This window comes from Eretmochelys imbricata, chromosome 4 (genome assembly GCF_965152235.1).
Source record: "Eretmochelys imbricata isolate rEreImb1 chromosome 4, rEreImb1.hap1, whole genome shotgun sequence".
Taxonomy (NCBI): Eukaryota; Metazoa; Chordata; order Testudines; family Cheloniidae; genus Eretmochelys; species Eretmochelys imbricata.
The window spans coordinates 77,170,429-77,242,517 of NC_135575.1; positions in this window are offsets into that span (position 1 = coordinate 77,170,429).

Genomic DNA, 72,089 nt, shown 5'->3' on the forward strand with positions numbered 1-72,089 from the left:
TTGCTATATATAGCACAGAGAAGCCTGCAAACAATGTCTTTATGGATATGTACAACTTTTTAAAAATCCTTAATGGCCATATCATACCCTACCCCACTGTGTTGAATGGGTTCTTTAGAGTGATATTTACACTTTTTTTAATGTCTCTGAAACTGTTGGCAAGAGAGGAGCGCAGCAGAGTCAAAGCTACATCATTTCCCCCTGCCAAGTGTAAGCTGCTCTGCCGGTTCCAAGAGCATGAAAAGGAGGAGGGGGCACAGCCAGTCTATGGCCACGTATTCTGGTAAAGACCTGAGAAAGTTCCTATAGGAGTTAATGGCGACCCTTGACAAACAACTACACAAGCATATGATACATTAACTGCAGTAATGGTATCGTCAGCTCATGAGTTGTTCAAATAAAAAAAAGTCTAGATAGTTAAGTAATATTTTCTGAGCAAACTTTTCCAATCAAGAGATATGACAATTATGAGATTAATAAAAACATTTTAAATGCTTATCATGAATGAATTTACTGTCCTCTTTTCCCTCATATGGCAACCATGCACCATATATCTATCTGCATTCACATTTCAACAAATGAATGTAATTAAAGATTTTAAATAAATTTAAATGTTGTGGGGCAAATTCAGCCATCCTGGCCCACAGTCACATAAAAAACACCAAGCCCATTAACCCAAAGAAATGATTCTTTTGGAGAGCAGGTGGCATTTCAACCATTGTTCTGCTTTGGGGCTGTCCTGGTAGAGTTTTTTTAGTCCCTAATAAGGTTCCATAGGAGTTCCACCAGCAAGACACTCTGCGGAACTTCAGTGCACGTCTCAATTGCTCCTCTTTCCTGACAGCATTGCCCATTTTCTAGCTTATGCCTCCAAGCCAACTGCTACACAATTGGAGTTTTGTCATTTAGCACCGTCACAACATAGCGTCTTGACTCAGTTTCCACCACCAGAGAGATCCACCTGTTTGTGAGTGAAAGTAAACCTTCTACCAGCATGTGTACTGGTGGTAAATCTGATTTAATATTTACTTTACTATTAAGGCTATTCATTCATAGTCCTTACTGTCAAAAAATATAGCAAGGTAAAGTTCTCAGCACACAAACCCATGAGAAACATGAATCGCCTGGCAGACCTGGTTGGAAACAAACTGATATTCATGTTCACAAAACCATCATACATGAAGAGATACAACTTGTATTCTCTGTTATGGAGAACCCGAGGACTGACCTTTATGGTGCTGAAGGGAACAGTAACTCACTAGAGAATGGACGGTTCCTTCAGGTAGGTGAAGATTAAGGTCTCTGACAAGGCACATGAAGAGTTTTGCACTGCAGCTGCCCTGGCCTATCGAGAAGATTAGCAGATTCTGTTTCCATTGTCATCAGGCATTAATGTCCCAAAGACAAGTACTAACTAAAAAAAAGTAATAATAAATTGGGTGGTGGGGAAAGAGGAGAATAAAACCATTGAAATAATGACACCAAATGAAGGGCTTGGGAAAATGGACTCATCTTCAGGTCAGGAAGCAACACACAGCTCAGCTCATGCATGACCAGATGCATGGTCATAAACCAGGATAAAGTAACATGAATGCTGATTTATTTTACTTATTTATTCAGGAGCAGCTACAGTATTTAAACTGTTCATTATTGAAATCATTTTATTATTTTAAATTAAATTTCATTAATGGAGATTTCCAAGTCTTAAATGGAAGATCTGGGAAGGACTAATTTGCCAGTGCTACTGATCTTTAAATACAGAAATGATGAGTTTCTAAGAATCTCTCTCTTCTAATCATGCCGCATGATTGTCTCTGTAAATGAAAAATAAACCTATAGCAACATTTTCTACCAAATACAATTTTGCAGCTTGTCAAAACCAGTTAAGACACTAGAGCCCATTTTCTTCATGAAGTCTGCATTCCACAGCCTTTGCTCTCATCTTTCTCTGCACTGTTACTAGCCGTGGGCGTTTGGATGACAATTGTAAGAAAGAAAGAAAGAACTTTCCAAAATCTCCAAGAGCTGTACAATCTAGAGGATACATAAGAATCCGATAGTGTTCCAATTTATTCTCAGGCTTCTAACATTCAAAGGCAATTCTAGGAACATAAATGAGTTTATATATGATACATTAAAATTCATAGAGAGGCTCAGGAAAGAAATGCAACAATGCTATCCTACTTCATTATTCAAACAAGCCCATAGATCCTCATGATAAAGGCTAAGAACCAAATATGACTTCACCTATTATTATTTGTATTATTGTAGCACCTTGACTCCCCAACCATGGATGAGGTTTTCTTAATGCCAGGAGTTATGCAAACCCAGAACAGAAAGACTGTCCCTACTCTGAAGACCTTGCAGTCTAAGATAAGATTCAACAGATGGATACAGACAGACGGGATGTACAAGGAAAGAGCAAGACAATATTAGTTAGCATGATAGGCAGTGGTCTCTGCACACCAGCAGATTAGCTTTACCTTTAGCTCGATTCCCCATATAAAAAGCCACGAGGTGGTAAAGCCTCTCTGATTACCCACAGGTAGCTTGTTAAAGGACAGTTCTTCTTCCCTTTGTTTCCTCCAGGCCCTTCTCAGTTGAAGTCCTTCTTTCTCCCTCGGTGCCCCTGATATCTCTACTCAATCCTACATGCTCTCTATTACATCCCTGCTTATCCTCCCCCCATCTAGACAGGTAACAGGTGTATGGTGCATCAATACACTAGAGTGGGGAGGCATATTAGAGGAGTTAGAGAAAACTGGAAACACAGGGGACAAGGTTGAGCTTGGTTAAGGGGGATTTACAGTGGTGTGACCAGGACCATGTGGTCTAATTATGGTGAAATTGTAGATCATGAGGAATAAAGAGAATAATTTTATGTGATAATCCTAAAAGAGGCCCACGTCCAAGTTTCCATCACAGTGTGTGGTTTGAAGTTTGCGTCGACTGTGGTGGTTTAACTAGATGAACATAAAGAAACGTGAGAAAAATCAGGGCAAAATTTTCAAAGGGGAATATTTTAAAATAATTATTCTGTACCTTAGAAAACATCTTTCTAAATCATTACATAGAGAATTCAGTCTTCTGATGTATTTATCTGCCAAATATAGAGACTAAAAGAATTTTAAAAGGATTTTAGTCCTCCTTTAAGTGCAAATCTCAGTGTACCCAGGCTAATGCTTCAGTCCACAATTTAAATAGCTCTTTTAAAAGACTGAAACCTCTCCCCAAACCACCTAGCCACCCTTTCGTAAAATATTTTTAGTGATGATATGCACCAAACGTTATATAGCTGAAATTTCTGTGAGAGTGCATCAAGATATTATCATGGTAAAACAAGTGAGGCTATCCTCAAAGATTCATCCACATGCCGCCTCTCTTTGTTGCTTCCTGGACTAAGGGCAGAGACAGGACCTCTCTGAAAAATCCATCTGGAGGAATGCAGGTTGTTCTCTGCAAGGATAAAGTGGGATGGGATGGGCTTCTCAGCTGTCTGAAGTCCCCAGACAGTCCTTTACCCTCTCCCCAGACTTCAGTCCTCCACTGCTCTCTGGCACAGTTCCCCAGTGAGACTCACTCAAGTCAGTTCGCAAGTTATATCCACCTGAAATATGGCCAATTTAGGTGCACGAATACCATAGTTATGGGGCCATGTAAGTACCTAAATCATTTCCTCATGATTCCAACAATAAGGGAAACTAATTTTCCACTGCTTGTCTCTTAACAAGACTCAGTACTTTGTAGAAAAGGTAATCAATTAAAAATGGCCCAACCCCTGCTGGCAGCCCCAGGGGAGGGGCCACTGCTTCCTCCCCGCCCATCAGCATCCAGGAGACTGTGGCCGCAAGAAAAGCCTCTGGTGGCTGCAAGCGGCCACAGTAGCTGCATTTGAGAAACACTGCACTAGTCCTAGTGACTACAATGGGAATATTCGTGGAGTAAGGCACTACTCAGGGTAAAGGTGGCAAATTAGCTGCAAAGACATTTTAATAAAAAAATATATACATTAACAAGAGAAGTGTCTAGGCAACTAATGTAATGTTAGAGAAATTCTGACATCATCTTGTATGCATAAAAGGGGTTGGGAGATGGACAACGCAGGAAATCGTGTCTATTTTGAGATCTTTTAAAACAGTAGCACTTCTGGATGTGCACTAATCATGTGTTCAAAAACTAAGCAAACTACTATGAAATGAACACACAGGCCCAGATTAGGAGTAGTCACTCACATGAGTAGTGCCATTGAGTTCAATGTGACTACTCATGTTAGTAACTGCTTACCAAAGTGAGTAAGAAGTTGTGGTATCATGGCCTCCCTGTAGCCCACTGTGGCACAACACAGCAGTCGCTCGGAGTCTGTTTCCCTCTTAGACCAATAATAGTCCTGCAACAGGCCTACCTTCCCTCCTGAAGGCCCTGTCAAGGAGCAAACTACAGTCTAAACACCAAAAAACAAAAGGCTCTTCTGCCCTCTATCCTGTTCTCTAAGTGAGTGAAGACCTTCTAACCTTTCTCACTGGAGGTGCAGCTCCTGCCTAAGCTGCTGACCTTCAGGGCTTCTCCCCTGGAATCCTTCCCCCCAAACTGGATCCTTATTCCATTCTACCTCCGTGCCATCTGCCTGGGGGGTGGCCTTTTCCAAGACCTGTCACATGAACCGCCTTCTCCCCTGTCACCCTTTTCTTCAGAGCCAGTCACAGGAGACAACCTCCCTCTTGTAGCTCTCCTCCCCAACTGAGCTCTCTCAGCCCTTTATGGAAGTCACCTAACTCTTTCCCAGCTGGGTCTGATCATTGAACTGAACCACCTGTTTCCTAGCAGATCAAAATCAGTTTGGGAATGGCATAGCATGGGGTGGCACAGCAGAACTCAATTCCTCTTAAAAGGACTAGCTACACCGGTGACAGGGTTTCACAACGTAGCTCAGAGTGACTAATTTTCACCAGGACGGCATAGTTTGAAAAAGACAAAGTAGGATGTAGAAGCAGAAGCCTTGAACGAGAGTGTCATTTTTCAAAGACAATAAAGGATAACTATCAGGAGTATTTTAATCGTGACAATGTGCAAAAATAAGTCTGATAGGGTCACATTTTTGCTACTATTCATATTGGAGAGTATAGTTCTTCCTTTTTATTCTCACCTGTATCTTAGTCTTGGACCATAATATTCTACTATACTCCAGCTGGCTTCATCATTCTTTTAGAGGGCTGCAAGATATCAGCAATCTAGAAGAAACTAAATATTTCAATTACATTTGAATATTAGGCCACAAATCAAAGCTCTAAGATTTCAGTTTGTTTGTTTTCTGTAAAGTATTCAGATGAAGTGCGACAGTCAGTTTGTATGTGTGGTCATTTCCCTGACATTATACCCTGAAAATCTTTTCCAGCAACCTTTCTAGGGCCACATATTGCAAACTCCCCTGAGCTGGAATTTCAGCATGAAAAGGCATGGGGTTCGTTTCTTCAAATGTCATTCACATCATCTGCTTCCATCTGGTGTATCTAACTCTATTGAACAAGACCTATTCTTTTAGTTGTCTGCACCAACGTTTCATTAACTATATGTGTTCAAAAGCTAAAGTCAAGAATTCTATCTCAAACGTGACTGCTTGGCAACTTTCACCTGAATAATGTTTTAAGTCACAGTTTTGGATCTCTCACCACCTTTTTCTGTTTGTTTGTCTGCTTGTTAGGGTTCTGTAAAAAACAACAAAAACAAAATAGTCAAAAGATTTTTTAAGACTCAACCAAAGATGGAAAATTAGATTTCTCTTATTGTTGGAATCATTAGAAAACTATTTAAGTACTTGGTCAAAACAATTTAACTTTTAATTGGTAGAAATATGTTCAGTTATCTAGGCACAAAATTGATTTGGAGCTCTCAAAAATTGTGGTTTTGATCATACAGTGATTTTAAAGTCAGCTTCAGTTCCCATTACATGGACATCACTTATTTTTAGAGATGAATTCTGTCTTAACCCAAGCAGGTCATCTTGAAGTATACAAAGAACAAGAGTTGTAACAATAGTCATCCCTACTGGAGTCTTTCCAGACCATGAATGTACAGTTCACAGCAAACATCAGTGACCAAAATTAATTTTACAGGCCTTACTATAGAAATCACTGATAGAATTCCTATTGCAAAGGAACATTTTATGAGAAAGCAGGGAATGGCTTTGAGAAAGATAGAAGTTTCCAAGAAACAAGTCATGGAGCTAAAAAGAGAAACAAAAAAAAAATAAAATAAAAAAATAATTATTTAACGCACAAGAAAAAAATGAATGTAGAACTTGTTAGCGGTATTCAAAAATATTATGGGCATAATGAAAACTGAGCAGTACCTCCTTTTTACCTGGTCTCATAATACGAAATCTTGATCAAACAGATGTACAGTATATTTAGAGATAAAAGCATGTATTACTTCACACGGTATACAGTAAACCTGTAGAAATCAGTGCTGAAGGAAGTGTCAAAGTAGCAGGATATAAGAAAAGGGCTGGATACTTTTATGACAATTAACAACATCTGTATTTATACATAAGATTAAAATGAAAATCAAAACAAACTGATACCCTGCAGGAGTCAGGGAGGAAAAAAAATCCTTCATATACACCATTGCAAAGTTGGGATATGGAAATTTTGCATTCCTTTGAAGCACCAGTTACTGGACAATGGATTTGGACCAGTGGTCTGATCTGTTATGTCAGGGTCTAGGACTCATTATGTAGACATTGGTCTAATCCAGTGGTTTACAGCCAGAGGTACACATATCCCTCAAGGTATGCAGAGAGGGTATCTCAGGGGGTACATCAACTCATCTAGATATTTGCCTCGTTTTACAACAGGCTACATAAAAAGCACTAGCGAAGTCAGTACAAACTAAAATTGGTAAAGGCAATGACTTGTTTATACTGCTCTATATAATATACACTGAAATTTAAATAAAATAAATCAATTGGAATATAAATATTGTATTATATGGTAAAAAGGAGAAAGTACGCAAATTTTCAATAACAGTGTGCTGTGACACTTTTGTATTTTCATGTTTGATTTTGTAAGCAAATAGTTTAAGTGAGGTGAAACTTGGGGGTACGCAAGACAAATCAGACTCCTTCGGGGTACAGTAGTTTGGAAAGGTTGAGCGCCACTGGTCTAATCTACTACTCATCTAACAGCCAGAATATCTTCTCTCTATTTCAGAAAGATAAAAGAGTGAAAGTGTCTAAGGCCAGAGAAGGCTCTCAGAGTGACACAGGCGATCTTGCAGAAAGCAATCCTATAAAGAGCCAGCTGAAGGGGAAACTTAGATTAAGATTTATGCTTGTTCTTTAGAACAAAGGGAAACCTGAGGCATGAATATTGAAACTCATATGTAAGTTCTGTGCTGGGACTCAGCCCATTCACATGTGGTAAACCTTATATTATTAAAGGTGCATCTTGTATATTTCTACAGTAATACATAAAAATCTTTCTATTCTTGAATCACCAATTCTGACACCTAATTTGAGCCTTTAGGCTAGATGACTACAAAGCACACTCTCTCATAGAACACCTTTGCCATCTCATCCTTTTTTAAAGGCATTTTTGAAGATGAAGATCTGATCTACAACACAAGTTTCCTGAAAGTCAGACTGTTTCTCCACAATGGTGTTTCTGTGGGCCACAGCTCTAATTTTCATTTTCAAAACCATAACATTTCCTAAAAGCTACCCTTGAAGAATCAAACCTCTCCAACACTCCATGTACTCAACATTATTTTTCTTTTACAAAAGAATGAGAAAGCCATGTTGCCAGCACCTCAACGATCTCCCCATATGTTTATTTCTTGGATGAACATCAAAATGAATATTCTAAATGTGACCTAGAAATCAACAGCTTATACAGCCTGTCTCCAGAAGAAGCCACAGTTTTTATCAATGTGAGGTCGTTACATCTAAAAATAGCAATAGTAATAGAGATGCCAATATCTAAATCTATCAATGTGCACATTTGAAGGAAATGTTTTAAGACTACTAGAATGCACTGGACTAAATGATCACGTTGAAAGGATAATACAAACAATGGTATAATTTATTGCTAAAACAGGGCCTATTCTTCATAAATTGGAAAATCTCCCATTTATACAGTGATGGTATTAGCTGAAGTAATTATCTCTGAATGCACTTTTCCAACATCACATGATGGCTGTCTGTCTCACACCAGCCATCAAATCACCATATTGTTTACAATGAATTACTCAGACAATTGTCTTAAATAGGCGACTGTGACACTGAGACCCATTTGTGATTCACTACTCTGTGTCAGCAATTCTTGGCAGGCCTGACATACTCATTACACCTCACACACTGGGGTCATGATATTTATTAAAAAGTGACATCTAATATATCATTTGAAATTTAACAACACTCTGGTCATTCACGTCACTCTGAAATGTGTGTAACAAGTCTGTAGGTAAAATTATGGAAACTCTCTGATATTATGTCCTGGAGACTGTAAACAGACAAAGGTGACAAAACAGGTTTCTTCTATATAATGGGGAAAGAAAATATGGTGGCTGACCCTCTGCACTTTTCTAAGGGGGGAAGGTGTGACCCTAAGAACATCCCAGTCCAAGAAGACAAGGGGCTCACTGGTAACAGGTAATGAGTTTCTAGCTGGCCTGACCAAGTCAGTGTACCCCAACTCATGATGGTTGTAATCTGTATCTCAAAGGTGTCATGTAATATGTCACTGGAAAACTAACAACTCATTGATTATTCATATTCCTGAGTGATGTATGCATGGTGTGTGTATTAAGAGTTATGGACATATGCTGGAATTATGACTAGAATATGTTCAAACCAGGCATGTCAGAGGGAGTTGGTAAACAGGTCTGCCCTAGACAAAGGAATGTGTATTGCTTCCTTGACCAACCCAATCTTCAGGCAGACCCAATGAAGGTCCATTTATATATTAGGCAAACAAATATATCAAGCTAACAAAGTGGAGGAAGAGACAGAATGTCATCTACACCCAGCAGGAGAGAGAAGCTTGGTCTGGGTTTTACTTTCAAAGAATATATTGCAAATGTTTACTGGTCTATACACTTCGGGGCTGAACCTCAAGTGATAAGCAATTTGATCAACTGATTGTATATAATCTTACTGTGTTATAAAGTGTATAGAGTGAGGTATTTTATGAAAGCCTATGATTCCCTGGTGATTAATATATTGTGAAATGTATATATTAACACTACATAAGGAATTATGGATACTCATTGATATTATGCTTTAAAGCCTGTGGCCAAACAGGGAGAAACAGGTTTCCTCCCATTCAGGTGAGGAGGCAGTTGCTGACCTATCTTCAAAGAAATTAAGCAAGATGTGACCAAAAGCAATAGAAGCCCCATTTACATTTAAATAAGCAAGGGGCTAGGAAGACCACAGGAAAGGAAGAACAGCATGAGGTCATTCTGGTTCTTGAACTTTGGAAGATATAAGCAAAGACAAAAGCCATCTTTGGCAACCATTACGAGACAGACACAAGGGAACAGAACTCTTGCAAGCTGAGAAAGATGGGTCCTTCAACCAAAGGGGGGGCTGAAATATCCAGAAACTGAATATAGGTGAGAAACCTATTTAACTGAAGATCTTTCATCTAGGAAGGCAAGGGAAGCCAGCCTTGTACTTCTGCAGAAGGTCCTCACTAAGGAAAAAAATCAACCATGGCTGGGAAGTAGAATGACTGGTGAAAGAAACCACCTTGAACAAAGCCTGTACCTTGCTAGATTAAGTTTTACACTTTTAGATGCATGTTCTCACTTTTATTTGCTTGTAACCCTTTCTAACTTTATTCCTTTTACTTGGCATCACTTAATCTGTATCCTAGTGTTAATAAATGTGTTTTATTCTTACTGCAAACCAACTCAGTACAGTGTTTACAGGAAAGGGTGTATTTACCCCAGTTAAGTTAGTAAGTTGTGATGTGCTTTTGTCTCTTAAAAGGAAAAAATGAACCTTATTATTTCTCTGAACTGTCCAGGAGAGGGACATTCAGGATTGAATTTGGGAACATTCAGGATTTGGAGTGTGTTGGGGTCACCATGGTGTTTGTAACCAAGGCAGTGGAAGGCAGAGTGGGACCGTGGGGCTGTTGGGGTCAGAACTGAGGAATCAGGGCTGGCTAGCACACAGACACCCAGGGTGTGACCTGCATATTTGTAGGCTAGCTGGGAGCATCCCGAGCTGGGAGCTACAGCAGCAAAGCATCGTAAGGCACCCCACTGGTCTGAATTGCACCAGGAACCCTGTGACAGTTTCAATCATGTTACTTTACGTGCTTTGTTGCTTACTCGGATCTTTTCCCTAGAAACATGGCTTTAATTCATTATTTATTTTCAGACATTAGTCGAAGCAGGCAAGATCCTAGGCACTGACTTTGCATCACAGCAGATACTGGGTAAGAAAAAACGACTTCTGCTACAAATTTTAGACATGTACAGTATGAGGTGTCCTCAACAATGTCAGGAGTTCCATTGGCCTGTTGACCATGGTATGTTTGGAGGCGTTAGACAACACCACTAAAATTCTTTGTATGGACACCTGATAGAAAATGTTTCTTTAGTCTCCTTCCCACAGTTTTGTAAACTTCAACAGCTGTAACCTATTTCCTAGGCATGATGCCAACTGAGCACCTCTTTCCTTTCGTGAGTACTATATGTGAGTTCAAGAGACCAAGACTGGCTCATTTGCAACTAGCAACCTGGAGGTGAGGGGGAAATAAACAAGAAATATTTCTACGATATAGAAGCAATTTCCTATCTTGCTTCTCTCCATCCCTACCAGAGAAGGTTTGGAATCCTTTCCAAAGTTTATTATTATTACAGAAGAATCGGTTTGACAAGAATTATTAACACTGGAAACAAAGTGGATTACTAGAATTTTTTTATATTGTTATCTTGTATTATTATAATCCCTTTTTGACTCTTGGAACAGTTTGTTCAAGTGCCTCCCTCTTGCTTCCTTCTTGAACAACACTGTGCTCCTCAGGTACCACTAAGAATCAGCTACAAACAGTAGGTGATGTACATCCTTTTCAGAATGACAATGATAAAACAAGATTTCATTCCATACTTGAAAGCTTTTGCCTTGAGGCCCTTGCTACTAGAGCTGGCTGGTGATCCTAGCACACTCATCCTTGAATTTCATACACTGTTATAGGCTGGTGTTCACTCAAAGCAACACCTCTTATGCCATAGTGATAAAACATTTGGTTTGTTCCCTTCTTCATTCATTGGTTTATTTCTTTCTATTTCAGATGTATTTCACCATTAGCCATATCTAAAGTCAATTCTAATTTGAAAAGCTCCCCTGTAAATAGGAGTTTGTAAGATTTATGGGTCATCAATATGAGTTTACTGCTTTCAAACATCTGCCTTTGAGAAATTATCTATTTTTTTCCTTTAGTGTGCCAGTCAGTATCTCTAAATAAAACAAATTCAGATGACTGATGGCATTGAAATTGGACAGCCAATATCTTAGAAACTCATTTTTAAAGATGTAAATTTTGGCTAATTACAATAATCCACAAAAGCCATTTCTCACTATAGGGGAGATTTTCTTACAATATATCAATTTTATACCCTAAATTGTTATATAATTTATCTATTTATGCAAAAGAAATTTGTACTAAAGCTTCTGGAACAATAAATCAGTGACTCTTACTTGTTTTAACGAATCACTTACCTCTTTTGTGAATCTAGAAATACAGATAAGAGTGTACAGATAACTGTCTTTTTAAAAAAAGATTCTTTCAAAGACAAATAGAACTAAATTTACTAAACCAACCACATTTTTACCCACTACTGTATGCAGAATACAAATTTATTTACTTATGTGCAGCTCTTTCTATAGCATATGGTTCTATGAGCACCACACAAAAATTAATTTATCCCCACAACATCCCAATGAAGATCAGAAGTATTAATATACCTTTTTACAAGTGGGGAACTGAGGGCACGTTTACACTGCAATTACACCCCCTCAGCTGGTCCATGCCAGCTGACTCAGGCTCACTATGCTCAGGCTAAGGGGCTGTTTAGTTGCAGTGCAGACAGTCAGGCTCTAGGATCGTAAACGTGGGAGGATCCCAGAACCTGAGCTGCAGACAGAGCCCTAACGTCTACACCACAGCTAAATAGCTTTTTAGCTTAAGCTCCCCGCGAGCCTGAGTCAGCTGGGTCAGCTGCAAGTTTTTATTTGCAGTGTAGACATACAAAGAGGCACAAAGAGCTTAAGGGTTAGATTTTCCAAAGCAGTCATCTTTGATCTAATACTTCTCTTATTGGAGTCCACGGGAATTTTACTATCAATTTCAGTAGAAGCACAGTTAAGCCAATGCTGAGCACTTTTGAAAATCTGCCCCTAAGTGATTTGGGAATGGTCACATAGAAAGTCTATGGCACAGCCACAAACCAGTCCCATATCATATGAACACCAGTCTATAGTGAGGGCTCTTACAAGACCGTCTTAAGAAAACATAAATCTGAGGGCACTGATCAGGTAATTAAACACTTTTCTCATTTCCATACATTCATAGAGACTTTTGAGTTGAAAACTCCATTCAGAAAAGAACATAAGAATGGCCATACTGGGTCAGACTAAAGGTCCAGCCAGCCCAGTATCCTGTCTGCCGACAGTGGCCAATGCCAGGTGCCCCAGAGGGAGTGAACCTAACAGGTAATGATCAAGTGATCTCTCTCCTGCCATCCATCTCCACTCTCTGACAAACAGAGGCTAAAGACACCATTCCATACCCATCCTGGCTAATAGATGGACAACCTCCATAAATGGACTTAACCGCCATGAAATTATCCAGTTCTCTTTTAAACCCTGTTATAGTCCTAGCCTTCACAACTTCCTCAGGCAAGGAGTTCCACAGATCGACTGTGCGCTGGGTGAAGAAGAACTTCCTTTTATTTGTTTTAAACCTGCTACCCATTCATTTCATTTGGTGGCCCCTAGTTCTTATATTATCGGAACAAGTAAATAACTTTTCTTTATTCACTTTCTCCACAACACTCATGATTTTATATACCTCTATCATATCCCCCCTTAGTCTCCTCTTTTCCAAGCTGAAACGTCCTCGCCTCTTTAATCTCTCCTAATATGGGACCCGTTCCCAACCCCTGATCATTTTAGTTGCCCTTTTCTGAACCTTTTCTAATGCCAGTATATCTTTTTTGAGATAAGGAGACCACATCTGTATGGAGTATTCAAGATGTGGGTGTACCATGGATTTAGATAAGGGCAATAAAATATTCTCCGTCTTATTCTCTATACCTTTTTTAATGATTCCTAACATCCTGTTTGCTTTTTTGACTGCCGCTGCTGCCGCGGACGTCTTCAGAGAACTCTCCACGATGACTCCAAGATCGCTTTCCTGATTTGTTGTAGCTAAATTAGCCCCCATCATATTGTATATATAGTTGGGATTATTTTTTCCAATGTGCATTACTTTACATTTATCCACATTACATTTCATTTGCCATTTTGTTGCCCAATCACCTAGTTTTGTGAGATCTTTTTGAAGTCCTTCACAGTCTGCTTTGGTCTTAATTACCTTGAGCAGCTTAGTTTCATCTGCAAACTTTGCCACCTCACTGTGAAAAAGGGGTGGTGGCATGAAACAGACTGCAAAATTGGCCTAGAAAATATTAAAGCATAGTCTCACCAAATCACCTAATATGTAGAATTCAACTCTCTCATGCTGGATGCACAGGATAAGAACAAAATATTCTTTGTTGCACTGAAGATATAATAAGGAATTGGATGATCAATCATTTACAAGTATCTCAAATCAATACAGATCAACACAATGGGAAGTAATGGGAGAGGAATAATGTTCGGCTTGCCCAGCACGCAGAACAGTTCTCTCACTGATACTACTGGAGGGCTAAAAGTAACAGCAACATATTTTTCTGAGTTTTAAAATGCCAGAGCAGAAACACAGACCTATCCTCTACACAACAAAAAATGAGCCCATGATATCCCCTGGATAATGGTAATGCCATTTATTTTGTCTTTGTGGATAGCTGCAGAATCATAACTACTGTAGAAAGAAGAAGAAGAAGAATACTGATGGCCATAGAAGGTAATTTTTACCACAGAATGGTATCAGAGGTGTGACATTTCCCTACATTTGCAATAGAAAATTATCACAGGCTGGATTGTATCTTGGAGAATCATAGAGAAAGAACAGTTCCTCTAATTCCCATAATTGAAGTGTTTACAAATAAATAGCTTTCTAGCACCCTCCTTGTTGATGTGATGAATACTCTTTCTGGGGAAGCTGACCCATGAGGCAAAGGATTGTGGGTCTTATTTTAAAATGACAAAGCTAGACATAACCTTGGGGAGAAATGTACTATCTGGTCCCAAACACTGCGGCAATTTCTGCTATCATTGGTACCTGTGTTATTTTATTGTATTCAGTGGGACTACACAAACGTAGAATTTGGCCCCAGCGTGTTTTCAATATCTGAGACATAGTGTATAATAATCAGTGTACAATAATAATACACAGCGTAGAATAATAATCAGACACTGATCCTTCTGGTCAAGGTAGTAATTGCTAATTCTGAAAGGCAACTCTCCATGATTCATTCAGAACTTAACGGCTCAAGTAGTGATTCTGAAGCTCAGGAAGGTGGATTGTTCTACAGCCTCAGTTTCGTTATTTCCGACAGGAAAGTGTACTGCAGTGGATGATATCCCACATAGCATTATTCTATTCTGTAGAGAAAGGCACAGCTGCTACATATTTGCATAAAACAAAGCTTAAATAAGTAGCTAATGGGTGCAATTTGGGGTCTAATGGGCTTTGCAGACAGAATTTTCAGAATATCATTGAGTACAATAAATATCATTTTTACATTGAGAGCAAATAGTTCCATGGACTGCTTTAGATGTATTTTATTAATATTAGTCTTTGACTCCAACCTAGAAAGGGTTGGAGATGAGAGAATTCTATCCCAATTTGAACTCTAATTTTGTCTGAAAAATCTGCTGATAGCATTTTGAAAGCATGGGCTGATTGTATCGAACTCTTAGGTGAAAAAACACACCCCGAGCGCAGCAAGTTGCAGCACTGCAAAGTGTCAGTGTAGACAGGGCCCCAAAGCTGGGAGTCATACTCCCAGTGCTGATAGCTACGCCTCTCATGGAGGTGGTTTTTTTAGAGCGCTGGGAGAGCTCTCTCCCAGCACTGCGCCATGACCACACAAAGCACAAAGCGTAGCCAGTGTAGACTAGCCCTACTCTGTTTGACCGTGAAACTGAATGTCTAACAAGGGAAGAGGTTAGAGCATGTATTGTTTTAACAGGAGAGGATGACACTGTTGAATGAACATGACAGGAGGAGGCAGAATCCCTCAATTTAACTGAAAGGGATTTTTTTTTTCTTTAAAGTGGGATAAGTATATAGAGTACATTGTATAGTTCTGATTAGAGGTTACCTAGTGGCCTTCTCTGGAAGGCACAGAAAGTCTCTGAAATATATACAGTATATTGAAAGGTGATTTACATCTTTGAAGGGGAAATCCTACAACAGATGTCCAGATGGAGGAGGACACCAAAAACAAAGTTTAGACAATGTTTGTACATCTCTTAATCTGCAACTTTGTTGGTTTGATGCTTGTTTTTTTATAAATACATAACGCAAAGCTAGGTGAAGACAAACTGTCTACCCTCTCTTTAGAACAGTGGTTCTCAACCTTTCCAGACTACCGTGCCCCTTTCAGGAGTCTGATTTGTCTTGCCTACTCCAAATTTAATCTCACTTAAAAACTACTAGCTTACAAATTCAGACATTAAAATACAAAAGTGTCACAGAGCACTATTACTGAAAATTTGCTTACATTCATTTTTACCATATTATTATAAAATAAATCGCAACCCCAGGTTGAGAAACACTGCTTTGGAGAATGTACTGTGAGATTTAAGTTAACACTTTTTAGAAAGTCAGCAAAAGTTTTAAATTTCCCCAGATAAAAGGTTGATGGCAACACTGCACAAGTTCAACAATTACTTTAACCTCAGGATGTATAGTTAAATTGCTTTTGTCCCAAATCCAGTCAGTCAGCATTAAACCCATTATGATATTTTGTCCCAACCATCTTCTTCAGCCCTAAGCTCAATTTATGCTTTGGGAGAAGGTTCTACAGGTCACTCTTGTCTTTTCCCTCCTTTCTACTCAAGCAGAAACTTGAAAATATTGAAATGCTCCATCCTGCTAACAAAAAGAAGCAGTAGGGGAGAAGAAACCAGCGTCTTCCTCACTCCCACAACACCCTAACAGCAACATTTCTAACCTGAATATAGTTTCTGAAAGGGAGGGAGGAAGAAAGTTCCAAGGCCTTTCCTAAGGCAACGATGAGTCCAACTTCATTCCAAATATTGAGGTATCTGCAAAGGGACTAAAAGGCCCACACAGTGGGAATATTTTCCCCAGCTGATGCCCCTTCTCTCAGTTTCACTAGTGCCCTCTCATATCTGGCACCAAGCCACTCATGTGACTAGTCTCTTGTAGAACCAGAGCTTGAGAGATAATCCCCAGGAAACACCACACAATGTTTGAAAACGATGCCAGCTCTATCCGGCTAACACTGAAGCAGTTCAATAAAATATTTCCTTGTGTGTCTGTGCTATTATCTGCTCGTGCTGGCTGGAGAGCAACGCCACACAACAGTTTTACACATGCCAGCATTAACCAGTTGAATCTCTAAAACAGTCCAAAGGGATAATAAATATTTGACTGGAGTTCATTTTACATAGCAAAAAGAACCACCAAAATTGGCTGGTGGTGAAGGCGGTGGTCTTTTAAAGATGGAGCAGAATTGTAATCAACATATTTGGCGATATTTTTGGTGGTCTTTTAATTCAGGATTTTGCCTAATAACGTTGGTTGCTTGTACCAGTTTTTCTGTACTATACATACCCGCACTTATTGTTGTTGAAGCTTATGCTAATGACAGTAATTACCATTGATGAGCAGGTCCAATAATATAGGGGATATATTGACCACATATGATGGTAACAATGATAACCACAGTGATATCTGCCATGCTAAATAGAATAGAATATTGAATAGAATATCGTGTAGAAATTAATTCTAAAATTGGATTTCAACAAAAGAGTATTATCATGTCCTTCTAGTCATATTAATAAATACACAAATAAAATGGTCCAGGTTTAGTCCAAAGCCTGGAACCATACAAAACTCACTTGCTTTGGGCTACATATACAGAAACTGGATGGCTTGTTTTATGTTCAGTATTCTCTGCCCTGTTAACCTCTCAGCAAAACCTGGAAGTTAATCCTTTTGCTCACTCTGGTTAAGGAAATCTTTAGCCGAGTTCATTAAGTAAGTTCACGTGGTATACATCACATGGTCAGTTTTGAATTCTTGATCAGATAAGGGTCACATGATCAAGAGGGCCACCAATAGTGCAAGTTGAAGTTGGGGTCAGAGGGTGAAGTTCACCCTGCCTCACACAAAGCCTACATAAACAGGTTTTGTAGGGAAATTCTGTCAGGGGGCATGGAAATCACCACAATTCATGGATGAGCTGCAATGCAGTCGAGCCATAAAATCCCTATGTGGCAGTTTTGAGCTACTGAGCACACAATCAAAATCTACCTAGCTAAGGTTTCCTACAGGACCAGTAGCCATAGTGCTTAAGTCCTGGTGTATTCCAAACAAGCAGCTTCATACCCAACTATTCAGAGTCAGGATAGAGCTCATCTGTACATCACTCCGGTGGTGCAATACACTGCCTGCAGTTCATCAGTAGGCGTAAGCAGTGTCTGAGCTCTCTGCAGAGAGATTAATCTAAACTGTGTAAACTGAGTTTACAAAAGCCAAAACCACAAAACAAATATTTGTGTTTCTTCATACACAGAATCATAATCTTTATGTAGTTAGGGATGCAGGCAAGAAGTGAAGGGACCCAGGAAGATATGTTGTCATTGGGTTGTGTTTTGGTGCCTGTGGCAAAAAGCTCCATCCCTGAGTGATAACTATCCTTCAGTTTTGCAGTTTTCAGATTTCCATGACTGTTGAGCACACACAAAATAAAGCAGGGACCTAGGACGTTTTTCTCTCTCAGCATGTCAGATACAGGTACTATTTCTAACTGCTGTTTCATAACACCTGCCAAAAGATGAAGCACGTTAGCAGTAGTAACAAAGGCAACCCATCATGCAAACAAGCAGAATGCATCCGGAAGAAGTACTATTTCCAATGGGCTATAACAACATTTACACTGAGCAAAGTCAGCACAGGTTAAACCATATCACTATTCCGAAAGCACTACCTACAAACATCAAAGACCTGCTGCATTAAAATTAAATTGGAACTTAAAATATGTACCATGGACTAAGCCACTAAAGACCAGGGTCAGATGTTGACATTCTGGTCTACATACATGATGATAAAAGTGATGTAAATTAATGCAAAATCTGACTCATTAAGAAGCAGAGAGAGGAAGAGAGTATATTGCATTATGTTGCTGTGTAAAGGATTAATTGGCATGAAAAGAGGATGCCCGTAAGTAAGCTATATTTCAATCATCATCAAACATGCATTGTCTATTGAGGGCCACACCAGCCAGTGACCAATTGATGGCATCGCACCAAGCATCATGAAGTGAAGTTCCCAGATGTGCCTCAATTCTGCAAATCCACAAATTTCTGAGGCAGTCCTGCAGGTGATGCCAGGTAGGGTCAGGGCATGCACCTATACCAGCCATCCCAAATGAAAACCAGTAAAAGTTTACACCACAGCATTCTAGCACATATTCTCTACATGCTACACATTTTAGACAATTATTACAGGAATATTAAATAGGAAGTGTGGGACTCTTTGTCTTATCCTTCTACTTGTAAAGTCAAGTGTCTCACCCATGTGCAGCTGCAGGAGCTGCTATGCAGCCACATGTGAATTCCCCTTGTGCAACAGACCCACACATCTCTATCTTCCTGGGCATAGAGTCAGCTAATGCACACAGGGCATTCCAGGGTGTGTTCAGAGTGTGTTGGAGGCAGGCTAAAAGAGGAAGGGGACATGTCAGGGAGAAGGAAGCATGACTGGGGCTGGTTCCTGTGCCCTGAAGATTCCCTGCTTCCACAATGTCCATAGGGTCTATGACGGGAGGAGGTACAAGTAAGGGCAGGCTTCAGACTATTCTAGCCGGTACTGAGGCCAAATGAGAAAGCATGTAACTAATTCATTTTTAAGACCTCTGTTAATTACCCAAAATAAACCAGCTTTGTAGGAGGAGAAGAATTCCGCCTCTGCAGCATGTTCCCTCTTCACCCTAACCCCCATGGAAACCCCTCGAGAGTTCCTATAGGTTCAAGCTCTCTGGGCTGTGGGGTGAATGCCGGAATAAGAGAGGAAATGAAGCTAGAAGATTTTTTTTGCCACTGCAGGAGCAAGCGGGGCCATGTCAGCTTCCCCCACCATGCCGCAGAACACTGCTTTAAGAGGACTTCAGGCAACAACTGTGGGCAGAGAAGGTCCTGTAGAAGCCATCCTCTCCAACAGTCACTTGGAGCCAGATGGCAAAGCAGCACCTCTGGTAGTCCACAGGCTCTGAGAACTTGCCTCCAGCACACCAGGCTCTCCATCTCTCCATATGACAAAAACATTTCATAGAAAATTCTGCAGTTTCCATCACAAGCCAGTGAGGAGAGAGAGAGCAAGACCTTCAGTTTTTATTCAGCCTTTAATCAGAAAATGTCAGTAGGAATTTGCCTATTTAAGAACTTTAGGATGTGGCTCCCAGCCATTCTTTAGTCATCATTAACCTCATCTTCCATGTTTATTAATGGACCTATTTTCTCTTTTTCCCTTGATACATTTATAAAGGCCCTTCTTATTTTCCCCTTAACTCCTTTGCTAGAATTAACTCATTTTGCTTTTGTTCTGCCTTTATTTTGTTTTCCCCTGGCAATTTAGTCGTTTCTGAGAATTCTTGTTTTGGTTGCCTCCCCTTTCCCTTTCTTTTCAAGGCTGTTTTTCCTTACCTCAGACGTTTAACAGTCCCTCATTAAGTTACTTGGACAGTTTTTGTATTTCTTTCATTCTTTTTACATAGAAATATGGCCTGTTTTGGCATAATTGTGGTATCTTTTAGGATTCCTTGACTTCTTACTGCAATGGGGGATTTTTATCATTCCTCCCTTTCACTTTATTGATTAGATTTCTTAATTTCCCCTGAACTTGCTTTTATTAATTCTAAAACTCCTGTAATGTTGCATTGTATTACAGCAGTTCTTACTATGTTGAATTCAGGAAGCTTGTGGTCACAGGTTCCAAATTCCTATTTTAATATACTCTTAATCACTTCCTCCCTGTTAGAAAGAAACAGACACAGGATCTACTTTCCTAATCACCAGCTACTATCTTTCTGCTGATACAGCATGTTTGGCAGTGTTTATTAGCCATCACTATATCTGGCTACTTTAAATCCTCAGTGAGGATTTTATCATATGCCTAAAGTATCCCAAAACTTGGTCCAGGAATTTTGTGATTATTATTGTTCTCCTCCTGCCCTGGTGTTCTAAAGCAGATACCCTCTGGGTTTCATTCTTTGCAAACTTACCCAAACAATTTCTTCATCATATTCTTTACCAGTTTAAAGATTTGGGAATTTTTACTATTTAAAATCTCAATAGTAATTATAATGTCCTGCAGATATAGCATTTAGTTTGCCCTTGAAGAAAGAAAAACTGCAAAATAGTGGGGGAGGGGGGAGAGGAGGGGAGTTAACTCACAACAAACACATGAAGGAAAAAAATCTCATCATATATTTATCTAACTTAATGAAGGTCAGAATAAAATATATATGTACAATCGCAACTGGTAAATTAGCTGAAGAATTCAGTGGAGACATCTAGATAAAAGTAACCATTAATATGCAAGTATGATAACACAGAGGTAGCATGCTGTTTTTCTTTTCTATTCCACAATCCATTGTTTAGAGTGATTATTAATATTCATATAGCACTATTAATGTACATGCCACTTTGCATCTGCCTTGGAAAATGCAGTTGTTGCCCTGAAGAACTTGTAAATAAAACTCATGTGAATTATATGCTGAATAAGTGAGGATAGAGCATCTGCCAGTAAGCTGCATAAGGGATATTATACATCAATACATATTACAACTGTCCATTATTTGGTGGCTATAATTAATATGTAATTTGACACCACAGTAAAACATACATGTCATGAGAGACTGAGACTTAAGAAACTGTGCTAGCCAGATTGATGTTTTCTACCTTGCCTTTTTATAGATGTAAGAAAAATGAATGTGTTACCAAGACAACCGTTTCTGAAGATCAGATTGACAAAATTTGCTCAGAAAAAAAGTGCTCTATAAAATGATTCTCTGGCTCAAAAAAACCCCAGCTCATATTATGTAAATCTAAATTAACTTTGGAATTTAAATGACAGCAATTCCAATTTGCACCTATTCAGCTTATGTTAGCCACTGTTCACACCCCACAGTTGTTTTTGTTAAAATTAAATTGTGCTTGATATATCACCTTCTAGAATGTACAGTCCAAAGCCTAGGCAAAGCTGCATAATGTTCAAGCCGTTCCATTAATACTAGTTTTTGCACAGTTCTTCTATATACCCAACACCACCAATCGGGTATCAGAGTGTGGACTTGTTTCAAACACACTATTACTTACTGCATTTAGCAGCAAAAGGCTAAAAGCTCAACAACAGAAGGGCTGGGCTAGAACGATTAAGTGTTTGGTATTCATAGTATCACTTCTTTTTCCCTTTCTTGTACAATCCCCCTTGTGCCCTTTGTACATAAAAGAGAATGGTCTCAGAAGGACAGAGAGTTTACAATTTATTTTGTCACTATTCCACCCATGTCCCTCCCTTTCATCCCATCCCATCTGACATCATCACTTGCAGTTTCCATTTCTTATTACAATGAATATTAGGAATTAAATGATGTGCTGAGAGTAGCAAAGACTCAAACTTCCTTGCCAACTGCATCACCTTTGTGATATTCCTCAAATGCTGACGAGTCAGATAACAGGAATCTGAGTTAGATACCAGGGGGGAGGGATTGCTCAGTGGTTTGAGCATTGGCCTGCTAAACCCAGGGTTGTGAGTTCAATCCTTTAGAAATCTGGGGCAAAAATTGGGGATTGGTCCTGCTTTGAGCAGGGGGTTGGACTAGATGACCTTCTGAGGTCCCTTCCAACCCTGGTATTCTTTGATTCCCTGAATCTGCCTTATAGTGCTAGCCCAACTTATATCTTCCTCCTGGTAGCAGCCAACAGTATTATCTGCCAAGACACTGGTAAAAAAGTGAATTGAAAAAAAAATACTGGTACATTTTGGGTCAAATTGCTGAGGCAAAACTACTACTGACTTCAATGAGAATTTTGCCTGAAGAATGATTATAGAATTTAGCCTTAAATACTACTAAAAGAGAGAGGTTACTTTCCATTTAAATAAATAAATCTTTATTTTTAAAAAAAGAAAAGCAAAGTAATAAAAAATCCATGCAGATGAAAACCATAAAGCAATACATTATGAGCCAAGTTCAGGCATACATAACAGAATATAGAATCCAAGGGCACTTAAGCTGGTATTTTAAAGCATTCCATACAAAGAGAATACATACATTCTCAGTTTGGATCACAAAATATTTATTTAATAATTGAAGTATGATGTTAAAATGAACACATGAGATTCTGCAACTGGAGGAAGTTTTAAGAAACTACATGTGTAAAGTTTTAAAACAATGCACTTTTGGCTTCTTAATTCATAATGTTCAAAGAATTACTTTTTAAATGACCAAACTTATTTTACATTATAAAATATGCCCATAGTTCCTCTTGAAGGGATCTGCAATTTCTTTCAACAAAATTTATGGGAAAGATCAAGAGCTACAGATGGAGCAGTTTTTCAAAGGCTTGAATTCAAAAGACTGATGAATTTTTGGCAGATGAAAGATGCACATGTTGTGTAGAGATGACTCTCCTGTGGAGGGACAGGAAGGTGATCTGAGTGCACATTCACCACGTGCAATCCAACCAAGAAGAGTATGCATGGATTTTGTAGAAAAGTATTTTCCAAAATTATACACGCTGACAATAGCGTTTTACAGTGCAAGAATTGAAAGAAATCTTAAAAGTACACTGTCAAATCCTTTACAGCAGAGATTAAACATGCCGTTAAAGTAGTACATCCTCTTTAACGGAAAGCGTACAGGGAAAACGGTCCTAATTCCAAATTACATATTTATCTTTTAAAATTTATCCTTCCAGCACTGAGTTATTTTTTCAATAAGAATTACATATGCACTTTCCATGTACATAGCACATGTTCTTGGCTTAGTTACAGGAGACCTGCAATAAATACTGAAAATGTTTTATTGATTTGGAATGATTCAACAAGATCAATTTAAACTCTAAAAATATATCAATAAATCAAAATAAGAATCACATTGCTAATACGAATATACAACTTCTGCAACGGTTCAGCATGTTCAGTTCTTAAAGCTGCTTAAAAGACAGCTTTAGTGTCTTTTTAATTGCAAGTGGCTACCTGTAACACTGTAATAAATATTTATACATGATGTTCCCAGTAATGAAGACCTTTCTCAGGAAAAATTTTCATTGATATTAGGGGGATATAGTCCAGTATCATAAGACCAAAATTTTAGTCTGACTGAGCAGTGCCATCTACTGGTCATGCTGTCCATTAGGTTGCCACTTTTAACTGTTTGTCCTGGAGGACAAACATGCGTGTCAATAGATGATGATGTAGCACCAACCCTAAAACTGTTTTGGAGGCCTTTAATATATAATTTATTTTGGAATCTAAAAATACTATCATGCTCTTGGGAAGTGCGGGATCCCTATAATGAATACTGCATCTCAGTGGTCAAAAAAGAGGAAATAGGGTGTCCTAAAATGGCCACTGAACTCTTCATGTTATTTTTAATCCTCTGGCTGTTTGTTGACTGTAGAACAACTCAAAAGACCCAGAAACAGTTTATGAAAATTTACTCAGCTTTTAAATACATTAATATAATTAAACCTCCACAGCTGTTCTGTAGTCTTGTCAGCTTTCTTTTAATTCTTGCAATATTTTGATGTTTTGTCTTTTGTGGTTTTTCCACTACCTCTGTAGAGTTTGACTGGCCATTTCCTATTTCCCCACTTCAAGTCTGAAGCCTACAAGGATGGCCATTTTATAAAAAGGACTTCAAAGCAGGGCCTGTCTGCTAGCTGAGTGGTAAGTGTCTAGGAGACTTGAATTCAATGTCTGGTTTTAGCTTTTTTGCTCTTCATTTACAGCTTGATCCTGAAGGATGTTGAGAAAAATCAATGGGCACTACAGGTGTCCAGTACAACTCAAGAGCAGACCCTTTAGAAGTCCTTGAAGAAATGGCTCACATTGTTCATCAGTGATCCCTCTAGCATATTAGATTAGAGAGTGGCAGTAACAGGGTGCACATTCCTTCCCAGCTAGAAGAGACTGATGCACATGACACACCAACAAAGTGTCAAACAGGAGATAAGGATCCTTGGGTTACAACTGAGATCCAAGGGAGCTATTCCTGTGAGGAATACAGGGACTTTGAGTAGCAGTCATATCTTACCCTTTTCAAATCATTTACTTTATCCAGTGGTAAATATACAGCAAAATCAGCCTTCTTCATCACCGGCCTGCTCATAAAACATGGGACTCAAAATCTCCAAATTCCAACTAATGTACTAATAACTGTCAGGATTTAAACTTGACACTCACATATAGTGTAATTCACATGAATGCTAATACCGCAGGGTATACACACACATCAGGAAGACAACTGTTTCTTAAGCTTCTGTACAGTTAATGAGAAAAAAGGGGCGGGCCCTGCACTAGAGAGCTGTTACTGTTCACATTCACAACTAATTACAATAGTTTTGCATGACAATTTTTCTTACAAAAAAGGTAGATAAGGTCAAGGAATTTTAGTTTTTATAAAACACATGAAAGTTAAAGGTTAAAAATCAGACTCTGATCAAAACAGTCTCAGAACAAAGAACCACAGAATCATAGGACTCAAAGGGACCTTGAGAGGTCATCTAGTCCAGTCCCCTGCACTCATGGCAGGACTAAGTATTATTTAGACCATCCCTGCAGGTGTTTGTCTAACCTGCTCTTAAAAATCTCCCAAGATGGAGATTCCACAACCTCCCTAGGCAATTTATTCCACTGCTTAACCACCCTGGGAGTTGGGAAGTTTTTCCTAATGTCCAACCTAAACCATCCTTGCCACATTTTAAGCTCATGGTTCTTGTCCTATCCTCAGAAGTTAAGGAGAATAATTTTTCTCCCCCCTCCTTGTAACAAACTGTTATGTATATAAAAACTGTTATGTGCTCCCTCACAATCTTCTCTTCTCCAGAATAAACAAACCCAATTTTTTCAATCTTCTCTTATAGGTCATGTTTTCTAGACCTTTAATCATTTTTGTTGCTCTTCTCTGGATTAACATTGATCAGAAACACATTCTCTCATTCACAGCATGTGACTCAGTAAAGGGTATGAGGTGTTCTGTATAATGAACAGCATGCTGAGATGTAGTAATTTTAGCACTTTTGATCTATTATTAAATATGCCATCTCTTTCTGACTCTCTCCCCTCTGCCATTTCTGCTCTTTCATTTTGAAATCAGCCTGTCTGATGTTTCTTTCTAAAAGGAGTTAAGAAAATAATAAAAAAAAAACACTGGCTATTGTCAGTTATATTAGAAATGTGAGGTTATAAGGAGGGAGATAAAGAGGGGATCACTTCATCCGGGGCATTCATTCTCAACACACGCTAAAATCTAGATGATTTTATAGAGTTCTGTTCTAAAAACAATATTGCTAGCTGGTTGTACTCCAATACTGCATCTCTGAATCAGAAGGGCATATTCTGGGTCAGGACTTGAACTCAGACCTCATGTGTACCTGCAGTAAAGTGGTATACTATGAGGAGTTGTAATGCTAGACATGCTGTCGCACAAAGGCATACCTGTCAAGCTACCATAGTCCCAATGTGGGGCACAGCTTGTGACATCTACTCAAAATGAGGCACATAAAGGAATTATTTACACAGGAAACTTTAAATGATGTGGCATTCATTCCTTCAGTGTAAATAATTCTTTCTATGACATAACTTTCATGAATCTTTGTTGATGAGGTACATAATTTTCAACAATAAAAGCTAAGTGACACCAAATTTATGTGAAATGTAGGTAATTTGGGATTAAAATGAGTGATGTCTCTCCTAATCAGAGGTATGTGCAAATGGGAGATTAAATACTGAAGTTGCTTCTGCCTGTCCAAGCGGCTGATAAAGTTCCCCCAGCACCTAATAAACTTCCATTTCTTGAGGCCCAATTCAGAAAAAAAAGCTTGAGTTGAGTAAAACAACATAGAAGTACAGGAAATGTTATAAGGAAAGGAATAATTTTTGGCATAAATAACAGTTCCATCTAAGTGATAAGATTCAACATTTCTGTTATAAATAATTTACATTATTTTTAAAAAGGGACAGATAAGAGGAAATTCTCCTCTTTGAATGTGTAGGCTCTACTGTCTAAGGTTATTTTCTGAATGGCAGATCTACTTGTCACATCTGGCAACACGCTTCCATTATTACATAATTCACTTTGCAAGGCCCTTTGGCTCTCACAAAGATAAGTTGCTATATAAACACAAATTCTTTCTAATTCTCATATTTTTGAATGTGCTACACATTCATTTTTTGTACAAGCTTCAGATTTTTTTTTAAAAGCACAAATCCTACCATTTTTTAAAGACTGTTGTTTTGAATTTTCTTATTTATCTTAGGGCTATAAATCTCCTGAAATTAGCTTTGTTACTTACCATTAGTATCTCAAAAGGTATGTTCTCAATGCTCAAATCTGACTCTCATTTGAATTTACATATTGGAAAAAAGTAAAAACTATCACGGGAACATGCAAAAACTACCTGCCCTCTAAAATGAGATATAGAAAAACTATTAATAACCCACTGAATGTCTTTGGGATCCCTCATTCCTGGAAGCTAGACCCTACATTTTAAAGTAATTTCAGGCATACAGGTCCCAGTGAATTTAATTATCTCTGGAACACAGCTGTCAGTTAGTGACAGTCCAATACCTTAGAGGCATTGCCCAGGTAAAGGTCTTTCCTATCTCACTGATATTCTGGTAGCAAGGGAAGAAAATATTACTGCATTAAGCATGTAGAGACTTCTTTTAGCATGTTCAAAGTCTCCCAACATCATACCTAACAGCCAAGTTGTTGCAGTCTACGTGTTGGAAGGAAGTGGAATGGGTGACAGAGAGAGGGCACTTCTACTCAGATCAGGGAGTAGCCTCTACAGATGCCAAGCCAATATAGTTTCCATGTGTATCATGATCAGTGGAACTTGAGTCAGAGGGCCAGTGTTCCCTGGAGGGACACAGCCATTACGAAGAGCAGGTACACTCTAATAATGTACAATGAGAGCATAATGCAAACCCTAGGAAAATGTGACTTTATAGTAACAGCCCCCTCGCACTCCTCCCCCCAAATAATATGGTACCAACCTTAGTTTGGGATAGTGACTGTAAACATCACAGACCTCTAGAGGAATACAGTCATACAAGCTATGGATCCGATCAGGGTGCAGTGTCACAATGTTATAGCTGCAGTGCAAGAAGCAAAAAGGTGTGCCCCATGGACATTTGAGTCAATTGTAAAAGCAAATGGGGATGTTTTCAAAGGTGACAAGTGCCTCAAAAGAAAGCTGCGGGCTCAAGAGCATGTTTACTGTCTGGGATTGGAAGTAGATCCCATAGTGGTCTTCCTTTGTGCTGACCACAAGGGAAAATTCCATTGGCATTACATAATCCAGTATGCAAGGAGTTTGAAAGTCTGAAGAGCAAGGGTGTCATAACACCCGTACAGGCCAGTACAGCTTGGATAACCAGCACAATGATGGTAAAGAAGCCATCAGAAAAACTGCACATCAGCATAGACCCAAAGCCACTTAACTAGGCATTGAAAAGATGCCACAAGCGATGCCACAATCTACTGCCTACAAGTGATGGCATCTTGCCAGAACTGTTCAAAGCCAGAGAGTTTGTCTACACGAATATTTAGTTTATGGCAAGCTGTGAATCTACCCTGCCCTAGCCTGCTGTGCTATAACTGTCCATGTGGATCCTGCTGATGAGCCAGAACACTTCACTAATGCACTCTGATCTAGTCCACTTCGAAACAAACTAGATCAAAGTGCATTAACAAGATGTCATCATGCGTTAGCAGGGTGCACATGGACAGCTGCACTATGGCAGGCTAGTGCAGGGTAGATCCACCCCTTAGCTTGCCACAAACTAAACTTTTGTGTAGACAAGCCCAGACTCTTTACAGTCTATGATGAGAGGAACAGCTTTTGGCACATAAACTTGAACAAACAGTGCAGCATGCTGACAACCTTTGCAACACCATTTGGTAACTACAGATGGCTGAGCATGCCAATGGGCATAAGCCCAGCACAGAGGTGTTCCAGAGAACACTCACTGTTGCACTGGAAGGACTGCCTGGGGGTGAAAATAATTGCAGACTATATGTTCATTTTTCAGAGTAACAGCCGTGTTAGTCTGTATTCGCAAAAAGAAAAGGAGTACTTGTGGCACCTTAGAGACTAACCAATTTATTTGAGCATGAGCTTTCGTGAGCTCCAGCTCACTTCATCGGATGCATACTGTGGAAACTGCAGAAGACATTATATACACAGAGACCATGAAACAATACCTCCTTCCACCCCACTCTCCTGCTGGTAATAGCTTATCTAAAGTGATCATCAAGTTGGGCCATTTCCAGCACAAATCCAGGTTTTCTCACCCTCCGCCCCCCCCCCACACACACACACAAACTCACTCTCCTGCTGGTAATAGCCCATTCAAAGTGACCACTCTCTTTAAAATGTGTATGATAATCAAGGTGGGCCATTTCCAGCACAAATCCAGGTTTTCTCACCCCTCCACCCCCCTCCAAAAACCACACACACAAACTCACTCTCCTGCTGGTAATAGCTTACCCAAAGTGACCACTCTCCTCACAATGTGTATGAAAATCAAGGTGGGCCATTTCCAGCACAAATCCAGGTTTTCTCACCCCCCCACCCCCTTTTTTTTTAAAAAAAAACACACACACAAAAACTCACTCTCCTGCTGGTAATAGCTTATCCAAAGCGACCACTCTCCCTACAATGTGCATGATAATCAAGGTGGGCCATTTCCAGCACAAATCCAGGTTTTCTCCCCCCCCACACACACACAAACTCACTCTTCTGCTCGCAATAGCTCATCCAAACTGACCACTCTCCTTACAATGTGCATAATAATCAAGGTGGGCCATTTCCAGCATAAATCCAAGTTTAACCAGAACGTTGGGGGGGGAGGGGGGGGTAGAAAAAAACAAGGGGAAATAGGCTACCTTGCATAATGACTTAGCCACTCCCAGTCTCTATTTAAGCCTAAAGCAAATACTGAAGCAAATACTCACCAACAACCACATACCACACAACAGAACCACTAACCCAGGAACCTATCCTTGGAACAAAGCCCGTTGCCAACTATGCCCACATATCTGTTCAGGGGACACCATCAAAGGGCCTAATAACATCAGCCACACTATCAGAGGCTCGTTCACCTGCACATCCACCAATGTGATATATGCCATCATGTGCCAGCAATGCCCCTCTGCCATGTACATTGGTCAAACTGGACAGTCTCTACGTAAAAGAATAAATGGACACAAATCAGATGTCAAGAATTATAACATTCATAAACCAGTCGGAGAACACTTCAATCTCTCTGGTCACGCAATCAGAGACATGAAGGTTGCTATCTTACAACAAAAAAACTTCAAATCCAGACTCCAGCGAGAAACTGCTGAATTGGAATTCATTTGCAAATTGAATACTATTAATTTAGGCTTAAATAGAGACTGGGAGTGGCTAAGTCATTATGCAAGGTAGCCTATTTCCCCTTGTTCTTTTTAACCCCCCCTCCCCCGACGTTCTGGTTAAACTTGGATTTGTGCTGGAAATGGCCTACCTTGATTATCATGCACATTGTAGGGAGAGTGGTCGCTTTGGATAAGCTATTACCAGCAGGAGAGTGAGTTTTTGTGTGTGTGTTTTTTTGAAAAAAAAGGGGGTGGGGGGGTGAGAAAACCTGTATTTGTGCTGGAAATGGCCCACCTTGATTTTCATACACATTGTGAGGAGAGTGGTCACTTTGGATAAGCTATTACCAGCAGGAGAGTGAGTTTGTGTGTGTGGTTTTTGGAGGGGGGTGGAGGGGTGAGAAAACCTGGATTTGTGCTGGAAATGGCCCACCTTGATTATCATACACATTTTAATGAGAGTGGTCACTTTGAATGGGCTATTACCAGCAGGAGAGTGAGTTTGTGTGGGGGGCGGGGGGGCAGAGGGTGAGAAAACCTGGATTTGTGCTGGAAATGGCCCAACTTGATGATCACTTTAGATAAGCTATTACCAGCAGGAGAGTGGGGTGGAAGGAGGTATTGTTTCATGGTCTCTGTGTATATAATGTCTTCTGCAGTTTCCACAGTATGCATCCGATGAAGTGAGCTGTAGCTCACAAAAGCTCATGCTCAAATAAATTGGTTAGTCTCTAAGGTGCCACAAGTACTCCTTTTCTTTATATGTTCATTGTAGCTGAGGGAGGCATTGACAGAGAAGCTGAATGAGACCATGACAGAAAACTGAAGCTTTTCTATAGTGATGCAGGGACAAGAACATAAAACTCAACTCAGAAAAAATGTGACTCAAACAGTGTGAGGTGACATACGTTGGACATATGTTCACAGGAAAGGGATTGAAAGCAATTCTAACAATATCAAAGTAATCAGAGTCATGCCAGCTCCAGTCCAAGTTCTGTCCACACCTGGCTGCAGTAGTGGAACCTATACTTTTCAGCTCACAAGGCAGGATATTGAATAGAATCATAGAATATCAGGGTTGGAAGGGACCTCAGGAGGTCATCTAGTCCAACCCCTGCTCAAAGCAGGACCAATCCCCAATTAAATCATCCCAGCCAGGGCTTTGTCAAGCCTGACCTTAAAAACTTCTAAGGAAGGAGATTCTACCACCTCCCTAGGTAACGCATTCCAACGTTTCACCACCCTCCTAGTGAAAAAGTTTTTCCTAATATCCAACCTAAACCTCCCCCACTGCAACTTGAGACCATTACTCCTTGTCCTGTCCTCTTCTACCACTGAGAATAGTCTAGAACCATCCTCTCTGGAACCACCTCTCAGGTAGTTGAAAGCAGCTATCAAATCCCCCCTCATTCTTCTCTTCCTCAGACTAAACAATCCCAGTTCCCTCAGCCTCTCCTCATAAGTCATGTGTTCCAGACCCCAGGACCAGGTAGGTCCCTAACAGGCATTTGACATGCTGAAACAAATGATAATGCATGCCCCTGTCCTCAAGTAATACCAGCTAGGAAAGCCACTGACACTCCAGTGTGATGCATCAGAGAAAGGATTGGGTGTAGCTCTTTTGCAGGAGCAGTCTGTCACTTATGCAAGCAGAACCCTGTTGAAGACCGCACAGAACTATGCCCAAATAGAAAAAGAGATTTTGGGTGTACTATTTGCAGTAGAGCTATTCCAAAAGTAAAGCTGTGGCCACCCAGTAACTGCAAACAGACCACTATGATGGGGTGACTACCCCACATTCACCCTGCAGGGTTTAATGCAGGCTAGATAGGCCAATTAACCCATTAGGCAGCTGGCTAAGGAGACACAGCTAGGCAGGAATAAAGTCTAAGAGCTGAAAGCAGAAGGGGCTGCTGGGAAAAGGAAGACACTCCCAGGAGAAAGACAGGAGTGAGTGGAGACTGCAGAGGGAAGTCACTCCCTAGGAAGAGAGAATTGTAGGCCCAGGAAGAAAAGGGGAACCTGTAGTAGGAAGAAGCCCAGCCCAAAGATAGAGCAGTGAGGCCAGAGAGAGAAGGCCCAGATTGCTGAGATCTTGGGCTGGAACCTGGAGAATAGGGTGGGCCTGGGTTCCCCTACCAGCCACTGGGCGAGTGGCACAGAGGAAGTGAGCAGGACAGCTGCCTAGGACTACTAAGGAGCTAAACCTCCCCTGGAAGGGGGGAACACGGACAGTGACATGGCCGGAGGACTGAGCCACAAAGAGGACACCATGGTTGCTAAGACTGCGAGTGGACAGCAGAGACAGAGTGAAAACCATGGACAGGGGGCTCTTGGCCTCAAGCTAATCCCCAGACTATCAGGATGAGGCACTATCAGGATGAGTCCAGTGGTGAGTGGGGCGCCCAGTGACACCACAGACCCCTAGACATCATGATGGCAAAGACCCTTCTTAGTGGTCCAAAGAGATAGAAGAGTATGTTGATGACCTCCAGTTCTACCAGGTAGAGATCAGATATTGTCTAGAACAATTACTGGTGTTAGCTGACACCCTGAGCAGGGCACACATACCCAGCATCAGTGAATTGGGGGAAATGGATCTGGACATTGATTCCATTAACTTGCTGCACTCTCTCCCGGTTTCAACAGAGAAGCTGATGGGAGTTAAAGAGGCTATGGAACAGGACATCCAACTACAGGCAGTCAAGGGAGTGTGCTAATAGGGTGGCCAGAAGACAAAAGTCAAATACTGGTAGGAGCAGAACCATATTTTCAAATTAAAGATGAGCTGAGTGTGCAGGATGGAATCATATTTCGAGGACAGAGAGCTGTTATATAAGGATGGCATGCAAAAAATACATGCCTCACACCTGGGCACTTACAGCTGTCTTAAATGGGCTTGACTGTGTGTTTACTGGCTGGGAATGAATGCACGACTACGCTCCATGATAGAAGGATGCAACATCTGCCATCCATGTGATAATCACAAGCAGAAAGAGACTTACCACATGAGTTGCCCACCCAACCATTAGAAAAGGTGAGAGCAGACTTATTTACCCTCAAGGAAAAGCAACACTTGATTACAGTGGACTACTATTAAAACTTTTGAGAGGTTGATACCCTGCCTGATACAAGTAGCAAGTCAGTGACTGGCAAATTGAAGACCCGCTTTGTGAGATATGGCATTCTGCACATCTTCACCAACAATGACCCCAATTTGCATAAGAAGAATTCAAGACATTTGCATGCAAATTGGAGTTTGACCACCACACCTCCTCCCCAGCATACCCACAGAATCATGGTAAGCTGGAATCAGGTAAAATTGTTACAAAAGGCTTTTTTGGCACACAGGAATACCCCATCACAGGGGTATTAAAACAGTCCAGTGCAGGTACTTATGAGAGCAAGGCCCAAAACTCTGCTATCAATGGGGGCAAACCTGTTTCAACCAGAAGGATAAAGAGGAGATAGCAAACAATCAGAGAAAGCAGGCACTAGACTACAGTAGGTCAGTTGAGCACCTACTGGCCCGATAATCCAGCCATTGGAGAGACCCCAGAAGGAGTGGACTAAAGGAGTAATGAGGGGTCCTGAGGCACCCGGGTCATATGAGTGACTGCGCAAGGGACAAGTGATCCAAAGGAACACGAGACACCTACATGCCAGCAGTCTCAACACCCAGAGAAAGCCTACAGAGATCATCACTGAATGGAGAGATAGAGAACCATCTGGAGGAAAACTCTACAAGGAGGAAGGAAGCTCCACAGGGACACAGTTTGCTAGACTCGAAGACAAGTGACAGGGAGACAGAGGTAAGTCACTCCCAGCATGGTCACCTGTTAAGGACACAAAACTATCTCAAAGACTATGTAACCACAGTCTTGTCTGTGGTAAAGACAAGACTCTAACTTGGCTATGTGCTAGCAACCACTGGCCAAAGGGAAAAGTGGTGGAGGTTCATATATCAAATATTTGTTTTTAATGTTGTGATGTTATTGACATAATCTGGGACTGTATAAAATCATTGTTGCAACCAAGGTCCTGTAGTGGCACCAAATCTTGTATAAAGGGGGTCAAATAAGGTGTCTGTCTAAGACAAGGTTATGTTTGGCTGGTTATGATTATGCTTTCTGTATGCATGTATAATTTTTGTATTTAAAGTTATAAGTATTGGCTCTATACTGTGTATTTCAAACTTATGCTGTGCTTCTGGGTGACTTCCCAGACAAATTGGTGTCAGCTCTGCCTAGCCTACTTGATGGTCCATTAAGGACCCATTGAGAGAAGGCAGATACACCTTGTGACTCAGCAAGGCATGCAGGGACATGCCTATGGACAGAACTCAGAGGTTTTTGGGGCAAAGCTGGTCTTTGGGACAAAGAAAGCAGAGAACACATGGCAAGAGAATATAAAAAGCTGTGCAGCTCCTCCATCTTGTCTTCAATCCTGCTTCTTACCTCTGGAGGGACTTTGCTACAAATGGAAGTTCTAAACAAAGTACTGATGACCCATCCCAGCTGTGGATGTACTCCAGAGACTTAATCTGAACCTGCAGTTTATTCTATCGCTGCTACAAGCCTGAACCAATAACTTTGCCATTACTGTATGTAATTGATTCCATTTAACCAATTTTAATTCTCATCTATATCTTTTTCCTTTTATGAATAAACCTTTAGATTTTAGATTCTAAAGGATTGGCAACAGTGTGATTTGTGGGTAAGATCTAATTTGTATATTAACCTGGGTCTGCGGCTTGGGAAACTGGAGTGTCTAAGGGAATTGCTTGTGTGACTTGTTGTTAGCCAGTGGAGTAAAACCAAAGTCCTCTCTGTCTGGCTGGTTTGGTTTGCCTTAGAGGTGGAAAAACCCCAGCCTTGGCCTGTAACTGCCCTGCTTTAAGCAATTTGTCCTAAATTGGTACTCACAGTTGTGTTCCGCCAGAACCAGCATGGTTACAAATGTTTATATTAAAATGTCTGTAAAATAGGGAAGATGTACCATGATCAGTGGAACTGGAGTCAGAGAGCAAGTATTCCCTGGAGAGACTGTTTTGAGGGCACACCAGAGGATCAGGGAACACCGAGAAGTCAGATTGCCCAGCCACTTGGACAGAGCAGTCCATAGTGTTCAGTAAAGTTTCAGGTGTTCAACTAAACATGCACTCCGCTTTATAGTGTGAATGAAACACTATAGACCATCAAGAACAGGTTCTTCTGGTCCTAAAACTTGACACCTAGATTAGGTTGAAGACTGAGTTTGTGTTAGGACATCACCACATCTCCAACTCTAATGAACATGCCCCTACACTTTCAAAGAATTGCCTGGGATTTAGCCAGATTGTGGAGAATTTTAAAAAGATAATTACCTTAAAATAACAAGCTTTTCCCAGGGTGACAGCATTGTTCAAGGAAGAGGCCATCCCGCTTAAATTTTTTTTTAGAGAACTAACAATTAAACTGGAGTCCATTGGTAAGATTCTCCATGACGATGGCAAAGGGCTAAGAACCAATGGAAATCAGGTTGTGCCCCTCACCTTAATATTGTATTACCTCTACTCTAAGGGCCAAATTCTCCTCTTCCATTTACATTCAATGTATCCTAACTCAGATATTTTGTTTCCTTAAGCGTGTGGAACTTTCACTGAAAATCAGATCCATTTTACCCTCATGTGATGCTAGAAGGTGTATGCTTTTTAAGGTGCATTTGGGGAGGGAAATACTGTTTGAGGAGAGATGTTTGGCAAGGGTGAGATATTTACTGTATCTCTACTACATTCTTTATTTGGTCCATTAGTTATGTTTGGGCTTGGCAGAATTCATTTTTTATTTGTTTATCATTTGAATTGATGGTATCAATATCTATTTGAAAGAATTTTTTAAATTTCTATTTAAATTTTCACAGTTGTGGAAAATTATGAGGGGTCAGACAATTATTTAATGACAGTACAAGTTGAGATTCAAAAAGTTAAAGATTTATAACTACTAAAAACACAAATTAGAGAAAGAAAAGCTCTGTGTGGCTCAAAAACTTTTCTGTCTCACCAACAGAAGCTGGTCCAATAAAAGACACTATCTCACACACCTTGTTGCTCTCTAATATTCTGGGACTGACACAGCTAAACCGCTGCATAAAACAAACACAAGGGGTCAAAGTAAATACCCTTAAATCAAACTCTAATATGTTCTCAAGCAGCATTTTCCTTTCCTTGCCTTGCAGTAAATTTGATTATAGAGGGAAATATTTTTCATCAGTTTGTGTGTGTACAGTTTAATTGACGTTTAATAACATATACCAATAAAACTCACATCTGACTTTCTTTTCCTCACATTAATTGTGCTTTTAATGAATTTCCAGGGACACCTAAAATATAAGATGGCTGCCACTTTAGGGTTTTTAAATCAAAAACAAACAAACAACATAAATGAAGCACCCAAGTGTTTAGAAAGTAAAGAATATCAGAGCCTAGATCCACCAGAGCATTTTGTCTTGACATATTCCTTCATCCATCAATTTATAGAGTAAGAAAATATTATCTCCTGGTGGTCCTTTGCTTTTTACACTGGATGGGGAAGGACTAGGGCCATCCAGACCAGGCTGTAGTGCAGAACTGATGTGCAATGGGGAACAGGCTGCCCTCCATAAGTGGATGTATTCTCCTGCATCCTGGGAAGTTCCAGGAAGCATTTATTCTCTTTCAGACTCTGCACTGGCCCTTCATATGAGCTATGTCTTAAAGATATGACCCAATTATATTAGTAACATCTCTTTTATAAAATCTCTAGATCTGTGCTATAATGCATTAATGTTTGCTTTTAATTAAAGGAATTCTGTGTTATTCCCTGTATGTGATATAAAAATGGTAGGGACAGAGCAGTCCATTCATTCCCCTGAGCACTGAGGGAGCACAATTCCCTCCCCTCTCCCCAAAATGCAGTCATATAAGGGTTGGGCAGAAACTGTCCTCAATGAATTCCTGAGTGGGTGAAGAGTGAACAGACAGAATTAGAATTAATGGTAATTCTAACAGGCATAAAATTGATTTGGTTGGCTAATCTGCATTTTTAACTTGGGATGCTGCTAGATATAGGAGAAAAAAGGCAATAGTTGCTATAGCAACAGGACTACAGATAGAGCTTATATTGCACATGCCACTGTCCTTGGCTGACAAAGCAGAGCAATGCTGTAAGCTGGAGTTCACAAACACTTCAGAACATTGACTTCGGCTGTATCTAAGAAAAATGATTTCAACATCATTTTTGAGTAATGCGTATGAAAAAGAATCTATGTTTTTGAACCAGTTTTTTTCAAGCCAAAAAAAAAAGATTCCTGAACTGAAATTTACAATTGTCACCTTTAAAATCCATTCATCTGACAACTGTCACTATCTGAGATAACCACACATTTCCCCTAGACTCAGGGAAGGAAGTATCTGTGGTATACCACATAGCAGTTGGCCAAATGACTTAATTTTTAATGGTTTCTTCTGTACATTTCAACTGAAATAAAAATTAAATGCCCTTAATGATGGACCCTTAAAATGATGCTTTCTAAGGAAGGATGTGACGGATCGTTATTTACTAGTGAATCTAATAAGTACTACCACAATGCACACCATTTTTATGTAGGCTTTGCAATCAGTATTGGAAAACAAAAAATTGGAAAAGTAAAAATCTGAGAAAACAAAATGGGAAACTATTTAAAAATACCCCAGTAAACAATGCATAAGCTTGAGGGTCAAAACACTATTGTAATATAAATTAATCTTTAATCCTGAACCACATTATTCTTCAATATGAAACAACTATCAGATAGGTCAGTTTGTTACCCCAGTCATCACACCTGAGTTATTTACTGTATAGAATGGCAAAATGGACCTACAATAAGACTTGGGGAGGTGTAATTTTGTGTGTTTTTCGCCTTCTTAAGTCAGCATGAAATACGTGTTGAACATTAGACTTATTCTAAAAACCAATATCAACCACAGAATTAAAGAATTGCAGTGAGCTCATCTGCTCTAAACAGGCGCCCCGAGACAGGCAGTACTGATATTTACCAGAGAAAATAAAGAAACAAGCCTAGAAATAGGAGATCTACCGTATCTCAGACCTGAAACACACTGAAATGTTTTTGGATTCTCCCCTCCCCTTCTTTTTTACGCTGGCCATAGTCATCCTTAATCTATGATTAGCAATGACACATCCTGTATCTACAATAGTGACATATTTTTCAAAGATGATTTTAAGGAAACTGCAGTTTGAATTTTAAATAGTGCCCTGACATCCCCAGTGACTCTGCTAGAAGTAGCACTTCAGTCTCTGCTGTGCCTTTCACATTTTTTTTAAATTAACTTCTTTAAGTACATTGTGAAGTTAATTCAGCTTGCTGCCATTGAACATATAGACATGGCATTATCATAATAAGCAAGGATGCTGGTACAGAATAAATGTTTTAGTTTTGATTCTAAACTGGTAATTTTAATCTGATGCTGGAATCCACCATGGGTGAAAAATCAGAAGTTTGATGCCGTTTTGACAGGGGGTCAATGTTCAAGCTTGTGGGTAAAGAGCTGATTAGCTGAACAGATGATTTGAAGACCCAGCTGTCCTAACCGAAGAGATAAGAGAGAAAGGCTCCATCTCTTTGCTTTGGTAGGCTACAGAAGCAATGAAATACATGTTTTAGAAGAAAGCAACTAGGGTCAGGCTCTCATAGCATAGTGAGGGGAATAAGCGTTAGTTTCCTGTTGATAAGTTTGCTCTTTCATTTTTCAGGTAGTTAGCTATTTTTAAAGTCATTTCTTTGTTACATTAAGGTAATTACTTCAGAAAGCCTGGCTCATCTTTACTCGTTTTATGACAGACACATAGGTAATTACATCTCCTGGTTTTTTCCTTGACATTGTGGTTATGCTTTTATTGACAAACCCAGCTCTCATTAAAGATAATGGTAGTATTCCATTATTTTCAGAACACCATCAAGCCCTTAACTTCCAGAACAGTATTTGGGACAAGGTGAAGAGAGGGGAGGATGGTAACTCACTATGTGTCTTAGAAGGAAATCAGGGAAGTTATCCATAGCCATGAGATCAATTATATAAGAAAATAAGAGTAAATTTGGTAGCAGCCACTCAATATTTTTTTCATTTTATTATATAACATGGGTGTAATCCTGCATGGCAATTAATAAAATCCTCTAATGAAAGTCCACTAAATTCCTTTGTTACACACAGCTAATAATCTGTCTGCAGCAAAAGCTAGGTACTATAAGATGAAATGTATTATTTTATAAAAACTACTGATAATGGAGAGAATGCTTTTTTAAATATGTGTTCCAAGCAAAGCTATGGAAAGTGACATTCAATAGGCTAATTATGGTTTATCGCTACAGAGACATTTTGGAAAGAGAATTTGGGAGAGACAGCTACTTAAAATGAAACCTGGTTAAAAGCCAGGCTTTTAACCAACTGCTCATCATAGTACTGCCAACCTCAAGGGATCAAAATCACAAGTCAGATCCCCAAAAATCCTAACAGCCCATGCATCATGAGAACTTAAAAACATCACCATGTTTTTTAGTCTTTCTTTTGACTTTTTAAACTCTCCTCCGGCTATGTACATGTGATCATTTCAAGTTGAAAGTCAACCTTTACAGCACACAAGAACACACGTTTCTCCCTGGCTGCTCAGCTGAAGACTCCAATTGTGGTCTCCTCACCCTTAAGGTAGGGGAACAGCCATACATTTCCTCTTACTGACTTGACTGGGTTTCTCCCCTTCTCCAGGAGTTTTTCCCTTCCCCAGACTCAGCAGTACCACCTCCCCAACTCCTCCCCCTCGCCTGCTTCCTGCTGCCCCCATTGTTCTCCCCTTCCCTAGACCCAGCAGCACCACCTCTGTGACTCCCTCCACCCCCAGGGCTTCCCCTCTGCCTACATCCCACGTGAAGGGGAAGTCAAGGCAGCAGGAAGCGGGGAATTATTGCTGCTTGGTCCTCAGGCCCAAGAGCAGCTTTCCCCTCACGCTCTGTTCCATAGTTCCTCACAGCTATAGGACCATACGCTGAAGGCAGGGTTCAGAGACAGGACAGGTCTGTGTCCTTACAGCCAAGGCTCTCGCAGACAGCTCTGCCCAACCCTGGAAAATCACATGAATAGAAGAGTTTCTAACATCATCACAACAGCTCCACTTACAGGCTCAAAAATCTCATGACTAATGACCAGGTCACAAAAGTTGGCAATACGATCTTCCTCTGGACACTCATGCTTAGTTTTCCTCATGTGTGATGCCATTTGTTATTCGGAATGTTCTATATATTAACACAACTTTGTGTCCCCAGAATTTTTCTGAAACTATGCCCCTTCCCCACCACTACTCCCGAGACTGGGGGAGCTGCCATTCTAACCCCTTCTATCTCCGACCCCCATCACTAACCCTCACATGCCCCTCAGCCACCATATTCCTCTGCACCCAATTCCCTGCCACTCCTAACTCTGAGTCCTTCTCTCCATCTGCTCCCCGCATATTCTCTCCCAAATTGGCTGTCACTGTATGGCTCTCACTCTGTGGTTCAGGGGCTGGACAGGATGTAGGGACTGTGAGGAGCAGCACAGATATTGTGAAAGTTAATATCCTCACTGTCCCTGTATCCTGTCCAGCCCCTGAACCACAGAGTGAGAGCCAATTTGCCTGTGGGTGTGGCTTCAGTGTCACTGAAAAGAGTGGGATGTGGTAGCCAACTTTATTAACAGCAGACTTACCTCCACATGCAGATCGACTGTAGGGAAACAGTGGCCATCTTGCTGGCTTCATCCACACAGACAGTAATAGTAGATGCTAAAGAGCTCTGTGTAGCTCGAAAGCTTTTCTCTCTCACCAACAGAAGCTGGTCCAATAAAAGATGTACCTCACCCAGCTTATCTCCCTAGGAGATGCTGGTCATTTTGAATGAGGGGAAATTTGTGAGTTGACAGCCTTTCATCATATCTTTATAAGAGAAGTAAAAAAACACCCCAGACACAATAAAATCATCAGTGTTCGCAATACAGTATCAGATTATATAGAATCACAGAATATCAGGGTTGGAAGGGATCTCAGGAGATCATTTAGCCCAACTCCCTGCTCAAAGCAGGACCAATCCCCATTTTTTGCCCAGATCAACTAAACAGTCCCCTCAAGGATTGAACTCACAACCCTGGGTTTAGCAGGCCAATGCTCAAAGCACCGAGGTATCCCACCCCCCACATCTTGTTTAAAAATGAAATCCTATTAAATTTATATCACATAAAATTACATACAAAGAGTCTAAGGGTATGTCTATACCACATCATGGGCTGTGATTGCAACTCCTGTCGATGCTCCTGAGCTAGATTTAATCTAACTAGTTCAGGTACCAGAGCAGTGAAGCCACCGCAGCATGCGCTTCATTGTGGGCTGTACAACCACTCCCACAACTGCTGGTAATTACTTGAGTAGCTAGCCTGCACCGAAGCCAGTGCTGCCACAGCTTCACTGCCCCAAGCCAGATAGTTTTAATCTATCTCAGGTATGTCTACATAAGCAGCAATCACACCCCAGAACTGCAGTATAAATACACTCGAAGTGAACCCAAATCCCAGGTTAGGAATAATAAAAGAATATATCTGCCAAGTTAAATTAATCTATCAGATAAGTAAATCTGCCATGGATCAAGCTAACTCTAAAATTTCCCTTTCACTTTCTTCCACAAACAATTGTGTATATTTTCATAGAATTGCATACCAAATACTGTTCAAGAAATCATTAATGACAAAGAAAAACATCCTAACTATACTAGCTCCACTTGACACTTCTGATGGATTTTATGCTTCTGAAAATATGGGGCACCAACAGATTTGCTTGACCAAACATAGCACATCATCTGAAAACGAAAATATATACGCACATACTTGTCTGTGTTCCTCTTACTACCTTTAGTAGGTTCACAGATTCCGAAGCCAGAAGGGACTATTGTGATAGTCTAATCTGACCTCTGTCAGGATCCCAACACGGGCAGTCAGGACCAAGGGTCAGAGCAGGGCCAAACCGGAGGTGAGGAGTAGCAGAGGAGTGTCTTGTCAGGTTCCAGGCCATGGTCGATACCAAGGGTCAAAGTCCAAGTCAGGCTTCAGGGGCCAAGCCAGAAGCCGAAATCCAAATCAAGCCAAGGTCAAAACAGGAGCAATGGTCATGGCAGCTACAGGAAATCCACACCATGGCCTGGATACTTCCTGGAATGCCCCTTAGGTTTATATAGGGTGAGGAATTTATCAGGCACCATGGGGCTGCTGCCTTTCAGCCCCCTTGAAGCTAGACTTCCCATGACCTGTGTCCAGAGCACATTGTGGGCAGCAAAGCACAAGCTGGTTACAGAGTCCATAAGCTTCAGAGATGCCAGCTGCCTGGCAGCTCTGCAGGCTCAAGTTCTGAATCCACAGGACCTTAAAACCTCCTGTATAACACAGGCAATAGAACTTCCCAAAAATAATTCCTAGAGCAGATCTTTTCGAAAAACATCCAATCTTTATTGAAGATAAATAAATGTGGGTACCCGCATGGCCCCACAGTATGCCAACATTTTTATGGCTGACTTAGAACAACGCTTCCTCAGCTCTCGTCCCCTAATGCCCCTACTCTACTTGCACTACATTGACGATATCTTCATCATCTGGACCCATGGAAAAGAAGCTCTTGAGGAATTCCACCAGGATTTCAACAATTTCCTTCCCACCATCAATCTCAGCCTGGACCAGTCCACACAAGAGATCCACTTCCTGGACACTACTGTGCTAATAAGCGATGGTCACATAAACACCACCCTATACCGGAAACCTACTGACCGCTATGCTTACCAACATGCCCTCAGCTTTCATCCAGACCACACCACACGATCCATTGTCTACAGCCAAGCTCTAAGATACAACCGTATTTGCTCCAACCCCTCAGACAGAAACAAACACCTACAAGATCTCTATCAAGCGTTCTTACAACTACAATATCCACCCGCTGAAGTGAAGAAACAGATTGACAGAGCCAGAAGACTACCCACAAGTCACCTACTACAGGACAAGCCCAACAAAGAAAGTAACGGAATGCCACGAGCCGTCACCTTCAGCCCCCAACTAAAACCTCTCCAGTGCATCATCAAGGATCTACAACCTATCCTGAAGGAAGATCCCTCACTCTCACAGATCTTGGGAGATAGGCCAGTCCTCGCTTACAGACAGCCCCCCAACCTGAAGCAAATACTCACCAGCAACCACACACCACACAACAAAAACACTAACCCAGGAACCTATCCTTGCAACAAAGCCCATTGCCAACTCTGTCCACATATCTATTCAAGGGACACCAACATAAGACCTAACCACATCAGCCACACTATCAGAGGCTCGTTCACCAGCACATCTACCAATGTGATATATGCCATCATGTGCCAGCAATGCCCCTCTGCCATGTACAGTCTCTATGCAAAAGAATAAATGGACACAAATCAGACATCAAGAATTATAACATTCAAAAAACAGTTGGACAACACTTCAACCTCCCTGGACACTCAATTACAGACCTAAAAGTCACAATTATTCAACAAAAAAAACTTCAAAAACAGACTCCAACAAGAAACTGCAGAACCGAAATTAATTTGCAAACTGGACACCATTAAATTAGGCTTGAATAAATATTAGGAGTGGATGAGTCATTACACAAACTAAAAACTATTTCCCCATGCTAATTTTCCCCCTACTGTTACTCACACCTTCTTATCAACGGTTTGAAATGGGCCATCCTGATTATCACTACAAAAGTTTTTTTTCTCCTGCTAATAATAGCCCACCTTAGTCTCATTAGAGTTGGTATGGTAACCCGTATTTTTTCATGGTCTCTGTATATATCTATATCTATATCTTCCTACTGTACTTTCCACTGCACGCGTCTGATGAAGTGGGCTTTAGCCCATGAAAGCTTATGCTCAAATAAATTTGTTAGTCTCTATGGTGCCACAAGTACTCCTCGTTCTATTTAAAAGTGGTCACCTTTCGGATCCATCCCAGCAACTGCTCTGCAGGTTACTTTGTTACTTCAAAGAAAAGGTCACACAGCTAGTGCACAGAATCTTGACGCATACCAGAAGCCAAAAGGCACTGGGTAATGCAACTCAAAAGGAAACAGAAAATACATGGAAATATGTTGTGCAAAGAAGCAGCAAGGTGTCAGGTCCTAAAATATAAACTGGAAAAAGCAAAGCAAGGAGGAAAAAGCCTACTATTCTTTCCCTCCTTTTCTTCAATTTATTAGTGAACTCTATTATGGTTGACATTAAAAAGCCCATTTTGCCAACCATCATCATGCAGTGATACCTGACCTGCTGTATCTATGTCATATTTTTAGCATAGTGAGCATACTGCAGCATTTTAGACACCACATTGTCTGATAACTGTTGGCAAATGTTTCCTTTTCAATTGTGATCACTAGATTTAGTTTACAGAGAAAATTATTCCACATGAATTGAAAAAGTGATTCATTAGGCAATAATCTCCGCAGCATGAGACTTCTGGCATAATATCCATAACTGGTAATTTTTTAAATCTCAGTGGGCGAATATATATATATTATATATGAAAACTATATATATATATATATATATATATATATATATATATATACACTCACACATACACACACACAAGCACAAAATATAAAACTACAGCTGTAGCAAAGTCATGAATTTTTAAAAAATTACTATTATGGCCAGCCCCAAAACAAATTCAGAGAATTACAACCCTTAGCCAGAGAAAACAGGAAAAATTGGGGGATATTGGGAACTTTGTTTTACTGGAGTAGGATAACCTCAGGGCAGGGTGCATGTCTTCTGGGTTCTATATCTCTGAGCATGTTGGCAGTGCTATGAAAGTAGTTAAAATAATGGCTAACATTTTCAAAAGTGACTAGTTATTTGGATTGCCTCGGTTACTAGGCCCCAAATATGACACCTCAAAGAGGCCTATTTTACCAAAAGTAGGTGCTCAGCAACCTGTAACTCTACTCAAGCACCCAAAACCTTTTTTTAAAATCTTGACCAATATGTATATTAATTACTTTGCAGGAGAGGGGACACTGAACAAAACTACTCCCCTGCCAAGACTGGCTCACAGCAAGCAGACAATTCAAAAAATATCTCCAATGATGGGAAAAAATGACAATAAAACAAGAACAGAATTTCGTCCATATGTGTTAGAAATGAAGACAGATGTTACAAAATTATGCATAAAAATGAAGGCATATAACCAGTCAACCCATTCTCCTCTGCAAACCCTATTGACGGCCTTTTGTTCTTTGCCACCTCAGAGCAATATCCTGCAGCCTACCAGAGAAAACTCAGGTGATGTACATTAACAGACCCAAACTCTGGGATGGTCACACCTGGAGGAGTCCTAAGTGGAGACTTTTTAAACATGAGCAAGCAGGCTGAAATGCATTAAAATGTACCAAAAGAAACAGGAGTCAAACAATATAATGTCTGAACACACAACAGTTGGGGACAGATTTTCAAAAGTACTTTCTAAATGTGTGCTCAGAATTTTGCAATTTTGTGCTCAGAAAATGTCGTACCATCAGAAATGTGAATTTGCATGAATAAACTATGTTTGGCCATACAAACTGTTCAGAGATAGCCAGGCTGCCTTATCTGCACATGCAATTTGCACATGGAAGTCCAGAGTTTTAGGTGTGGAAGATGCATATGCAACTATATGGATGCACATAAGACGCAGTTACAGTTTCAGTCACTAATTGTTGTTAAAAAAAAATCTGAACGGTAGAAGTAATTTGCTTAGCAGCTGGACTGCAGTCCTTTTAAAATGTAAGTAGCAAGGGGAAGATTTTCTCCGGCCACTGCATAAGAAAGGGCAAGAGCAAGCAAGGAGCCATTCTATTCTCTGCGCTCCCTGAGCGAGGTCCAAGGAGAAGCACAAGTACTGTTTCTTCCTTGTGCCCCTATGGGAACTGACCACCCTTTAGGGCAGGCAGGTATAGCCCTGTAGCCACTCCACACTACCTTGTGCAGCAAAGAGCTCCTGCGGGAGACAAAGGGTCTGATCATTCCCCCAATGAAATCAATGGGAAAACTGGCAGGATCAAGACAACAAACCCTCCCGAAGCTCTGCCTAGAGTGGTAAAGCTCCATATTGCCCACTATTCAGGGCTCTGCATTTCAGGCACAGTCTAGCCTATATATTTATGAGACATACAAATGAACAGGATTAACCATTCAAGAGCTTACTCATTTAAGCTTTGGGCAAAAGCATGGAAGAAAACGTTTAGTAAATCCAAGGTTTAAAAGGAAAAGGAAAAGTTTTAAAGAACAAGACATTTTAATTAAAGTAGATATTTTTAAATGGGAAATATATTTTAAAAAAATAAGACATTTTAATTAAAGTAGATATTTTTAAATGGGAAATATATTATGTGTAAAATATTCCTTGGCTGAAAATAAAGATTCAAATCCATGCAACATAAGCTAAGAAGAGGATTTGTTTTGTTTTGTGCAGTTACATAAATCCTGTTATTGGTGAATTTATATGTGAAATAACTGGGGAAATCATATAATGTGCCTTTTTCATGTAAGTCACAGGAAATGAGAATTTATCATGGTACTTGGCTCATAAACAGTGACTTGGCTACAGCAACACAAAGGGGGGTGAATCCAGATGGGGCAGAAAAGCAGAGGGCTCTGAAAGAATAATTAATGCCAATGCCAAAGTTCAAAACTTGAACAGATACTGACCCTGGAAACATTACAGGAAGAACTGTTCCAAAAGGAAGAACTGTTCATGAATAATTTCTTCACTGTATTACATGTAAAAATACTTTCTTTCAACACTGATTATGAATAAATGTCTTCTCTTCCAACCATTCTACCCCTAGCCCCCAAACAAACAGTGATGGTAGCCAACGCAAGGATAACCCTACCGTTCAGTTGCAGTGTGTTTGAATTTTCATGTTTCCTTCTGAGCCATCCCAAGTTGTTAATTTTAGTCTTGTGCTACTCATGCCTTTACACAAACGATCTCACTCGAAGATCTTCATGTCATACAGAGACGACAATTTAGCTAGTGAGTTTCTGAAACCTGTAGTTCTGTCTTCTGGGGATGGCAATGAATATTTCTTGTCCTGACGTACTAAGATCCCATGTGTTACTCTTCTCTTTGACTAAGCACATTTTGCCCCCACCTACACTACATTTTCACCAAGACAGTGTTTATAAATACTTTGTTTTTCAACATTTCAGTTAATACAGTTGGGCAGCCAAGCGTGAACGGAACTTAACTTTGTTAATATTTTTATAAATTGTTCAAGAGGAGAGGGCTGTAGTAACTGTGACCTTATCTTGAGAACTATATTGAAAACAGTTTTAATGATATTATTCCTAACATGGGCAAACCTGTAGTAGCTAGACCCACAGCCATATAGCACCAACAGCAGCATGTGCGGAGGCAGAGATCTTTTGGGCATCAGAAGTATCAGGACCATTAACATGAACATATTGTGAGGAGGCAGTTCTCACACAGTATGCAATCAACCCAACCTGCTTCTGGTTTTTATGCATTGCCAGATGCTATTTCCATGTTGCTGAAATCTGTGTACAATGATCATTTGCTCCATACTAGTATTTTAGCCACTTGCAGTTAGAAAAACATTGGCCTGTATATATAATAAAACTATTGCTACTACTCAGCATATATATATATATATATATATAATAATGCTTTCAGATCACAGCACTTTTTCTTGGGGAATGAAGAAATAGACAAGGACTCCCATGTATAAATAACTCCATTCTGCTAATAACTCCTGAAAGGTTAGTCTGGAACAGAGATGTTATTTGATAATTTATGGTGTAAGGCATCTCAAACCTGATCAACCTATTTAGGAATACTTAAGGCATATGACTGAATACCCTGATTTCTCTCTTTAAGGGTGGTATTAGTGAATGCAAGCATTTGGGTTTTTCATAACCAAAAAATTCTATATACAGGTATTTTAAAAGTTGTCAATCTATCAAAGAACTAAAACAATTCGCACCTATGGCGTGCTAAAAAATTAAAGAAAGAACAACCGTTTATGAAATCCATCTCAACTATGAGGTCAGCCAAACTCCATACAGACGCCAATACTTGATCAATAGATTCAAGGGCTTTTGTATTTTCCAACCCAAAGCCTGACTATGCACCTTGTAACAGAACAGATGCATTTATATGTTGCTAGACACCTTCAATTAATGTGTTGCAGCATCCAGTTCTCTGGAAGGCATACAGGAAGAGAAAGATGAATGAACAAAGGTAATTATTTGCAAAAAATGGGTTAAGTTTGTGTCTGTGGGTTATATAGCCGTTTTCATCCAAGGAGTTCAAAGCACTTTACTAATGTTATTTACAGAAGATTTAGGTTAATAAGCCCTACACCAAAGATTCTAAGAACTCTTTGAGCTATCCTCCATCACCCGATTCTTCCTCCCAGCCTCTTTAGACAGACTCTTTTGCAACAAGGACAATTTCTCTCGCTCCTGAGTCCCAAAGCAGCCCATCCTACCTGAGCAAGGAGACTGCTGCCTCCATTCAACAATGTATAGTACAACCGCCTGCTGCTCTGTCCTTCTTCACTGGCACTGCTATGTCTGAACCCCCTGTCACAGCTAGATTTAAAGACACTGCTTTATTCTACCTCAGTATGCACAGATTACTAAGAAGATAGGTTAGCGTTTTAAGACTAGCACAACGATAAACTAAACTTGGCCAAGGCAAGCTGCTCTTGTACTTGCTTTTTGAGTTTCTGATGGAATTTAACACTTTAGCCATTGTGGAAGTTAGACATGATGGAAGGAGGAAGGTTAGGGGATTAATGTGGGACTTGGGAGACCCAGGTTCTCTCCATGCTCTGCCACAGACATCCTGTGTGATCTTCAGCAAATCACTTAGCCTCACTGTGCATATGTTCCCCATCTGTAAAACTGGGATAATCTAAATTCCTTACCTCACAGAGGTGTTGTGCTGATAAAGGCATTAAAGATTGTGAGGCATTCAGATATTATAGCGATGGGAGCCATGTAAGGACTAAACATAGATGTTCGTTTTTATCCCACACCAATGCAACTATAGTAGAAATTGGAAGACACTGTTCAATGAATGCTTGCTGCATTTAGGATGTTGTCCAATGAATTTAGCAACATAAACCTAGTCTTAAAAGAAATCTAAAGTAAAATGATAAATTTCATATAACACCATGTGTCCTTTGCACACCCTTTTAATGCTATGATATGATTACACGAGTATCAAAACAGTACCCTGGCCTTCACAAGGGACCAGGCCAGAGTCTAGCTTTCTGAAGTGAGTTTCCTCCTAGGAAAAGAGAACACATGATAAGGTACCAACCCTCAGACAATTTTGTAAACTTAAGGTAATACAGTAAGAAAAAGAAAGAATAGAGATATTATTTTTGTAATTTCTATAATATTGTAAATCTAGATGGTGCTTTACAGACAAATTAAAATAGATAAAAACAATAAAACAGAAAATTGTAAAAAATATTAAGTATTCTAATGCATTTATATTTGCAGTTTCCTTGGGAAAAAATATATCCATATTAAAGTCTGATTTTCATTTTTTCTCATGCAAGTTTGTTATGAACTAGAGAACTTCATGTGGTTGAAATTTGTACCACTCAATTATTAGTATTATTTATTCTTTTAAACCTGTTTTATTGCATTTGATCTGTAGAACAATAAAGTCTCCCTCTGGTGACTAATTTGATGTCTGAGAATTTCCAAAAACCTCAATTACTGGGGTAAAAGTCTTTGCCTTATAATTTTTTTGTAGTTTGTTACAATTTTATTACAAGTGTGTTTTATTAAAATTTTAATGATCTATCTGGTTTTCTCTCGATTTGATAGGGTTGAATAAATTATCACCAATTCTTTATTTTAAATCAGCCAAAAACATGTTGCAACTAAACAATATCTACAGGACTTTTTGCAGAGGAAGCAAAGGATGGAGTCTAATCTTCATTAAATTTTATAAGCATCTAGAGTTCAATATGAAGGGGAAAGGCACTTGGATTGAACTCTGTAAATCTTTTTTTTCTTGTAATGTGAAGTGTAACGCTCTGAAAGGTACTGGAGCAAAACTCCTAGAGATTAAAGTCTTTTGTTTATCCACATCATAGGTATAACATGAGCAGTGATGGGGGGGCGGGGGGGAGGAATCCTACTAAAACAAGACACTCCACTGTTCTCTGTTCTCACTTCTCCTCCTGGGGAGAGGATAAGAGAAAAAGCAACATGTAACAGATGTTAGTCACATTGCTTAATACACTATTGGAAAGTGCTCAGATACTATGGTGATGAGCGCCATATAAAAACCTATATAGGAATTAGTGGTCAAAGCAAGAATAGTCTATTGCCATAGAGATCAATAACATAATTTTTTTTAAATAGATCTTGTTTCTAGATACATTTGGAGACAGCTCAGAGAGAGCTAGACTTTCATTCAACTTATCCCTCCTTGTCACTCCCTGCCCTACTCCCCTCCTTTCCCTATTTATATACATATTTTCCTATTACTGTAATCCCAACCCTAATGTGTTATATTTATATTGTTTAGTTTTGTATTGTCTGACCTTGTAGCTCTGAGGAACTGTAAGACTGGGTAATAGCATACTTCTACTGGAGGCCTGTATAGCGTGTGTTATTCAGAAACATCTGTAAACTGCAAGTCATTTACGGTTTTGTACTTTAAAAAAAATTCAATAAAATTAATCACATTTAAAAAAAACGATATTGAACAGAATAGTCAAGTTTCCCTAGCTGTCCAGCCAGTGTGCCTCAACTCTGACCTGGAAGAACCATTCCTAGAGGTCAGTTCAAAGTCGATGGCCCATTTAGTCATGGCACTTAAAATAAATGGGGGGAGTGAGGTGAAAAGAAATTTTTGGTGCTGTTTAACTATGGAGCAGTTATCAGCGCCGCCATAATGATTAACCTCTTTACTGCTGAAACCCACTTTTATATTTACACTGTTTTAAACAAAGTTTACATTGAATTTAATGGAACATGATGATGATTCAGGTACATTTAACAGCCATGGTTAATTAATTTTCTTGCCAACTTAAATCAGTGTTCTAGTTTATCCATAGGGCTAAACAAGCACCATCTAATAGTAATTTATGTAAGTCACTAATTGTCCAAAATCTGGAAACCTGTAGAACTGCAGCTCCAGAATGTTCCCTATTTCATTCCCTTAGGAGTAATGTAGTTCCTATTTTTCGTATGATATCTATATCTTATTTTATAAATATTTATAAATATAAATAATATTACATATTATGATAAAAAGTCTCAAATGTGCAAGGTAAATAAGACAAAGGCCCCAATCATGCACATATTTAAGAACATGCACAACTGTATGAAATTAATGGGACTACTCACATGAGTAAAATTATATATGTGCTTAAGTCTATGCAACATCTGGGCCAAACATTGCATGCTTCTGATCCATCACTGGTGGATTTATCAACTCTATGCAGGTATAAAGTAAGCCTCATCTACATCTTAGGTTTGCCTTAAATGATAAAGGTTTTCTAACTTACCTTTTTAGCAATTACTTATTTGGTGCAATTATTTATTTAAAAAGTTGTGTGAGCTTTTACATTTTGAATAACTCTCAAATTATGATTCATGACACACACAAGGTGGGTGTGGTAATATCTTTTATTGAACTAACTTCCGTTGGTGTAAAAGACCAGCTTTCGAGCTTCACAAAGCTCTTCTTTGGGTCTGGAAAAGGTAATCAGTGTCATAGCAAATTATGATTCATGCAAATTTAATTCATTGATCATTTTGAAGTGTAGTCATTAATTCACTGTATTTTTAGTTTATACAACAAAAACTGTTTGGCAGTTTATGGGTATCTGTAACAAGAGATGGTTCCCATTACTTCAGTAAAAACATAATTTTTATTATTAGTAAACAAAATATAATTCACTTGCCCAGTTTATATTGGAACTTTAATGATGATCTTACTTCAAAAAACTATGTTGTGGAAAGATATACTACTTTGAAAGAAGTGTAAAATAAAATTAGGTTTGAGCCTAGTCCTGTAACAATTGTATTGTTCCCAGAAGGAGTGACTATTGGTGGCAACAGCTATACAAATCAGACCATGCCTGCCAGCATACACAGTATCTTATAGAAAACAAACAGTGAGAAAGGTTGTATCAGCAGATTATTATATATAAAATCAGTAAAACATAGTGGGCCTGGCTCTGCTCTCATTTCCATGGGTACAAATCGACAATAACTCCACTAACTCAATAGATTTGCACTGGTATGAGCGAAAGAAGAAACAGGCCTGGTGTCACAAATGTCACTGAAAGCTTTATCAGATAAAAATCAAAACCTTCTGGTCAATGTGGCACTTTACTGTCAATCAACATGAATGCAAGTCAATCTAGGCATTACATGGTCAGTGCTTCCAGCACAGTTCTGTATCATAAGCACATTTACAGCAAGTTAAGTTAGATCAAAAATATATATGGGAAGCACTGATTACAAAGTACAGTGAAAAGAACAGGAGGACTTGTGGCACCTGAGAGACTAACCAATTTATTTGAGCATAAGCTTTCGTGAGCTACAGCTCACTTCGTCGGATGCATGCAGAGCTGTAGCTCACGAAAGCTTATGCTCTAATAAATTGGTTAGTCTCTCAGGTGCCACAAGTCCTCCTGTTCTTTTTGCTGATACAGACTAACACGGCTGCTACTCTGAAAAAGTACAGTGATAATCAACACAGTGAAAAAATAAATGCCTGGGTCAGGAAGGCCTCCAGGTCAAGAAAGCAGTGGGGCAGGCAAATGTGAACTACAGGGAATTTCAAATGTGTAAACTACTGTTTGTAGTGTTTTCAACTACTACAGGTTTCAGAGTAACAGCCGTGTTAGTCTGTATTCGCAAAAAGAAAAGGAGTACTTGTGGCACCTTAGAGGAAGTGAGCTGTAGCTCACGAAAGCTCATGCTCAAATAAATTGGTTAGTCTCTAAGGTGCCACAAGTCCTCCTTTTCTTTTTTCAACTACAACAGTAACCAAAATGAGGTAAAAGGTCCAGATTTTGCTCTCGCATTCACATATCACTAACTTCAACTGGACTCCATGTGGGTAACTGAGAGCAGCATTTTCCTGAGTTTGGGCTTTCATCTATGATCATCTTACAGTTTTTGAACAGAATTACAGCACATACCATCTTTAATCCACAGATATCTGAACCCTTTAGATAAAATGAGGTTTGATTAAAACTTGAGATCTTTGAAAAGGTCATCTTCATCTATGGGTCAGATTGAGCATATCTGCCATACAGTTTTGCTGAGCTCATGCTGTAGTTCAAGTCAGCTGCAGAACTCCCATTGCCTTCAGTGGGGCCAGGATTTCACCACTCTCTCTAAGCACAGAATGCAGGATGTATGGCAGCTGGCTCTTACATCTTACAACCCCACATAGGGAATACAAGCAAACCTCAGTTACCCATAAAGTTTCAGTTGTTCAGGGTTTGGTTAAAACTCAAAGAGGTAGTAACACAGCTGTACTATAAAATGGCATGCAAGATAACGCAAACAAGCAATGTAGTGAGTAATTTTATTGAACAAACTAATGAATAACTAACAGGGTTCAGGAGCAACTTTGGGATGTCAGTGCCCTGAAGCAGTGGAGATGAAATAAATCGAAAGTGGGGTGGGTGGAAAGGAGAGGGGAGAGATAGGACAACATACAGCTCTTCATTAGCCCATGCAGATGACTCATGCAGCTGCCTCAAAGGCAGCATTCTGAGTGAAGCAATGAAGCATTGCCCATGCATAGATGACTGAAGGCAAGAAAAAAATGAATTAATTTTAAATAATAAACACAAACGTTATACACTTCTTTATGAGTTGTAAAGAACACAGTGAACACAGGCAAACCAGATCTACTGCCCAGTTTACTGCTGTGTGCCCTAGTAACTTCATAGAAACAGAGCTGTTAGAACTAGAAAAGATCAGTCAGATCAGAATCTGCAACACAAGAAGATAGGAACCCTCCCCCAATCCCTGATGGGAACGATCAGACCTGTCACACAGTGGAAAATCCACCACAATGAGTTGGAGTGGCTTGAAAACAGAATGGAATTTAAACTTCCCTAACTTTGTTTTGATTTCTAAAACCATATATACTTAAGATGTCACATGCACATGTCCAATTTGTGGATGCATTATGTAGTTGGCTTTACTAATACTAACAGCTCCATGGCTCATAAGACTCATACTGAGTGCACTTGTAGGGACAATTAATGATTGATGGAAATTCCACAAACTTTTTTTTCCTCAAAATTTCAAATTTGAAAAATTCATTTTTGCCATTTTTTTGAAAAATCTTTGCAAAAAAATTCCATAGAATTTTTGAAAATTTTCAACTACCTCATGAAGAACACTGTGCATGTGCACAAACACCATCCAAGAGACTCAAGTCTTACCTTTCATCCCACCAAGCAAAGGCCTGTACAACTACATGAAATTCACAGCATGCTCAGGGTCAGCAAATTCGTACTATGCTGGAACAATGAGGAAAGCAAATATAACAGGAGTGGAGGATCATATAAGCCAGAGATCAGACTAATGAACATAAGAACAACCATACTGGGTCTGCCCGATGGTCCATCTAGCCCGGTATCCCGCAATACTGGTCAGTGCCATAAGCTTCAGAAGGAGTGAACAGAACAAGGTAATATATTGAGTGATCCATCCCTTGTCATCCAGTCCCAGATTGTGACAGTCAGAGGTTTAGGAACTCCCAGCGCACAGGGTTGCATCCCTGACCATCTTGGCTAATAGTCATTGATGGACCTACCTCCATGACCATATCTAATTCTTTTTGGAACCCAGTTATACTTTTGGTCTTCACAACATCCCCTGGCAATGAGTTCCACAGGTTGACTGTGTGTTGTGTGAAAAAGTACTTCCTTTTTTTTGTTTTAAACCTGTGGCCTATTATTAATTGCATTGGGTGATCTCTATCTTGTGTTATGTGATGGGTAAATAAGACTTCTTTATTCACTTTCCCCACACCATTTATGATGTTATAGACTTCTATTGTATTTTCCCCCCCACACACACACACACACACACTGCTGTCTCTTTTGCAAGCTAAACAGTCCCAGTCTTTTTAATTCTCATGTGGAAGCTGTTCCATACCCTTAATCATTTTTAAGCCCTTCTCTGTACTTTTTCCAATTTTTCTAATATAACTTCTTTGAGATGAGGCAACCAGAACTGTATGCAGGATTAAAGGTAAGGGCATACCATAGATTTATATAGTTGCATTATGATATTTTTCTGTCTGATCAGCTATCGCTTTCCTAATGGTTCCTAATATGCGGTTAGCTTTTTTGACTGCTGCTTCACATTGACCAGATATTTTCAGAGAACTAGCCACAGTGATTCATGTTGTATGTATAGTTGGGATTATGTTTCCCAATGTGCATTACATTGCATTTATCAACTTTGAATTATATTTGCCAGTTTGCTACCCACTCACCCAGTTTTGTGAGATCTCTTTGCAACGCTTCACACTCTGCTTTGTATTTAACTGTCTTGAGTAATTTGTATTTTCTGCAAATTTTGCCACTTCCTGTTTACCCCCTTTTCCAGATCATTTATGAATATGTTGAATAGGACTAGCCCCAGTAGAGATCCTTGGAGGATCCTACTATTTATCTCTATCCTCTGTGAAATCTGACCTCTATCCACTGTGAAATTCCTACCCTTGGTATCCTGTTTTTTAACCAGTTACTGATCAATGACAGGACCTTCCCTCTTATCCCATGACTGCTTACTTTACTTAAGAACCTTTAGTGAAGGACCTTGTCAAAGGCTTTCTGAAAATCCAAGTACACTAGATCATCTTTGTCCATATGTTTTTTGGCCCCTTCAAAGAATTCTAATAGATTGGTGAGACATGATTTCCATTTACAAAGGCACTGCTCTTACCCAACATATTGTGTTCCTCTATGAGTCTGACCATTCTGTTCTCTACCATGGTTTCAACCAATTTGCCTGGTACCGAAGTTGGGCTTACCATCCTGTAGTTGCCAGGATCACCTCTGGAGCCTTTTTTCACTGAAAACACTGAAAATAACAGAAGAATTGCTGAGACAAAGCATAACCAGCCACAGCCATCTACAGACACTGTTGCTTCACAGGGCTCAATATATTTGGATTCCTCCATCAGAAGTTTGCAGGTTCTTCACAAAGAACTTCCCCCTCCTCACATATATCCTGGCAGCCCACCTCAGGGAGGCTTCCTTCCTCTCCAGCATAGCTCTTTTTACTGCAATAGTTAGGCAGAGTGGTTGGGCAGTGCATATATATTGGCACTGTTTAGATTAGACTGTCTGGAGAGGTGATTCTTGGCTAACAGGGTTTGCTGTCACACAGATGGTGGGACACTGCTCCCACTGGATCAGACCAAGATTTTTGTCCGGCACACATTTAAGTTATATTGTTCCATACTTTGAGTCATTAGCCTAGTGACAGGTTAGCCATGCTTTTTTGTAATACTAAATTAGGTATATTTACAGTTTAATCAACTTTGGTTTCCTGTATTTCTAGTTTGGGGACACACACATAAAACTTTGTTTTATTTTAAATATCTGATGGAGACAGAATTTAATTCAGATTAGTTCTGTTGAAATGCCTTTGGGAAACAGAACATGAACTTTAATCTCAGAGGAAGGGCTAGCCTAGGATGGGCAAGTGACAATTCAGACAACTGGAACGTGGAAGGTACGATTATAACACTGCAAATATGATTTTTGTTAAAATTATTTTGTTTTTTTAAAAGGGCCTACCTCCCCAACCACAATATGTGATGTGCCCAATCGCTCCTACCCATCTCATTCTATGACAAGAAATGGTTTGAATTTCATATCTAGATTTACACTTTTCATCAGTTTAATTAGATTACAGATTCTCAGCTTAGTTGTGGAGAAGAAGAAGAAAAGTGAATGGCTTACGCCTCCTGAAAACAATCTCCTCTCTGAACCCTCTGGTCAGCCTATCAGCAATGCTTGCTATCCCAGAGACCCTTTCTTTGTCTCCCACAGATATACTTATTAAATCCCCTTACCTCTTTACCAAAACAGTTTTCTGAAGACAGAGAGATAGAACAGGAATTGGTAAAACGGCTTCATTCCCCATATTCTAAGACAGCAGTTATCAACCAGGGGTCTGGGGCCCCCCGGGGGTGCCACAAGCAGGTTTCAGGGGGTCTGCCAAGCAGGGCTGGCCTTAGACTCACTGGGGCGCAGGGCAGAAAGCCCAAGCCCTGCCACCCGAAGCCTGAGCAACTTGGCTTCATGGGGGCCCCAGTTGCCCTGCTTGCTACCCCCTAATGCCAGCCCTGGCTTTTATGTGAACAAAAATAGTTCTTCTGGCACAGGTGGGGAGTGGAGTATTTATAGGATGTTGGGGGGGGCCTAAGAAAGAAAAAGATTGAAAACCCCTGTTCTAGGAGATAGGCCCCTGAGGAAGAGAAAATCCCTAAGAACAATTAATACCTTTTTGTTAAAAGCTTAACCACTGAGCCCAGATACTACCTTGCACAGAACACTGTGTCTTACTGTATCCAGTTTCAGACAAGCCTCTCAGTCAACCCCTCCCAGCAATTATTTCTTTTGCCAAGAAATATGAATTATGGGCCAGTGTCTAGACCTGCTATGCTCTCCTTTTCTTTCTCCTCCTTTTTCCCCATTTTTCCTCTCCTTCCCACTTACCTTCATTTTCTCGCCTACTACCTATCCTCTCACTCCTATTTTTCTTTTAAGACACTTGTCAATACTTATTAACATTAGAGATCACTGGAAAAAGATTTTTAAAATTACAAAATGTAACTTGTACTTTTCATCAAAATTTTCTAACCCACACTAGTTAATATGCGGTGAACTTTCATCTGTTTTTAAAAAAGGAGGGCACAGAGATGGAATACACAGATAGAACGGGATGAGCAGAGGGATTCAGAATGGGAATGGGGAAAATAAAAGAAAAGGGATGGGGAATTCTACATTTGAAGCTGAATCCTATGACATTCTCATGGTCATGGAACCAGAGTATCAAGGATCCTTTTAATTGTGACTTTTCTTATTCCAGTGGGGCAAATATTTTAGGCCCCAAACTGGAAGCACCTTAAAGGGACAATGTTGAGTATTTTAAAATAGAGTTGCCAACTTTCTACTTGCACAAAACTAAACACCCTTGCTCTGCTCCTCCTCTGACGCCCCACCCGCTGCGCCACTGACCAGACTTTTAACGGCCCGGTCAGCAGTACTGACCAGAGCCACCAGGGTCCCTTTTTGACCGGGCGTTCTGGTTGAAAACCGTATACCTGGCAACCCTATATGTGAACAGTTTTAATTTAAACATTTCCTACAATATAAGCAATTGAAAATGCTGTAAGAGTGTGCTTGTGTCTAAGAACACGAGCAAAAAAATCATCAAGAGGGGAAAAGGGGCTTACAATATAACATGAGGTGAATGACAAATTCTGTCCTTGGTGGAAGACATTTGCAAGGCCGTAAAATTATAATTATTAATACTTCACACTTTTATTATACTTTCCGTCCAAGGATCCAAAGATACTTTTCAGCCACTGTGTTATTGGTATTATTATCCCAATTTCACTGGTGGAGAAACAGCCAGATGTTAAGGGGCTTGCTTATGATGATACAAAGTCTGTGGCAGAGCCAGATATTAAACCAAGATCTCCCTAACTTACAATTATATGCATCAAACATTGAAACTTTCTTTCTCTTCAGGAAGGGTTGGGAATGGCTTTCGAATCCCACAGGACCCAAGATTTAATGGAGAAAATCAGGTCATAACCCAGTGGATCTCAGGCTCACCCTCCACAGGGTTTACCTCTCTGCGCTACTTCCTGTATTCCCCCACAGTAGGCAGCACAGTTTAACCAGCATTGATCATGTTTAAATTGCAACATGGTAGTCAGCTGGGTTGAGAGGGGAATTGTCACCCAATTTTGCCCATATCCACCATGCTTCCTATGAACTTCTGTCCTTCTGAGTGCTTCTTCTCATACCTTTCTCCCCTGTGACATATACAACAAAGGGAAGCATCTGTCTGCAACCAAGTATAGTGCCTACAGACCAGTCTAATTTAATTACCCAAGACAAGTGACACGCAAAAGAAAAGATTCAGTGACTGGTGAAAAGTACATTCATTGATTAAAATGTGTTCATTTATAATGATCTCATTTGATACCAGTAACAGGAACCAAAATTAAATATATTAATTTTATTTTGATGGTGTTCCCTTAAAAATTATAATCTGATGGCAAGTGTCTTTTGAAGATTGACTGGATTGATTAAATTGACCTATTTGTTACAAAGGAAAAAAAAGACAAATATCTGCAAATCTTTTTAGCTCTAATCAAGCAATGTTTAGCGCTCTTGCACTCCCTCTGCTGCCTAATCTGGAACGTTTACTTGTGAAGTATTATTATTAATGCTTACAGCTTCCATTTTTCAGGGTTTATTAATTTATTTTTTCGGGGTTTATTTTAAGTATTTTTTTAGTTTTACGTAGATGTTGGAAAATTGAGAGGGTTTGGGGTTCTTCATTTGTATATATTATAATGAGTAATGAACATTATATACATTATTCATGATATAATACTGTCACGAGTAACCTCTTTGTAATGTTCCCTAATGATTAAACAGCAACACATTAAAGCACGGTAAGGAACCCTTAGTTTGCACCAGCAGGGTCAACATGGACCAATTACTGCACAACACATTACTGCGCTATAGAAATAACACCCCCATAGACCGCATTACTGCTCCATGTAGACAAGCCTTTAGATACAAGTAACCATTTCCAGTGGTTTTTTTTCTGGTATTTATTGGATAAACATCTATTTCTTTTTCTTTTTTTCCCTTTCTTCCTTCCTTTCCCTTCCTCCTTCCCCAATTGTTTTATCAAAAATCAGAAGCCCTATAATGCTGTACTGAAATTACGAACAATAATAAAAAAAAAATCTAGCAATTTTTTGCATTCTGTTGGAGTTTGGAAATATTTGCCCAATGAAAAAAACAAGGGAACAATATGAATAGTAACAGGCACAGTGGGACAACTATAATCTGCTTTACACCACTGTACATCTTGGGGAATTCCATTGAAATCTCAATATTTACACCAGTGTAAATTAGATCAGAATTTGACTGAAGAGTCTTTAACAACAAAGATGACACATACTCAATTAAAAAATGGAAGACGCAAAAGGTAACTGTTTTATCAATTATGTTGTTTGAAGGCTTTGACTAATTACATTTAATTTTCTTGTATACAAGGCAACAAACTCTCTTTTCTTGTTTGAAACTTCTGTTTAGGCACAGATTTCAATTTTGTTTCACTTAAACAAAAAATCACATTCAGCTGCAGTCACATCAAATTCCACTGTTGTTAATTAGGCAATCACGCAGAGCCCATCCTGCTGGTCCTAAAATAAAGCTAGTGTTAAACTTTGATTTTTATTCCATTGCAATATCACTGTTTCAACTGACAGCAACAACACTTTGCTTTAAACACAGAAAACCTGATCTTATAGTCTCAGATGCATTGCTCACTTTGGAGCCTATCTTGAGGAATTCCACCGTGATTTCAACAATTTCCATCCCACCATCAACCTCAGCCTGGACCAGTCCACACAAGAGATCCACTTCCTGGACACTACTGTGCTAATAAGCGATGGTCACATAAACACCACCCTATACTGGAAACCTACTGACCGCTATGCTTACCTACATGCTTTCAGCTTTCATCCAGACCACACCACACAATCCATTGTCTACAGCCAAGCTCTAAGATACAACCGTATTTGCTCCAACCCCTCAGACAGAGACAAACACCTACAAGATCTCTATCAAGCTTTCTTACAACTACAATACCCACCTGCTGAAGTGAAGAAACAGATTGACAGAGCCAGAAGAGTACCCAAAAGTCACCTACTACAGGACAAGCCCAACAAAGAAAGTAACGGAATGCCACGAGCCATCACCTTCAGCCCCCAACTAAAACCTCTCCAGTGCATCATCAAGGATCTACAACCTATCCTGAAGGAAGATCCCTCACTCTCACAGATCTTGGGAGACAGACCAGTCCTCGCTTACAGACAGCCCCCCAACCTGAAGCAAATACTCTCCAGCAACCACACAACAAAAACAGTAACCCAGGAACCTATCCTTGCAACAAAGCCCAATGCCAACTCTGTCCACATATTTATTCAAGTGACACCATCATAGGACCTAATCACATTAGCCACACCATCAGGGGTTCGTTCACCTGCACATATACCAATGGGATATATGCCATCATGTGCCAGCAATGCCCCTCTGCCATGTACATTGGCCAAACCGGACAGTCTCTATGCAAAAGAATAAATGAACACAAATCTGACATCAGGAATCATAACATTCAAAAACCGGTAGGAGAACACTTCAACCTCTCAGGCCATTCAGTAAAAGATTTAAGGGTGGCAATTTTGCAACAGAAAAGCTTCAAAAACAGACTCCAAGGAGAAACTGCTGAGCTTGAATTAATATGCAAACTAGATACTATTAACTTGAGTTTGAATAGAGACTGGGAGTGGCTGGGTCAGTACACATATTGAATCTATTTCCCTAAGTTAAATATCCTCACACCTTCTTGTCAACTGTCTAAACGGGCCATCTTGATTATCACTACAAAAGTTTTTTTTCCTCCTGCTGATAATAGTTCATCTTAACTAATTAGCCTCTTACAGTTTGTATGGAAACTTCCAACTTCTCTGTATGTATGTATGTATATGTATATATATATCTTCTTACTATATGTTCCATTCTATGCATCCGATGAAGTGGGCTGTAGCCAGTGAAAGCTTATACTCTAATAAATCTATTAGTCTCTAAGATGCCACAAGTACTCCTGTTCTTTTTATTTTATCATGGTCATTCTCAAAACGACAGACATACTAATAAATGGAAAATTACCAAATTGAAATGTGGCTGCAGGCACTTTCATTGGTCTCACTTACAAACTCGACAAGTTCTTCTTCTGATCTATGAATCAAAAAGTGATTGAGGCTGCCGCTGCTGGTGTCTTGATAAACAAGTATAGTGGCCATCAAAAGAAGACTTCATGAAGAGCAAAAAGGAGCCAGCTACATACTGCGAAACTTAGTTACTGCACAACAAAGATCAATTAATCCTTCTTTCTCCTCATCCATGACTGAAAGCTTTATCATAAGATCCCAGGCTAATTCCGGTGACACAAAAACAAAGAATTTGCAGAAGATCCTGTGCCGGGAAGCACAGAGTGCCGTGTATCACCTATGACCACACCATGTCCCCACAAAACTATCTCATCCTGTCTTGTTGTGGGGCACTCAGAGCATGGGGGAATTAGGAGTAGATGTCTGAACTGAAGCACCGAATTTTTCATAGAGGAGAAAAAGTATCAGCAGCCCACAAGTTTTGTCCTGCTTTTTGTGCAACAACTGAATGTGATTCACCTCAGTGGCCCCCATCTAAAGTCAGGCTGCTATGTATATATATATATATATATATATATATATATAACATGAAGTGGTGCCAACTATAAATAACTCACTGCATTTGTAATAGTGCTAATCCATCTTTAGAACATAGCACATTGCCATTTGCTTGTTCTAGGGTGGTTCTGGAAGTGGGGAGAGGGAATGGCAGATGAGGGAGAGCTCTTCAGAAGTTATGAAATATTTATGCCCTCCCAGTTACTTTACATGTCTGCAAAACTAGACCCAGTTAAAGTATTTTAATTTCCTTTTAATGTTTTTCAGTCTTTCACTGAAAAATAAATTAAAAACAAGTACATTTTTGTTAAATTTTGGGTTTTTTTAATAAATGTAGCAGGGCTAAATGTTACCTGTAGAAGTCAACATTTATCTTTTAAAAAAATCTGTCATTTAAAGTAGAAAAGAAAGAAAAGGATAGAAGCCATTGGAATCTTTTGCCTATTTTGCCATTAGAGCTACACTTTCCCTTCCTTCCCTCTAGTTTACAGCATTTACAAACCACAGGCTGCTGATTCCTCTCTGCACATGTTTAATCGACCCCTATGGTTGCCATGCCAACCAGCAAAGAGAATTCTAAGCTTACCCTGGGCATTTCAAAGCAGTGACCCAATTACTGTCTGTCAACAAATTCACTGGGACAATAGCAAGTATAACACATTACTGAGATTAAATCCCAGAGACTGAACTACAAAAATGTCTGGAACAAAATCTTCGTCAGTTTTAAAGGCCAGAACTCTATAAACAGAGTTAGCTGTAATGCCTTTTAATCTTTCAGTGCAATTGTTGATTTTAAAAAGCTATTTCTACCATAATCATATGTATCCAACATTCATTTTATTTAGTTTTTCATTATGTCAACACATTGAAGCAAATGAAATACAAATGGGACTACAATGCTTTTGTACGTTTCAGTCTTTGAACTGGAGAATATTAAACATTTTAATTGTTCAGCCATAGATTCAAGATTAGAAAATAGGGGGTTAATTTTGTCAGTTTGGCACAATGTAGCCATCTAGGTGCGTATCAGATACAAATCACAAAAACACTAATTTGCACAAGTCAGTGCTATGAAGAGGTTAATTATAGCAACGATTTTCTGTACGGTTCTACTTCTTCACAAACATAGCTACAGAAAGATTTTCAAGGTGCAACACTCTCCCTACATTTCCCAATCTTTTCCTTTTCCATGTTCAGTCCCTTTGCTCTCATTGTTAACATCTGCAGATGGATTATTCTGAATCAAATAATTCAGTTGAAAAACTCCATACAATCAACAGAATTAGGTATATGTAGTAGCATATTGCCAAACACAGAAATATATACATAGGTGCTGGAACTAGGCATGCTGCCACACCCCGTGGCTTGAAGTGGTTTCCATTAAATACAGAGTTTACACTTTGGTTCAATGGCTCTCAGCACCCACACCATAAAAATTGTTCCAGCACCCCTGAATATATACATAAAATATATCATATATTACTCTTCGGGTTTATATTGATACCATCAGGATCCCTTATAAATAGTAGATCCCATTAAAAACAAAACAAAAAACAAAAAAGAACAACAGCATAGTCAACAATTACCACACGGTGATATCTGAGATACTTCTGTTTTTTCCCCACATGCAGTGCAAGCATTAATTGTGGTCACTCTGTGGTACCTCTTAGAAAATGCTGTTTTTAAATTGCAACCACTGAGGTTCTATTTTTGTACTTCAGTTCTAGTGTGTATCTATCTCTATATAGATCTCTACACACACACATATATGTGTAAAATAGGTTGTCCAATACATATTATATTTAATGTTTCCTGACACCTACGTTTATAAGATTCCATTTTCATTTGCTTATAAAACTTTGTCACATATTCAAAAAAGAATTAATAATTCTGTATTTAGATGAGGGTTTGAATAATGTGCAATAAATAAGGCATGGGACCAACCACTGAACAAGGAGAAAAAATATTAAGTAGCTGCTAATTAACTGAGCACAGTTTGTTATGTGCACTTAATGAGGCAGGGGTCCAGTGGAAATAATAGCAGTCAGCCATATAATTAAAGACTATCATATGTAGCCTCAACAGAAGGGGCCTAAATTAAGACTGTATGGGCACCTTAATTCTGGCATTTCTTAACTTTTGCATGCCTGACTTTGCAATCTTAAGAATGTTCTTTTAACATAGTTTTTTGTGTGTAATGTGTACACGCACACACGCACACAAATGGCAGCAAGGAAAACATCAAAAATTTTGCCCATCGCTTCGCTCTTTGGGAGTAGAGCTTGCCCCAGTATCACTTCACCAAGAATATTCACAGGAACATTTGTGGAGAAGGAAGAAAAGAGAAAGGTAAAATCTTCTCCACCTCCCAAATTGTTTCTGGCAAGGAAAAGCAGATCCCACAGCCTGCTTTCAGTATTGTAGAGAGGGAGGAGAAAAGTTCCTGAAGCTTGGCCTCTCTCCTTAGTCAGAACTTTGAAGAAATCCACAAAATGCAAGCAATCAAATGCCTGCTGACTCCTGGTCAAGAGCAGTAAAATATTGCCCAAAAGGATAACAAACGTTTCCTAAGACAATTTTGTATTTCCCAAAGCCAATGGCAGAGGGCAGTATGCACGCATCCAATGAAGTGAGCTGTAGCTCACGAAAGCTTATGCTCAGATAAATTTGTTAGTCTCTAAGGTGCCACAAGTACTCCTTTTCTTTTCGTGAATTCCCTATTATATCTTGAGGAACACTGTGATTTGATTGTACACACTGCCCCAGCCTTGGACAAAGTATAATAATATCAGAACGTAGTTTTACCCGTGGGCAATATTTAATTGCCACTGCCCTCAAAGCCAGGCAGTTTCTGTATAATTTGAGGTGCACACACTCAAATAGCATAGCAAGCTAACTGGCAGAAAGTCCCCCAGTGTTGGTTATAAAGCACCAAAGGTTCAAATGTAAAGTGAGCACAAACCTTTCTCCTCTGCTAATGGGAAGGAGGTGATCACAACAGCAGGACAAAAGGCAGAGGGAGAGGCTCTCACTTTCACCCAGGGGCCATAGCACCATCCCCTGCCCAACTGCTCCAAACACCCAACCTGCCATAGCTATGGCAATCACCCTCATCTATCCCATCCATCACCTGGCAGCCCCAATACACGCATACCCATCTTGCTGCCACAGCAGCCAGACCAGGCACCTCACTACCTAGCAGCCCCAAGTACTCACTCTGTACCCAGAGTCCCAGAATCCCCAAGGTCCCTCATCACCCAGCATCCACCCATCCAGCTACTTTCCCTGCCTCCTGGGGCTGTGTGTGTGTGCACACGCCCCTCCACCATCTGCGTACTAGGGAGCCAGGAGGGTCTAAGCCTCAGTAGAAGGAATAGATAAGGGGGAGGGAAGGAGAGAGCACCCTAAGCCAAGCACTATCCAGAGCAAGTGAGCACCTTCTCATATGACCTACTTTAACCACTACATATAGGGCTACATCCAGTATTGCCGACCTCAAGCATTCAACAAAAATCACATCATCAAAAAAATGATTTTTAAAAAATCTTTGCCTTCCGAGTCCCGAGCTTCACTTTTTCAAGCGTTTATGTACAATGACAAGGGCTAGAAACTTACTCTTTTTAAAAAAATGAAAGCTGAGAGTCTCATGCAAGCAACTGGAACTTAAGTAAATGCAACAAACATCACAAGACTCATCATAAAATTACTAGAGTTGGCAACAATATCTTTAATCTTGGCTCAAAGCCTTTGTATGGGGCAAACTGTACAGTGTCACCGTTCCTTTCTTGCTTTCCCCTTGCCCTCAAGTGAAGATGACTTCCTGCAGCCCTTTATTGGATGCAGATTACTTCACCCACCATGCCAGCTCAGTTCTGCTGGCCAGTGCACTGGGGTGTGCAGAGCCAACCCATGCCTCTCTCCACCCCACCTTGCTTGATAGGGAGTATGAAGCTCTGCTGTCCCAGCTGCGCTCCCAGCCATGCTGCAAGAGGAGGCAATAAATTCAGGAAGGGTGCAGGGGGCCTTATTCCTTGGCACGACAACATTAATCTGAGACACAATCTAGTCCATAATGAAGTTAGTAAATGAATATTTTACTAAGTCCATTCTTTTCCCCCAAAAAATAATTGCATTGAGCTCCAGCCAGTATTATTAATAGGGTGCTTAGATTGTTATTAAGTACCAACAGAATCCAATCTGCTCTGCAAAACTGATGTAGTTGCCAGAAACGCAGTATCTGGCAGCTGCCATTAAAAAAAAGAAGAAGGCCGATATTGTGCCATTTGTGCAATATAATGCTCTGATAATAGCACTGAAATCAACACACATGGAAATAATGCATCACAAACATCATGCAGTAAGAACAGCGTTACTTTAAAAATAATGCAAAGTAAGTACGCATTTAGACCACAACGCACAATAAATATATTATTTATTCATTAAAAGATGACAACACGCTCAGCACTGCAAAAGCCACAAATATGAACGCAGACCCTGCCCCAGCAAGCTTAACATCCAACAGATATGGTGGAGATGGGACTCAATGGATGGGAAGCCTAGAGAAAGGAATAACATTATATGAAACTCACACAGATCATTTTCAGCAAGGTTAAGAACCTTTCATCACAGAAGCCCCTGGAGAAGGAAGATCCTCCATAAAGACAGAAAACTTATGTGTATTCACAGCTTTTCAATCCTTGAAACACCTTACTGGGAGTTATTGAAGCCCATGGAACCCCGGTCTCTACTCGATCCATAGAGTTGAAGACCTTTAGGTATGGTCAAGTGTTCAGTCTCCCAGACCCCAGCAGACTGAGTCTTCAAATATCCCCGTCCAACAAGGTAAAGCATGAAGGCAATGAGATAACAGAGTGCAGAGTCAGTGTCCCAGTTCCACCTCCCTTTTCTTGCCATATTTCTGCTTCCCAAAAGGTCTTCTGACCAAAATTTCTCTCCTCACTCTCTACTTTGCACCTGCTCTTCCTGCTCTTTCCCCTCTTGGCAACACTTTCTGTTCCCTCTTCCTCTTCAAAAAACCTGTTGGTGCTTCCTACCATGGGCATTCTTCTGCCTCCACCCACTCCTGCTGCTGTCTCGCAAACAAGTTTTTTTTTTCTTACCCTGCCCAAAAAGGCCATTCCTGCTGCCCCAAACTAAAGACTTCCTCCACAGCCCCACATCTCCCTACATCAGGCAGGCAATCCTGCTGCCCCTCAATGGGGTCTTCCATCATGCCCCTAACCCACCTCCACTGAACAGCTTCCCCTGCTATTCCCTAAGCGGAAACTTCCTCTGCACGCCACCAAGCAATTGTTGTTCTTCCAGTTGTGAATTTTCTCTGCCAATACACCAAAGGCACTCCTACAAACTCGATGCAAGGCTTCCTCAGGGGCTCCATCCCCAGACACTTAATGCTATCTAATGCTCCCTCTTCTCCTCTTCCCAGCCAGGTTGTCCCTGTTCTCACACGCCCCCTACAACCAGCCTGTTACTGTCCCCACTTCCTCTCCTCTTGCCTCCAGAACCCTGTCTATTCCTTTCTCTACCTCCTCAACCAGACTATTACTAGCCATCCCCACGAGCCTTCCCCCATGTTACTAGCCATCCCCACGAGCCTACCCTAACTGCTGTCCCTGCACACACTGAATGCCTAGTCTAAAGTCATGTTTCCCTAACATGGTTATATAACATGTTTTTTCTGTCCATGCAGAATAGAAAAAAGCATTTTAGAACACAGCTGAGCCACAACCATGTTTAAATTGCAGCCCTTTATGATACATAAATTTTTCCTGCACCTTTGACTGCCTCATTTGCTCTCTCCACACTAATGGGTGTCCCCAGGACCCATTCAGAAATGTGACATTTTTCCTTGATTAAATCGGTCTGCCAAAGATATATTTCTCTCCCCTTCTCCTCACAACTGTAGATCTTCCCAGCAAAAGCAGGGTTCAGTTCTTGATTAGTGACATCTTTCTGTACATATGTATAGTGGTCCTTATGAAAATGTCCTATAGAATTTAATACAGATGAAACCTTTACTTCTCCAGGACCTCATAATGTTGGACTTAAAAATGCAAATATTTTTGAGTAATTTTAAAGGACTTTACGGCTCATTCTGAGCTCTACGCAGTTAGACTTATGGCAATTAAGGCACTTGGTTTTATAGATGGATAACAAAAAAAAGTCTCAATAAAAACAGAAAAGTCCCTAAAATATTTGTGATTAGTTTTTTTTTCTAACATATGTGGCATACACAAATAAAAATGTGCTATGCTGTAAACATTTTTAGACATTTGTTTGGGATGACCTGCATAATTCATGTGGCTTCACTAGTTGAGAGTAATGAGCTATCCCAAATTCAAGCCAATGAAGTATTTATGCCACCACACACTACCAGGTATTGTCTCTCACTAGCTTATATTAATACATATACATATTATACATATGTGCACATATGCGCGTGTATATGTACATGTTTTGTTAGGTTCACTTCTTGTGCTTATCATTGAAAATGTGGGTCTTTAGGAGTGACTTGAACAGGGAAAGGGAAGTGGCTTTGAGGACAAGAATATGGAGTGCATTCCATGCATTGGGGGCAGCATGGAATAAAGCACAGATATGGGATGTGGTTTCCCATAATACTACACAGAAAGTATAATACATTGATCAAATCAATCACATTTAACATGTCCTCCTCTGTGTTCTTCTCATCTGTTGTAGTAAGCCCATATAGTCTACATGCATGTATTAATCGTTTGAAATGATAGTCACTGATTACTATATTTTCTGTTTATTTTTTACATTTTTGGAGAACTTTGTGGAGTGAGTGGTTTTCAGTAAAATTATTAAAATGTCAAGGATTAGGCAGCCATTTTACTTAAGTTTTCACAAGTTGGAGTACACCATCAGATATATATGTGATTCCTTGCTGTTGTGTTCTCTTACAAAGCCTGCATTTGATTTGGGATATTGCAAAAATGCCCTTAGCCGTTTCTACCACAGCAATGTACAAGATTTTAATAGGCCTGGCCCTTCTGTAATTGCTAGGGTACTAACTTCGCTGTCTCACCCTCTAAATGACTGGGTTAACCTCGAACACCATTATTGCCACTGACAAACTCTACGAGGGCAAGCTTCCAGGAACTTGTATGCCCTGTGTATGTGCACGGACGGGCGTGCCAAGTTTTATTAAATCCACTGATTTTAACTTTGAATATTTTCCTGCCCTTGGCAGCATATAAACAAACCCACAGGGTCTGAGAAACTATTGAATGCATGCAGTGGTTATATTTTGGATACTGTATGACAAGTAGTAAAACTAAAGAGCTAAATCTGAGCTCAATGTTGCCCTGACAGGTCCAGGAAGATTGGAGCACAGATACTAAGTGCTACAACCCTCTCTTAAGACTTCTCCTAACCATGGCAGGATTCCTCCTGACTGGCCTCGGAAATAAAGCTATGGGGCTTTTTCTCTAGACACAACTGCATCCCAAACAAGCATATTCTGCTCACCACAGTATACATACTTGCCAGCCGGACACCTAAACACACACACAACCTGCAAGCCATGCTCCCTTGGGGATGTGGTGCACAGGTCAGGGCATTAAGTGGGCTCATCTCTTAGCACTCTCATTAGTAATCACTAGAGATCCTGTCCTACCATTCCAGTACTTGGCTGGGGAGACAGTAAGCATTCCCTATACTCTTCTCTCCACCTCCCAAACCAGAGGGCATGACTTAGGCCACTCTCTTTACAACACTCACAATATTTCAGCTACTTAACTTGTAATAAACACACATAAGGTCCCAGTCTGTTTCCAGTGAAATCAGTGGAAGTTTTGGCATGGATTTCAATTATGGTGCTCTTGAGACTTCTTGTGCATGGTTCAAGCTCTGAGCCAAAAAGGTCAAATGGGGTGTTGCACAGACACAGGGGGCCACCATCATGGGGCCAATGTCAGAATCAAGGCACAGGAGTGGATCCTTTTAAAAAATAAAAAAACTAGCACGAGTGCTGCACTCAGTAATAATACTAAAAATACTGTTTCCATATGCTTGTCACTTAATGTAAATAGGATGGGGGTATGTGCAGGCTGGAAACCCCAAAAATGTTTCCCCCTAAACATACATGAAATTTACAGTATGGATAATCCCAAGCATTCAAAGATCAAGTGTTAGGCCTCAAAATTCATGCAATTTTTAAAAATAATACATTTGGTAGTGATTTATTTTCCTTCTACTTCAGCATTTTGGGTTCACATTTTCAAGCTTTTTTTCTGAAGCTGTGAGGGCTAGAAATTTATTTTTAAAAAATGAAATCTGAGATTATCCTCATGTAGCCACATGACTTCAGGAGCTGTTGTTTTAAGAAAAACTGGGAACTATGATAAAAATCACAAGAATTGGTAACCCTGATAAGGTCATTATAATAATTTTTGTGCAAGACCATCAAAAAGGTGGCCACTAAACACCCCCTCCTCCTTGACTGGTCACCATGATATATGAAAGGCCTGTGAAAAAAGAAGCAAGAGAGAAGAGACTAGGGCACCTGCAGCACAATTCATTCCATGTCTGACCTATTGCATCAGAAAGAATTTTTGAAACTTATACCATAGATGTGTAGAACACAAAGAAAGGATTCCTGGTCTTCATAATATGTCCATAAAGCATCATAAAGGGAAACTATTCTGGGAAAGAATGTATAGCTTGTTTAATTCCACCTAACTACACTTGTATTCACTGAAGTGTTTCTCACTGTCAGGAAGTTTCATGTTACCTTGCAGATAAAAATCACTCTGATTCAGATGGATCCACGTAAGCTCTTTTTGGCATTGTGTCAGACAGCAGAACTAGCTGAAATTCTATGGTATTGGCGGTGCTTTGGGCTTCATCTGTGGATTGGACCCATGTCTGACTTAGCTGGTTAAGGCCAGTATGGAAACAGTGGACCTATTCATGTCTGTCGAAGATTGGTAGTGCCTCTCCTTTTGAGGGAAAAAAGCCAGTGATTTTTTACATTAAAGGAGGGATAGATGAAGCCTCTGCTCAGGGAACCAGCCTTGGAAAGGGATACCCAGTCTTGTCAATTATAGAACTACATCGAATATCCCATTTCTGGGGGAAATTATTAAAAGGATGGTGAATAAGGAAACCCTGACAGCATCTAGAGTGCTCAAATTTCCTTGGCCCCAGTCTTTTTTGTTATGGACCTGGTATAGGACAGAAATTTTCCTGGTAGCATTGGTTGATAATCCCCTCCTAAGCAAGGACAACATGTCCATTCTGATTTTTTTTAATATATCTATCAGCAGTAGAATTGGTCAAAACATGGAGAAAAAAAATGAATCACAAAATCTTGCAAAGCTTTGTTAGGCTAAATTTA